Below are 72089 nucleotides of genomic sequence, written 5' to 3' on the forward strand. Positions count from 1 at the left end.
CTCAAGTTTAGAAATTAATGCTGTTATGTTGTGCTTTTTCACTTCTGAATCACAGTTCACTGAGATACAGTCTTATTTCAAGTTGCCAGTCTAAAGTCCAAATATTGATGGACTAGCAAAATTTTATTATGTGTGTAGAGCTAAGACTCAGAAAGAAAATACATTTCTTTTTCCACTCAAGGAAACAAAACTTTGCTCTAACTCTCTGGTTTGGCAGAGACTCTCTAAAGATCAGTTAGCTGAAATAACTTTTAAAATATTTACAGGAAGATCTTAAAATAAGTAGATTCTACACACATTATGTATTTCCTTAGATTAGGCAACATTCTTGTGAGTCATAAGAAGGATTATGTCTTTAGAGGCTATTCTTTCTTCGAGGAACTGCTATAAGCTTTATGACATAATATCACATCCCTTTTGGTCTGCAGTTACCATCCACTTCATCTAATTTGATTATGTGCATAGAAATTTGGCAAATAGTGCCAAGCATTTGTATTGTTTTATATTGTATTGCTAAATATTCCTCATGTGTTCTTTTGAAAAAAGGGAAGGGAAGGGAAGGGAAGGGAAGGGAAGGGAAAGCAAGGGAAGGGAAGGGAAGGGAAGGGAAGGGAAGGGAAGGGAAGGGAAGGGAAGGGAAGGGAAGGGAAGGGAAGGGAAGGGAAGGGAAGGGAAGGGAAGGGAAGGGAAGGGAAGGGAAGGGAAGGGAAGGGAAGGAAAGGGAAAAAAGGGAAAAAAGGGAAAAAAAGGGAAAAGGGAAAAAGGGGGAAAAAAAAGGGAAAAAGGGGGAAAAAAAAGGGAAAAAGGGAAAAAGGGAAAAAGGGAAAAAGGGAAAAAGGGAAAAAGGGAAAAAGGGAAAAAGGGAAAAGAAAAGAAAAGAAAAGAAAAGAAAAGAAAAGAAAAGAAAAGAGAAAAGAAAAGAAAAGAAAAGAAAAGAAAAGAAAAGAAAAGAAAAGAAAAGAAAAGAAAAGAAAAGAAAAGAAAAGAAAAGAAAAGAAAAGAAAAGAAAAGAAAAGAAAAGAAAAGAAAAGAAAAGAAAAGAAAGGGTTACTTTCAATTATATTTTACAGGTGTAATTTTTTAGTACATGAAGTAAAACCTTTGCTTTTCTCCTGTTTAAAATGTCCAATAGGTACAAGTTCCTAAGTTAGTTTGCCTTTGTAATCAACACAAAGTAATTACAAACTTCAAAACCTGAGTCACATGACTGGTAAATAAATGCCTACAGATATGATGAGTGGCTCTCCAGAAATGCATATTTTTCTCTGTTAACTTGAAAACCAACCAATCAAACAACATAATACTATAGGAACCAGCTACAAAGAGAAGTCGAGTGTTCAAAGGTTTCATTTGGATCATACTGTTAATGGTCATAGGATCGTGTATCCTGCAGTGGAGCCAAGTATTTCCTGAGTACAATTCTGCATATTTCCTTTCCACTCAGAACAATTTTCTTCAGACCATTAGCTGATTTTTTACAATTTAATCATTGAAAAGGAAATGAGATATCTTTCCTACCTCTGAGTAGGTTTTCAGCAGAAGTTGCCCCCCCTTAATCGGACTTTAAGGGTGCGATCCTATGATTACAGAGCATCATCAGGCAAATACAAAAACTGGATTTAGTACAGGTTTAATCCACAAACTCCTTAATATTCAAGAAGTCTTAAACATCCTTATCTTACATAGTGAAAAAAAAAAAAAGAAGTTTATTTATTTTGGTTATTTATATTTCCCTGACCTGCACATGAGCTTTAGACCTTAAGTGCTTAGTATATGTTAGGTACATTTTAAGCTAAAGGAAAACTGAAGAGTTCGAGATATTTCCCTTGCTATATCTGTTTTGCTTTGTCAATTAGTATTCTTATTGTTGCTTTTTCTAAGGCAGATTCTTGTTCACTTTCAAAACTTCACGATGTATATGAATTAAGTCCTTTCAGTAAGGCATGTGATAATTTCATATGAAAATATAAGTCCTGATTTTGTATTTTCTTTCCCTCAATATGAGGGTTGTCATAACAAGCTCATCCCTGTGAACCTGCTTAGTTAATGAGAGTTTCTATGCCTGTCTCTGATATGCTCTTTTCATAACCTATGTTAATCTCAGCAGCAGTGCTTAAGTAATGCTTTTATTTGAACATTTTTACTTTCCCACCCTATCCTCGTATAGTCTATATATCTCAAAATCTGCATTTGATCTCAATAAATAAAATGAACTGCTGAGTGTTCTTACTGTGATGGGATGTTTCAAATTCATTCCACATGGTGTTGTTTGCTTTTTTATTCCTTTTTTTTTTTTCCTGTTTGCTATTGTGAATCTTTTGAAGTTTGCAGGACAACTTCTTTCATTTATACAAGTGCAATCTCATTAACTCAAACAGGTGAAAGGGAGGACAGGATTTGGACCTGTTCCTATGTTGTTGAAAGCTGTATCTTCTTTTCTAAACAGGTATCATAGCTATTGGCTTTATTTTACATTTTCTATTAATATTGGCTCAAAGAATGGGCAAAGATAAGCAATTATCATAACGTGCCATGGATTCTGCACTTTCTTTAATAAAAATAACCCAGCATGTGCTTGCTACAAGTTTCAGCTCAAAAATAAAATAACTCTTTTGCACACTTAGAGGTGGACAAATGCAGAATTAAAGGCTAACCACAGGGGTCCTTCTAATGCCTGCAAAATTCAAGTAACAAATATACATATATAACTTATATACAACTATGTACTCAAGCACATTTTTTCTTCCTTGTTTTTTAGTATTCATCTAGTTTTAACAGTTCAAATGGCTGTCAGGAACAGAATGATTTCTACTTAGTAAACTACCTTAACGAAATATCATGTGTATTAGTCAAGTTAATCTAAAAGCAAATATATTCATGATATAGAAAAAAAAAAATACATCCCTTCATTAACAACACAATTTTTCCAAAATTTGAAGATGATTTGCTTATGAGAGTTGCTGAGCCTATTTACAATGTTTCCAATGTTCAACTCTTTTTGAACTTGGCTAACTTTCTCAGTGCTTCGGAGAAGCTGATGAGAGTACAGAGAGAGACAGAGAAAAAATCACAAGTGTGAAGAATGAAAAGGAAAAGGTATTTTTTGAGATATTAATGAGGTATCAAGAATTCTGAATAACTGAAGAGCTTTTAACACAAAAATAATATATTTTATCACCTATCAAACCCTATATATCCATGGCTCACCTAGTAATACAAACCACTATGTATCCCTTGAAGAAGTGCTGTACTGCAAATCACATTTGAGGGGGAAGATTTTGCTCAAAGTAAGGCCTTTGATGCCGTCTCCCACAACATCTTTTTTTTTCCAAATTGGAAAGATGTGGATTTGTGAGGTGGACAGTTCGATGTACAAGGAACTAGTTGCAAGATCCTACTGAGAGACTGCTGGTCAATGACTCAAGCTGCGGATGAAGATAAGTGATAAATGGTGCCTCTCAGGGATCAGTGCTGACACTGATGCTCTTCATCACTGACACTGACAGCAGGATTGAATAAACCCTCAGAAAGTTTGTGGATGACAGCAAGCTGTGTGGTGCAATCAACACGTTGGAGGGATGAGATGACACCCAAAGAGACTTTAGACAGCCTTGAGCAGTAGGCCCAGTAGAACCTCATGAGGTTCAACAAAGCCAACTCCAAGGTCTTGAATCTGAGTCTTGATAAGTCCCACTATGAGTACAAGCTGGGGGATGTAAGGATGAAGCACAGACCTGCTGAAAGGAACTAGGAGTTACTGGTGGATGATAAACTGGACATGAGCCAGCAATGTGTTCTTGCAGCCCAGAAAGCCAACTGTATCCTGGGCCGCATCAAAAGAAGTGTGGCCAGCAGGTCAACAGAGATGATCCTGCATTTAAAGTTCTCTTCCAACTCAAACAATTCTATAATTTTATTTTCGTGTTCATATCAAACAGGAGATTCACCTCTTTGAAGAAGCAAAGTTCCCACTGGTTTTAGGAGGATAGTTGTTCATGTTTAAATCTCCTGTTTGAGCCTTGACATATGAATGCAGCCTGTTTTTAATCAGGACATGGACTGGTTGGATCAAAGTTATTAGTTTCACCTGGAGGCAAAAGTTTTTAGTCAATAAAGTTCCTTTTGAAGTATCAGAATCTGCTTAAGTAGAGGCTAAGGAAAAGATAAAATGAATATTCAAAACTAAACAAGCATCACTCAGTTAATCAATAAAGTCTCTAGTCAGGAAAGCTCATAGTAAATGTAATGCTGCCTGTGTTGCGCCTGCATTGTGCCGTGCTCTTTCAGTAACATGCTGATTAATTATTTTTCTGAACAGATGTGGCTGGAGACAAGGACACAACATTGAAAAAGTGAGAAACAGCTCGTTAAGTAAGTACTAAATAGATAAGATAATTACTATGTCACTTTATCATCTGATCACCCACTGACATTCACTATGCTTGCTGAGCATTTACTGAGTCCAAACAGTGGATGTGAGAACAGTGAGATGGTAGGTGGTGCATTTCATCAATGGAGACAACAACATGAAAGACAATCTTTGTTCCAGATGGCCATGCATAGATGGTGCAGATATTTGTAAGTGCAGTATGCAGGCTCTTGTTCATCACTGGTGAAAATGCATAGCTAATGGTGATGATCTTGAGAAACAGTGCTTTGTCACTGAGACTGCTCTCTATCAAACAATGTTATTGTGCTTTTAACACGTATTGTAATTTCCGTGGAAATAAATAGAAGGCATTGCGTTCAGAGCAACCTATGTATCTAACACTGAAAGTCTACCACTGAACCATATCCCTAAGCACCACATCTAAATCTTACTGACATACTTACAGTGACACTTCACTACCCTCCTGGGAAGTCTGTTCTTGTGCCTGCCCATCTTTTCTTTGAAAGAATTCTTCCAATCTAAATCGACCCTTGAGGCTAAAACTCCTTGTTACTTTTCCATTCAGAAGCTTTGCTGCATAGGATTGTCGTGACTCAAGTGCAGCATCCAGCACCTACTCTTGTTGAATGTCATATCACTGAATACAACCATTGACCCAGTCCATCCAGAACATTCTGCAGAGCCTCCCTGCCATCATGAAATGTAATGTTTTTGCCCAGCATTGTTTAATCTGTGAAATTACTAAGGGTGTATTTGATCCCATCAGCAAGATCATTGATTAAGATACTAACACTAGACACACGACTGAGTTCTAGGGACTAGCTTGTGACCAGCCACCAATCAGATTAACTCTGTTCGCATTGACCATTTGGGCCCAGCAAGACAGTATTTTTTAACTAGCAGACAGTTTAAGTATAATTACGTTTTTATCTATTGATGTTTGTCAAGATCTTCATGAAAACAGATGAAAAAAATGAGCTACTGGATGAAATGCTCCCTCTGCTGTCCAAGGAGTGTATCAGTAGCGGTAAATTCATTCCTAATGCAGAAAACATTATCAGGGATAGACGATATCATGATCCATTAAGTGTGTTTCTAACTGTACTGGCTAGGTATGCAGTCTCAAGGGCAAGCTCTCAGATCTTACCTTTAGTTTGGATGAAACTTAATATCTGAATTTGAACATTTCCTCTGGAGCATTCAACTTTATTAAAAGAGATAAAATAAAGTTGGCCCAGTTCTTATACCATAAATTGTATTACTAATCTGTTTCAGATACAGTGTAGGCCATCAGCAGCTGGCCGAAAGCCCTCTGAATCAGGACAAGTTGTTCTTTTGACTTTGCAGCTTTGCACTGGAATTTTGGAAAAAAAAAATGTCACTTTTAATTTCTGTTTGTTTTCAGCCAACTCTCCAAGCAAACATGAGAATGTATATCCTGAAAATAAACTAACATTAGAGAATGGGATAATACCTGGATGTATGAAATGTCTTTTAATGGCAGAAAGTAGGAAATTTCTCTTTGCACTATAGTGCCTTGCACTATAGCAGTGCTAGGATACCATCCAAAGAGCTCCACAGGAACAGTGGTATTCTGCTGGCTGCTGAAGTGATGCCTATCTTTGACTGTAAAAGTGCAGTTTCATACACTGTGCTAAAACACTGTTAGTGTTGGCTCAGTCAAGCAAAAAATGTGACCATAAATGTTCATGTACCAGGCGCCACATGTATTAACTTTGATAATACTCGTAAGTGCTTTTATTCACCTTTTGAGATCTGCTGTACTAGCAAATATTTGTTCACAAGAATATTTCCAGTATGTGAAAATGTGGCAGACATTCAGGCAACCAGGTATGTATGTGAATATTTAAGCAATAATTTTTTGAAATGTCTTGCTGAGGTTAAGGATCAGAACGAGGGAGATTACTGCTTCTTAGAACACGCAGCAATAAAGCAGCAACAACAAGAACAAAATATCTCAAAGATACCCCAAAATAAAGAATAATTTGGAGATTCCCCGAATCATAATGTTTTGTTATAACATTGTTATGCCAGTCAGAACTCTAATCTCATCTTCAAGTGAAGTCATTATTATGCTAACAGAAAAGACCTTTTAAAATATGACTTATTCCAATTAGGAAATTCAATTAACAGAAATATAATTTTCTTCTTTGGTCATTGGTAGAAACATACCATAAAGGAGAGAAAGTATCCCAGAGGAAACTCAAGCTCACTAGAAGTGAGCTTCAGACATTCAGTTCTCAGTAGTGCCTCCAGAAGTTCTGCATTTTATGCCATTTATAGATTTTATTTTAGACAATTCTGGGCACAAATCCAGAAATAAACTTGACAGTAGAACTGCCTGCTGCTCCAGTCTCAACTGATAGCTCTAAGCTCTCAAGTCTCTTTAAACTGTTGTCTTTTTTGAGTGTATGTTGGTGCTGTTAGGATACGTTGGTCTCTTATTTCTACATTTCTACTTCATAATCTAGAATTGATAATATTTTTCTATTTGAACATTCAGGATTGAAATCTCCACAATTTTAGGAATGTAGGATTTTTACTTCTGAGGAAATATTCTGGCCATTGAAGTGTCATCACTGCAAACATGCAGCAAAGCTGGTCAGTTATGTCTTTAATACACCTAGTAATATAGTGCACCCAACAAGGACTCTTGAGAATGTAGCAGGAAAAGGATTTGCACTTATTTACTTCAGAGGAGATACTATTAATTAGGACAGATTTAGATCACAGGGGAAGCTTTTTCTGAAATTTAAGGCCCTATTTATTAATTAAAGAAAAAACAATCTTTTTTTTTCTGAACTACCTTCTTCTACAGCAGTGTTCAACACCCAGTTTCTGTGCCTAAATGCATGCTTCCCTGTAAGATCTCCATAAAAGGCATCATACTGCCAGATCCTTTTAAATGTAGACAAAGTCATGTATCAAGCAAAATCTCCAATATAGGCCTAATCCATCTGGCAGATCAATGTGGAAAAGGGGGACAATCTGCAGTCAAAAAAAATCAATCTATCAAGCTGGAACTAAGTACAAGGTATTATGAGGTCTGTAGCTTCAGAGATCACAAGAGTTTTGAGGATTTTTCTTTGGAGGCCAGAGCTTCAAAGACAGTGTACATGGTTGTAGGGTTGTCCCATTTGGAGGAGGGTCACATCTAGGAAGTTTCACTTGTTGCTCCATGACACTGTGTTACTGTCCCTGCTGAGCTGGATGCCAACCTCACAAAGCAGCACCACCTTAATATTTAACTCATATTTTAATGTGATTCTGAAACAGATCTTGTTCAACTGTCTGGTTCAATGTCTGGCTATGTGTTAGCTCACACTTCTAATCATTGTGACAATAACTGGAGAGCAGGCTCAAGTCTGACAAGGAGTATATCATTACTATTTATCACTGATGCATTAAAATAATAAATCAAACAGGAAAAACTTGCGTAAGTCAACATGAGATTTGTGTCTATTACAGCAAAACCACAGGCCAGAACCTCAGCAGAAAGGCAGTGAATTAAACCAATCAAAGAGTTTTCTCTTTCCATGACTATATGCAATTACACGTAGATTCAGTTTCTTCAAGAGAATTTGACAAGAGACAATTTAAAGTAAATGTTTCTGATAGACCAATAAATCTTGCTTTCCATGACTCATAACTCTGTCTCCTAGACAAAATAGAAGTCACTTTATTTGTGCTTGCATATATGGCTGGAATTATAACGTCTCATAATTTGTGAAGTTAATTTCATGAAAAGCATGCAAAAAATTATAATTCTGCACATATGCAAAAAGACAAAAAAAAATGTGGGAGAGTTTCTACTTCATAGAGGATTCCTACTGTGTCTCATTTTGGCAAATGTTAGGCTCCTAATTCAGGTTTTTCAGCTTAGCCCCTGTAGACATTTCTGTCTCTCTGTCTGCTGATTACATGGCCTTGGACACTGACATAGTTATTTTCCAGTGTAAGTAAGTATTAGGGGAGTCACGTTTAGTGTACAGGTAAATAAAATATAACTCTTATAATAACTAATGAAAATTGATACTACACCTGAAATCACACACAAACATTGCCTGGGAAGGCTGGCTAGAGGCAACGACTGAGTCTGAGTTACTTATAAGAATTTATAAGTTTGGATTTTTCCAGGCCAGGTCATTTGTCTATGCACTGATCCTGTTTATTCACATATATCTGAGGTGTCTTTTTATCACTTTACCTGCTTCCTGGTAAAAGATGAGTTGAAAATACAAAAATCAATGAGATCAAAATGCTGAGAAATTTGTGATTCCTCTAGAAAAGGCATGTCAGTGCTGATTTCAAGGTTCTAGAGTGTTAAGCTGGAAAATCCAATTTCCAAAGAAAGACTTGATTGCCACTCTGCCTCAAGATACCAACTCCTGAATCTGGTATGTTGGACACAAGTGTAGAGCTACACTAATTCTTTATGAATTACATATCCTCAAGCATCTGTTTGTTTTAAAGATAATATGTCAAGATTAAGAAAACTAGTAAAACACCGAGTTAACGAGACTGACCATCCCCCTGGACATGTAAGCGTGGCTTTTTCCAGACCTGTATCTTCCCTGGGTCTCAGCAGTCAGGCTCAGAATCATCCAGGGTTTGTCCTGGGACTCATCCATATGCATATGCTGAGCTCTGCTGCATGTGCCTCCATGGAGTTCTCTTAGTGTGCACAGACAGGAGATAGTGTGTCTGTAAAGGACAGATCCTTCTGCACCTTGAGGAGGAGAGAGGACAGCATCACTGCTACCAGAATTCAATATATTTTCCATTATATCATCTTCTTAATTTGTAAACAAGTAGTTATTAGAGCTGGAGAGAAAAGCCTCACTGAAATGGATTGATGAAAAAAAAAGGAATTTAGATGAGAATTTTTCATTCAAAGAAAAGTTTTAAAAGTTCCAACATATTTTTATCTTTTTCTTTTCTTCAGAAAGAAGAACAATGTATGCTTCTATTTTTAGATTTTTAGATTTTTTTTTTTTTTTTCACTTTGTTGATTTCCACCTGAAAATATTTTTCCAGTTTCTCTCTGAATTAATTCATTGCTGGCACAGAAGTTAGAAGTTCTGCTGAGTGCCTTCCCAGACAGATAAAGTTATGCGGATTCCTGAATTTGGGGGCCTGTGATGTATGTTGTATGGTTCAGAAAAACTGAAAATAGCATTACTTATAACCACCAAGTACTTCATGAAACCTTAGAAAAAGGTCCAGTCCATAGTCATGAATAGCCATAGTATAACATAGTGTGACACTCTGTAATGCTGACTTAATTGAATTAATAAGAATTGAACAGGAAACCTTACATTTATGTTAAACAGCAAAACTTTGATATAAATATGAGGTCTGTCTTAATTTTTATTCCATGCATTTAAGTGAAATAATTATTCTTTTTTTTTATTAGAACTTCTCTAGGGACATAGGTATCAAGTTTTTGTATGCATTGATCATCTCTCTCTCTTACTGATCAGCATTTTTTTGTGTGTGCGTGCGTTTTCTAAGTGACAGAGTCAGAAATCATGGCAGCGTATGACTATGGCCAGTTTGGTATCTCTGCTATCTACAGTCTGCTATTCAAGACACATTTTCTTGTCTGCTGTGTTATAACTTTACATAAGGAATTACAGCTGGATGCATCCATAACTGTTTTGCAGCACTTGTATTGAATCTGTGGTAGCTCATCTTACATAGCAGAAACTTTTTCTCACAAGCTTAAATCAGATCTCACTGAAGGCAGAAAGAATTCTCCAGTTAGCTCAGTGCAGACCCTGAAAATCCTTTTGGGTTGTGGGAAGGTTAACCAGAGGACTGTTCTGAGCCTTGTGCATTTTAGAAAATGTTGTTTAATGATATCAAAGCCTGTAGAGGCATCTTCTGTTTCCTGACATCTCTCAGTCTATGTGAAGCCTAGAAAGTCTTGTTAGCGATGAACTCTGTTAATACACATTCCTGTACGTGCAAGTCTATGTGGTGAAACAAAGGCAAGTTTAAAATTATCCTGTGCTTCAATAAATGTTTTCCTAAGAGCTTTCCATTTTGTTTTATTTCTCTTCTTCTGAAATCCACTTTGACGCCAGACAATAATTCCATCTAACGGAGGGCTAAAGACCAAGCCATACAAGCACACTGTGTACAAAGGTAATTGTCTTTGCTTCCCAGTGATAAAACATATGAAAGAAATTACAGCTTTTCCCTGTTATTAGTGGGGCTGATCCAAAGCCCACTAATATCAATGGGGAACTTCTATATTAGAAAGTGTTTAAAAACATGGGTAAGGAGATTCGTGATGCAAGGCCAGCATTTTTGAATGTCAGGAAAGAAATTTAGAACATAAGCAGAAGTCCGAAAATAATCAAATAACTCAGATAATAAGTTACAACTCATTAGCAGAACCAAAGTTACTGACAGCAAGCACAGTATTAATACAGAAGATTATTAATACAGTATTAATACACTATTAATATTAAATTAATATAAAATTTAATTAAAGATTAAATTAATATTTAATAATTAATACAGAAATCATATACTATTTGCATTTATTTATTTGTTTGTTTGTTTGTTTGTTGTTGTTGTTGTTGACCTGATTTCATGGCTGAAGAAAGATTGTTTATTCGCTATATTTTGTTTAGGAATTTCCCTCATCTTCCATATCTTTCTAAAAGGCTCATATTCAAGCTGAAGGGTAATTTGTTCTTATGGAGTAGCTTTTTTTGACAGTATCTCCCATTATAGCTCTGCTTTATTTGAAACACCACAACATTAACAGGAAAGAGGAACAGAATAGGGCTCATCATGGTAAATTACCTATAGTAAAATCCAGTTCCTCTCTAGCACATTAAACATGGGATTTTTGTACGCATTACAAAACTGACACAGATTAAGCAACAGAGACTGAAAGTTCAAATACTGAAACATTTCTGGCTGTGTATTAGATATCTTTAATCAGAAATTTATGTCTTTGGTAAATCTTGCTAGCAGAAATCTCTCTGTAGCTTCTTCACTTTTAGCAGAACAGTACTGTGAGAATTAGTATTACCTAACAAAAGTCCTTCTTGAGAAGCAAACCATAAATGCTGCAGGTTTAAAGTAGTGAGATGTTTAGGACATGAATCATGCAGAAGTGTTGATTTGTGTATGTCAACACAGAGTCATAGGCAAGGTGTTGATGTAAATGCTTGTCATCTAGAAAGCTGAATTTCAATACAAGTGTGGCAGTGAGAATGATGGACCCCTAATACTGACAGGGTATGGCAACTGGATAGAGCATGCTCATCTCAAACTCTCAGCATCAACCCCTTCACTATTTTTCCTAAATATATATTAACCTTATGTAGATTTGAAAGCAACACAGCTCCACAGCCTTCTAAGTTCCCCTTCAGAAAAACAAAAAATGAAGAAAACAGGGACAGAAGCAATAGCAGTGCTGGTAGTAAGCAGTGGAGTGTAGTGGCCAGATTGAATATTCTGGAAAGTATGTATCATTTCATCTTGACGATAGCCTTGACTTAACTTGGGCTTGTTCGGCCTGAAGAAGAGAAGGCTGCGAGGTGACCTTATTGCAGCCTTCCAGTACCTGAAGAAAGCCTATAAACAGGAGGGAGTATCAATTCTTGAAAGGGTCAATAACTGCAAGACAAGGGGAAATGGTTATAAGTTGAGGGAGGGAAGATTTAGGTTGGATGTCAGGGGGAAGTTCTTTACAGAGAGATTGGTGAAGTACTGGAACAGGCTGCCCAGAGAGGCTGTGGATGCGCCATCCCTGGAGGTGTTCAAGGCCAGATTGGATGGGGCCCTGGGCAGCCTGGTCTGGTATTAGATGTGGAGGTTGTTGGCCCTGCATGTGGCAGGGGAGCTGGAGCTTTGTGATCCTTGAGGTCCCTTCCAACCCTGGCCATTTTGTGATTCTGTGATTCTATAACCAGAAACTGTGTTTTGTGATTAGTATACTCAGACATTTTCTTTATATTCAGAATCCAACTGTTCTAAAGATCTGAAAAACAGAACAAAAAGAAAAGCAAGTTTTTAAACCAGTCTGACAACTGCAATTAAATCAATTATCCACTCAAATTCAGGTATTTGCAACATCAAGTAATTTAACAAACATCTTTCAACCATTAATGCTGAAGGCACATTTTTTTTAAAAGGACTTTGGTAGAAAAGTTCAGTATTCCTCCCCCACTAAGATTGTTCTGTAAAGAATGCACTTCTAACTATAGGGGATAAAAAGAACTGAATAGTCACTTCTTTATAATTTTTAACCTTGATAGTAACTTCTTAGGGAACTATGCCTAGCTGTGGACAAATAAAAAATTGCTTCTGGAAGGAAAATATTTAATGAAAAGAAGATTAATATAGTATCTCAACATAAAAATAAATTTAATGTAAGTAATGGCTACAATTCCTATTATATTCTTGTGTATTATCATCAGACTTTTAAATGAGAAAAGGTGCTTGCGTTGCATCTGTGACAAAGCACAGAAACTGCAAAAGAGCTAGAATATTCAGTTGCTTACAGTTTGCCGTTCCATTATACCATCAAGGTCATGAAGAACTGAAACCCACACTTATAAGTCCAACAGAGCAAAGTGCTCATGGGAAATTGATTAAAAATATTTTGAGGTAAAAAAGATTAAGTTTTCTCATGCTTTTCCTAGCTTTGTGCCTGGGGAGAATATACTCCAGAACATCTGTAAAGTTTACTGGAATTTTTGCTGATATACCTAATCTTGACCTCATTATCCACACTCTCTGTATAATTATGATGAATTATTTTCAATTTAGTAGGCCTTGCAATTTACTTGCTCTTACTAAGCAACCCTATTTATCTCTTCCCTACAGAGAATAATCCAGCGCTGCAGTCAAAGAGAGAATTCAAATCTTAATGGGGAGGGGAGAGGGGGGGAATGCATATATATTTAATCAATGAAATTTAATAATTGCAGATTGATGAATAATCTGTTAAAGTAAAAGCACTGTAAGGGCTCCATTCCTGCACACGCAGCTACCTATAGCAGGAATTGACTGCCTTGCTTTTGAAAGAGCAGAAGGGCTATTCGAAGATCAGCTGAATAGTGCCCATACATTAGATCTGCTGAAAGATGCGTTGAAGCCATTACATTCAGATCTGATGAGAGTGAATCACACAAATTGACAGCGTAGTCTAACTTCTAATCAATATCTGATCAATATTATTGGTCAGACGATAAAAGGCAAGCACTACTTTTCTTGATTGGAATAAATAGCTGTTTATTGTTTCATATGGAAAAGTAATTTTACACATACAACCCAAAGGTCATTTGCTATGAATGTAAGACTTGTATATTCTGCAGGAAAACACACAGTGGGCCAAAGGTGCAAAAAAGTTACACCTGATAGTATAGTAACAGAACTCCAGCTTTGTAACAATTGAGTAAATTATGACAGTTTTGAAGAAGACAGACACACATATAATTTTTAGAAGAAGCTAATGAATCACTAGCAAGTATTTACTAATCAATGTTAAACACCATTATTTCAGGTTCCTTGAAACATTCTTAATACAATATTTCTATAAATCAGTTTTTCTGTGAGAATCTATTGACGATAACAGTTGTTAAAAATATAAAGTACATGCAAATCACCCAGAACATTGACATTTACTTGCCGAAAAAAAGAGATTTCTGAAATAAGTAGTGTGATATGTGGAGGCTGAATCACCCCCATTATTGCCATCTTTTACTCTGTCGACTCTTCTGGTGATAGGAAACTAAATTGAGAAAATATGAATTTAATCCCATCTATAAAGCAAATAGTTTTTCATCCCTTGTGCAGCATTTGCTTACATGTACTTTCTATTTTTATAACACTGCAAATATCTATGCCATTTTTTGCCTGAAATATAGTTGTCTTTGAATGAGCAGATAAACAGAAGTAACAAGATTCAGAGAAAAAACCTTACCCAAAACCTTTTGAGGAAGCAAATGTTTTGTTTTTGTTTTGTTTTTGTTTTTGTTTTTTTTCTTTTCTAACAGTGAAGTTGCAGTTGTATCAATACTAAATTCTTCAAACTGGTACATCACCCTTTTTTCGGAAAAGATAATGCCTACATATCTCACAGAATACTGATGAAATTGTATTGAGGGAAAGGAATAGCTGTTAGAACTGTTAATTCAATCAGAAAATTGCTGTAATATGGAGAAGACTGCTTATATCTTTATAAAGATTTCTCTAAAAATTATAAACACTTTTCTCATTTTATAAGTAAGTCAATGGACAGTTGTGCATTTGCTGGCAGCCTTGGTGCATCAGCTTGAATGTTGTGTTGCCTTGAACAGGGCCATATGACCTCATTGCAAACCAGACTGCAATCACTGCAGTTTGTCTTTGATCCTGGGACATTCAGCACTGCATTTTGCAATAATTTTCTAGTGATTTAAGAAATATTTTATAGAACAATATATTACACAATAATAGAAATTGGGCAAATAAGCTTTTATATTTTTCCATCTCATGTTACAGCATAAAAACTTAATTATTTAATTTTATTTACCTCAGTAACCTAAAATAATCTTGAGTAACTCATCTTGTTTCATTACCCAGTTTTATAAAAAGAGAACATTATTTTTCCTCATCTGCTGAATCAGGAGTCTGATTCGTATTGTAAATATTTAGTGACAAAAAGCACTAGAATTCCTGGGATCTTCCACTGCAAATGCATGTGATCATTCCAAGAGACAGCTATGGGATGGCTTGTAGTTTACAGTTTACTCTAGTTCTTTGGAACACAGGCATGAGTATCATTTTTCCTTTGTAGGTAGCAGTCAGGCTGTGAAAGCTTGCCAGCCTAGTCTGGAAATTACTTTGTGGCTGGAAAAAACATGGGCTGGACACTTATTTTCTAGTGCAAAAGATCTTGAGTTTCCAGCTGCACAAGACTTTATTTATTGCAGGAAATACATAGGAAATAATAAAAGATTTTGAAGTAGTCTTACAGACTAGGAATGTTGCTGATACTCGTACTCTTTTTATCTATGTATATCAATATAATATCTTCTTTCAAAATATAGAAGAATTAGCAAGTGAGTAAGAATATTTATCCAATAAAGTCCATGATGGTAATTAACTGCTCAGACTCTCTTAACAAAGCAGTTTATTTTAAAGGACTTTTGTATAAAAATGAGAACAGCACAACAGCAAGGACTTGAACCTGAATTTCTCTGCCTTAAGCGAGTTTCCTGCTGAACTGTTGCTTTCTCTTTGGTGGATAGTGATTACATAGCTGGAAAAGTAAAGAATGAAAAAATATATCTGAATAGCCTCAAATCACTTTACATACTCTGTAAAAAATACCATCAGTTTCTTGATAACCAAGTTGTTCAGTGTTAGGAACATTAACAGATGTAGAACCTAGTGTTCATACGTTTTCTTTGTTTGTCTTGGAGTGTGGGATAAAATTCAGGTCTTCTGCTTTCCACTGAGTAATGTTCAAGGAGTATGTGAAATTCTGAAGCCATAATATGCTACATAAAACAGTTTGTTAAGCCAGAGATTTCCAGCCACTAAAAATGTACATGAATCTTCTTGAAGAAGCAGGGCATATGAGTCCTACTCTCTATTTTTTGGGCCACACAGAGACATACAGGGAATACAAACCCTATAATGTCTTAAGAAAGTAAACCCTTTACTTACATTTACTTTTAATTTAAATAACTTTGAACAAAGCTACTTGTTCCTCATCATGTTGAATAAACCATTTTTTTCAACCAATCATTTGTAACAATTTTCTAAAAATGTCTTAAAAATCAATTTCATTTGCCCCTTGTATATGAAGTAAACAACTTAAAGATATTATATGTACAAGCGCAGTCTTAGGTTTGCCCTAACTTAGAGTGGAACATTTCCAAATGCACTAGCATTTTTGTGGGACCAAAAAGCCATTTCTACTCAGCTAAGTAGGAATAATGAGAATGTAATGTACATGTAATATACATGTGATGATATGATTATGCAAAGGGTTTGCAGATGTAAATCAGCAAAGTTCTAATGAATTCAGTAAAGTTCCACTAACTTACATTAACTGATTATCTCATTTTTCTGCATTTTGAGTTAAAGGAAGAATGGATGTGTCCTGACTTCTTTTGCTTTTTTTTCGGAGATCCCAAACTAATTTCAAAAATCTATAGTCCAGTCCTGATCAGATTCTTTTTCATGTCAGACTACTTATCCCTCCAGTGTTATCCAGAATAACTGCAGAGCAATGTTTTAATAGTAAGAAACAAAGGAATTGATAAAACAGAAATATGTAATAACACAGACTTCTAAGGTGACAGCAGTAGAAGCATAGATGAAAATAAGTGCCAGTTTGAAACAAATCTAGTTGGCATTACATGTGCAGGTTACTTTCTTGCATTTCCAGTGAATCACTGATAATAAATTTAAAGACATCACTCTTCAACAAGAAGATATGGATTACATGGATCCCAGGATGTTAAAAATGCATACTGTCATTCTGTAACTTCCATGGCTTGAAAAAACTGTTAAATAAGGAGAGATGATGAAGAAATTGATTTTGAACTGAGGAATCTAACCTACTCATGACAATTTTTATTATGTAATTAGACTTTCCATTGCAATACTTTGTACTAAAGTCTGAAATGTTCTGGTTGTAAGGAGCCTAAACCTCAGAAAACTCAGCAAAATAAATTTCACATTTTCCATATTTCATCATGCATAATATTGTCAGCTTCCATATTTGGCTATTGCTTTACACAAATGGAATAACTAGAAATCATCTTCAATATTGCTTCATAAGGAGAGAATTTGTCATCAGTCTTAACCGATGAAACAGAACCAGCAAAAGATGGCAAAGTCTAAGAATCTAGACCATGAAACCTAACTACAAAAGTTAACATATTAACTTCATCAACTCAACATAGTAGTTGACATAGTAGAAAGAGTCTGCAAGATACCCATTTCCCCTTACACACTCCAAAAGGAGACTTAGACCTCATTTGTTCAACTATGGGTGTTCATAACTCGGTGAGATGAGTCTCACTTATTTAGACAGGAAGCTTTATTTACCAGTGTATAGTACTGAAGTGTTGGTTTATATATATATATATATATATATATATATATATAATTTTTTCATTCACAAATGTCCTTGCTGACTTTGAGTTAAAATATGAGAATTCCTGAATTTTGTTTAACTGTTGCTGTAGTCTTATCCTAGTAAGCAACCCCTTTGTGTGAATCATAGAATCATGGAATCATAGAATCACAAGGTTGGAAATGACCTATAAGATCATCTAGACCAACCATCTCCTCATCACCATTGCCACCACAAGCACTAAACCATATCACGCAGCACGTCATCCAGACGCCTCTTGAGCACTGCCAGGGATGGTGACTCCACCACCTCCCTGGGCAGCCATTCCAGTGCCTGACCACCCCCTGAGAGAAAAAGTTCTTCCTTATGTCCAACCTAAACCTCCTCTGATACAACTTGCGGCCATTACCCTGTGTCCTGCTCATTGCCTGGGAGAAGAGGCCAAATCCCACTTCACCACAACCTTCCTTCAGGAAGTTGTAAAGTGCAGTGAGGTCTCCCTTGAGCCTCCTCTTCTCCAGACTGAACAATCCCAGCTCCCTCAGCCGCTCCTCATAAGGTTTGTGCTCCAGACCCCTCACCAGTTTCCTTGCCCTTCTCTGGACATGTTCCAGGGCCTCAATGTCTTTCTTGTAGTAAGGGGCCCAAAACTGAACACAGCACTCGAGGTGCGGCCTCACCAGTGCTGAGAACAGGGGGATGATCACCTCCCTGCTCCTGCTGGCCACACCATTTCTAATGCAGGCCAGGATGCCGTTGGCCCTCTTGGCCACCTGGGCACACTGTCGGCTCATGTTCAGCCGAGCATCAACGAACACCCCCAGGTCCTTCTCTTCTTCACACTCATCCAGCCACTCATCCCCAAGCCTGTAGTGCTGCATGGGGTTGTTGTGCCCAAAGTGCAGCACCCGGCACTTGGCCTTGTTGAACCTCATCCCATTCACCTCAGCCCAGCGGTCCAACCTGTCTAAATCCCTCTGAAGGGCCTCCCTACCCTCAGGCAGATCGACACCACCTCTTTAAACACATTTCACAATGTACTTAAATGTTTGGATTAGAACAACTGATACGAAATGTAGCACTGAAATTCTTCAGTTAAAGTTGGATGGGAATAGTCATACCTTTTTTCATACCTCTTGGTTAGTAGTAATTTTTGCATTCATCAAATAGGCTCCATTGGTCTTCTTTGATCAGTGGAAAAGATTTTGAAGCTGCTTTTAAAATTTCTGTAGTTTGCTCTAGAAGAGATGTGCCATTACTCCAAATGAGAATCTGTGAAGAGCTAAGGGGCTGGTACTGGTCCAACATATTCTTAAATGCTTGGAATTTTTACATATTGATGGAGAGTATAATCAAATTGAATGCTTCTAAATATACCTTTGCCATTGCCCTCTGCATGGATCTGGATAAATCATTTCCATTCTCTCCTTTCTTCACCACAGTGAAGAAGTGGAAATACTGCTACTGATTTATTATTATTATTATTATTTACTTACATGGCCGTTTTTACAACTTAGTAATTCTTATGGAACACTTTAATATGAATTATTATATAAAATTCATAAATAGAACCCACTTATAAATTCAGTTGTGATTCAAAATAGATCAGCTCAATTTTTCTTCACTTTATCCAGTTGCTGCATTGTTTGGCTCTACTACATGGAAATATGTTAAACAATTACATAGAATTTATTAAGAACACAGAACCATAGAATCATAGAATCAATTAGTGTTGGAAAAGACTTCCAAGAACATTGAGTCCAACTGTCAACCCACTCCCACCATGCCCACTAAACCATGTCACTAACTGCCACATCACCACAAAGATGTTTAATGATGAGTACTTAATAGACTTTTTTATTACTGTTAACAGGCTAACCAGAGTGTTTGAATTTAGGAACATTCAAAGTCTCTGCCTACAGGGAAGGAGTAATTAATGTGAAAAGAGGTTTTAGAGAAAGGTTAAGCATGCAAGAAAAATATTTTCATACTACTTAACTTTCTGAAGTAGAGGAGACCAATATTTGTGTTACTTCATTTCAAAGTTAGTACAGATTTTCCTGAGCAGACTGGCATATGCCTAATAATTTCTGTAAAACTGCAAGGAAATCTCCCATTCCAGTTTGCTTAGATAATATTTCTTTGAACTGGCTTCCAACACTGGACTCCATTCATAGCACACTTAATTCAAACAGAGTTTTCACTGTCTACTATAGAGGGCTTACTTGCCCAGTTTTTATGAAGTACAGCATATGGAATTATACTTGTTACTTGTAACAACTGGTGTATAAATTACATATACTTTAGCAAAGATCTTTCTCCTACAAGGTTTGTTGTATAGCTATGCTTTGCAATCTGACAGAATACCTATTCTTATATCACATAAATAAAAAGTGGAAAAAATAAGGAGCCTTTTACTTAAAATAGAATGTGTATTTCAGGAAAAAACAAACAACAACACAATTCATTGAGACAATCTTGGTTAAGAATCAGAGCTGGATGAACTAATTCATCAAACAAACAAAAAAAAATGTTATGTCTCCTTCATAGCATGCTAAGTTAACTCTCTGTTTCCAAACATGGAAATTTTTTTTTTTTTTTTTTTTTTAATACAAGACAACATTCACAATATACAAGTTAACCTTGTGTACTTTCAATTAGATGTGAATGCATTCTGTTATTTATTAAGAACAATACTGCATACTTGTTTATATGCTAGGTATAAACAACACAATATCCAAACATTTGATTTAATCTATTAAAACAATTTTTTAAAGTAACCATTTATTTCCTGGTTGGTTTGTTGAAGAGATGTCTGTAATAATGAAAGATCATCAAGGTACAATACAAGCTAACTTGGAATTCCATCTTTCCAGTCAGGGATGCCAACAAAACTACTACTGTTTTGATGTAGAAATCTCTGAATAATTGTTAAGTAATCAGAATTTTAAAAAAATTGCAAAACACATAGGGAATATATAATGGTGAGACAATATTTGCATTCAGAAAGGTCTGGGATCCCATTTTTTAATGCTGTGAAATGAGATTTAAAAATTAACTCATTATTTTTATACTTTCTTAAATATCAGCTAGTTTCCTCTTCAATCATGCAGACCCAATTAATATGAGTGAACTGCAATAGGAAGAGCTATGTTTCTACCAACTGTTCTCCATTATGTGTTTTTTTGATACTGTGATCTATTTACTTTGTGAAAGGTGAAAATGAGAGTGAATCCAATTCTCTCCTCTTCCAATGCCATAATCCAGAAAACAGTTAAAATAATTCAATTTCTAAGTGCCATTGTGCCAGAAGAGCTTTTATTTATAAAACTCTGTTTTCCCAGAAGAATCTGAGCAAATTTTGAGAGAGATGTCACATAAGATAAAAACTTGGGACCAAGATAAGTAGTGGTAACAGGTTCTCTTTTATAGTCAAAAAGCTAAAGAAAGCACCCCTCAGTTCCCCTAAGAATTGATTCATTTCTGTACATACTTTGCAGTAGAACAAGTTCAATAGCAAAAAAGGTTTGTTTGGAAGATGTTATATACTTCAAATTGACGTTGACTACTTTTTCATATAGATCTACATAATCTATATGTAGATTTCTAAAACACTAAGTGAGCAAAAATTCATCCTTCACAGATAAAAAATTACCCATAGGATTTGGATACACAGTAGAATTTGAATATTAATTTCCTAAAATATTCCTTTATTCCATGTTGCTTTTTACGTGATAGAAAAGAAAAAATGTGTGATTTATCCAGCTTATCTTCTTAGAGATAAATATTTCAGATTTTGGCTTGATTTGAAAAATCACAATTATCTTTTCTTTATTGTTAATGCTTATTTTTAGAAAACTTTGATAGTCTTTACCCACATAAAGACATTACCTTTGTAATATTTCCCCAAGCAAAAATTACAATTTCAAGTCTCATACCCTGGATCTTGTTGTCTCTCTACTACTCTGCTCAATGAATCCACTAATTCCAAGCGGTTCCCAATTAGGAGGAATACAAGCATGCTCAAATAGTATGTGATATTTCAAAGTTTTTACCAGAGGTTGAAGCAGAGTTTGCATGAAGCACAGCTCTCTGCCAGATGCTTATGGCAAAGGATGAAAACTCCCAAGTCTTTCATACAAAGAATGAATGGAGTGCGATATATGACCAAATAGTACTGCTCTTGAAAACACCTGAAACATTCTGGAATTCAAATACTAAAATTTAGCACAAATTAGATTCTAGAATGAAATATTTCAGATCAACCTATTACAATATGCTAAAATTATAATTGTTGTTCTGATTTATAAAAAGAATTGTGGCAAAATGTGGTAATGTACAGCATTATTATTCTCCACTATATCTGAAAAGTCACAGCTACCAGGCTAAACATCTGGTGACCAGCAGAAGGGATACATCTATTTCATTTTAAGAGAAAGGAAGGTCCAGGGAACTACAGGCTTCTGGGCCCCACCTCTGTGCCTGGGAAGATCATGGAGTAGAATCACAAAATCACAGAATGGCCCGGGTTGGAATCATGAATCTCCAACTCCCCTGCCACAGGCAGGGCCAACAACCTCCACATCCAATACTAGACCAGGCTGCCCAGGGCCCCATCCTGGCCCCATCCAATCTGGCCTTGAACACCTTCAGGGACGGGGCATCCACAGCCTCCCTGGGCAGCCTGTTCCAGCACTTCACCACTCTCTCTGTAAAGAACTTCCCCCTGGCATCCAGTCTAAATCTTCTCTCCCTCAATTTAAAGCCATTTCCCCTTGTCCTGCTGTCATTGACCCTTTCAAAGAATTGATTCTCCTCCTGTTTACAGGAGCAGATCCTCCTCAAACAGATATTAAAGCACATGTGAGATGAGGAGGTGATCCAAGACATCAGTGTGGCTTCACCAAGGGCAGATCATGCCTGACTGATCTGGTGGCCTTCCATGATTGAGTAACAGCATTGGTGGACAAAGGAAGGACAATTGATGATCTACGTGAACTTTTGCATTCTCCCCCAGCACATCCTTATCTCTACATTGGAGAGATATGGTTTGAATGTTGGACTATTTGGTAGATACAGTATTGTTAGAATGGCTACACCCAGAGGGTTGTGGTCAACAGTCTATATCCAAACTGGTCATGAGCTGTGTCCCCCACGGTTCAATCTTGGGACTGGTGCTTCTCAATATCTTTATCAATAACATAGATAGTGCAATTGAGTGCATTCTCAGCAAGTTTGCTGATGACACTAAGCTGGGTAGTACAGTTGAAGGAAGGGATGTCATTTGGAGGACAGGTTTGAAAAGTGGACCCACATCAACTTAATGACAAGTTCATTAAGGCCAAATGCAAGGGGTTGCACTTGGGATGGGGCAATCACAGATATATGTGCAGACTGATTGAAAGCAGCCCTGCTGAGAGGGACTCAGGAGTCCTGGTGAATGAAAAGCTGGACATGAGCCAGCAGTGTGTGCTTGCAGCTTCGAATGCTAACAGTATCCTGAGCTGCATCAAAAGAGGAGTGGCCAGCAAAGCAAGGGAGGTGATAGTTCTACTCTACTCTGCCCTTGCAAAACTCCATCTGGAATACTGCATCCAGGCCTACGCAAGAAAAGATGTGAAGCTGTTGGAATAGTCTAGAGCAGATGATCAGAGAGCTGGAGCACCTCTCTTGTAAAGAAAGGTTGAGGGAGCTGGGCATGTTCAGTCTGGAGAAGTCTCCAAGGAGGCAGCGTTGCTGCCTTCCACTATTTGATGGCAGCTTATAACCAGACAAATGTTTTATGTGGCCTGTTAATGACAGGACAAGGGAAATGGCTTTAAACTAAAAGAAGGGAGGTTTAAATTAGTTGTTGGAAGGAAATTCTTCACTCAGAGAGTGGTGAGGCACAGGAACAGACTGTACAGAAAAGCTGTGGATGCTCCATCCTGAGAGGCATTCAGGGTCAGGTTGGATGGAGCAGCATTTTGTGATGGGTAGCAATCCCACCCACAGCAGGAGGGCTGAGACTAGATGATTTTCAAGGACCCTTCCAATCTAAGCCATTCTGTGACTCTTAGATTATCAGCAGTTCTTATAGTAATTATATTACTTTCTCAGTGAGCTCTGGAAAAAAAAAAAAAAAAAAAAATTAAAAAAATAAAATCAGCAGAGATCATAGAGATCATAGCAGGCACTTTGATATATGCTGCTGATTACTTATCAATCTTTTTTGGATTAACTGTGTATTGCTAAGGATACTATGGCCTTCTAATCTATGAGAAGAGCAGTTTCTCCTGTATTTGGAAGTCTTTGACTGATTGCAGTTTCCCTTTTCAACATAAATAAGTGTTCCTGAGATCCAGAAAAGTAACACCGAAAGCAAGAATTCACAACACTTATGCAGATGTATTTTTCTGATTTCTTCATTCTATTTCTTTAGCAATCATGAAGCCTAGATGGGGGAGGAGATATGCTTTAACTAAAGACTTACCCATACTTAGACTGAATTTTCTATTTTTTAAAATAATAAATAAATAGCCATTAATTTAATAGATTCTATATATGTGAAAGCATTCCATAGTTTGCTCAGATTTGAAAATGACGCCACTACTGAAATAATAATCATCATCCTAGTTAGTCTTTGGGAACCTCATTTTTTACTTTCTCTATACCGTTAAGTCAAAGTTAAGCTCAAATTAGTTAATATTATTGTGAACTGGGGATAACTTGAACTTTAGGACATTTAAAATAAGGGCATATGGCTTTTAGAAATATTAGATCCTTTGTTATTCATTCTCTTTAGTATTTTAGAAAAGATTTGAAGCTGACTCTTAGATTTAAGATTTCTAACAGATATCAGATTGCAGGCACAGTGGAAAGCAAAACAGTTATTGGGTGTTATCCATTAAGAAGAATTCAAATGGCAACTGTTAACAATCTGTAACGCCAGGGTAGCTGTGGGCTTTTCTCTATGTCATAAAAGGACCTCAAAGTTACCATAAAGCTTCATTCACTTTCAGTGTGATAGGTTACACATGTGATGGTTTATTTTACAAGCAAAATCTGCATGTGAGCTGTAAAGCGCCTGAATGCTTGAATTACAAAATGGAAAAATAAACAACTTCAATTACAGGATCAAATATTCCAGTATTGCTGCTGTTATATCACATGACTTGATTTTCCAAAAAGCATTTCAGAGAAATGTCCCAACAAATTAAGACATTCAATATGTTCTGAGAAGATCTATGATATTCCAGTCAGGACAATATTCTATTCAGTGGATATTCTTCATAAGTCACTCTAAAGAAATGCCTCACATTTATTTCAGTGGAAACTACAACAGATACAAAGAGCACAATAACACCATTTGATAGATCAAATTTCTCACAAAACACTGTTTTTCAAAACAGTGATGCATTTTCACCACTGATGACCGCGTGCTGCGCTCAAAATAATCTGCACCAGCAGAGGTGATGCACTGTTGATGTCACCACTGCTGAAATGCACCACCCACTGCCTTACTGTGCTCACATCCACTGCTTGGTCTCCATAAACATTCAGCAAATGTAATGAGTGTCAGTGGGTGTTATTTTTCCAAGTGGAGGAATTTAATCACACACCTTTGCTTGACACACAGTTTCATGTCAGATGCCCTTTTTGCCAGACTGCCCCTCTGCTGCCATCTGTCACACAGAAACAAAATGTAATGGGATATTGTCAGGAAAGTTCAACTTCTCTTGCCATACCACCAGCCTCTGATGTTGTGGGCCAACATAATAAAATAGGAGGCATTACTTTTGGATCAGCCCCTATAGTCTGTAAAACCAGATAGAAAGCATTTACTCTAAAATCATTCCTGAATCATGTATCAATTTAGAATGTAATTTAAAGCTATTTAAATTTCCTACTTAGTTTAATTAAGCATTACTTTTCCAAAAGAAATTGAGTTTTTCATACTTCTGCTCATCTGAAGTTGTACTGTATGCACTAAAGTTGTTTGGGAGACTTATCACAAATTAAAACAGTTGCATTCTAGAAATCTTTGTAGGTTTTGAGGGAACCTATCAAGTCAGGTGTGGGAATACAAGAAAAACTGTTCAGAGCAGTGTCTGTGGAGCAAGATAAACAACATGAGAACCAAGGACACCTCTAGAAGAACATCTCACAGCTCTGATTGGATAAGCGCCTGCATGAACGGTTAAAGAGTGTTTGTAGAATGCTCTGTGGACATGTAAAGGTGGATGGCAAAGTGGTAGAGGCGGATGGAACGGCTAGAAAAAGAAAGCTTGTGAAGGTATATAAGTGATGTGAGAACTTGTAATAAAGTATTTGGGCTGTTCACATCTGAGTCCGTGCATCAGATAATGCAGTCAGGGACCATACAGCTAACATATATCTCAAGATTTTACTGCACTGCATGCTGCAAATTTCAAGAAGATCTTGTTAGAGATGTTATTTTCAACATTAGATATGTTTAAATGATTGTACCAAAGAAAACTACTGTACAGCTGTATTGCAAAGAAGTCTGCTTCCAGTTGTTTGGTTTGTAAATCAAACACTAATACTGAATCTAGACACCTGATGAAACTTAAACTAAGCAACATCTTCATTACTGAAAGAATTGGTATCTGTCATTGATTCATTTGAGCATGAACATCTTCACCAGTTATAAACACCGTATTTGATTAGAAAATTGATTTTTTTAAGGATCTTTGTGAATATTAAGTTTTAGAATGTTACATTTTTCAGAAATGTAGGAGATTATTTTTTATCAATATGTTTTAAAAATTTTGTTGCATAAATTATATTTTCTCAAAATCCTACTGAGCTGTGTAAATTTATCCAAAACAATTTTTTGGGGTCTTATCTTCTAAAGGTTTTTATTTAAAATACATTTTAATCTTATTAAATAATGGAGCATCAGTAAAAAATGAAGACATCTTATATTCTGCACTAAATTTGTATATTTAATCAAAGCAACTCAATGAGGGGCAGGAACACATAAAAAATAAAGACAAAAAATGAGGAAGAATGCCTCACTTACAGAAGGTCTGAAAATGAAATAGTATTATTCCAAAGGGAGAATTATATATGTTTTCCTTAGTGCCCAATATCTTCAATAATCCATGTGGTCAGATGTGAATTTTTGCATCCCATCAGCAGAAAAGTACCTAATTGCCAAAAATTCCCCCCCAAGAAAATACTTCGCACTGATTTTGAGGAAATAGTGCCACCTACCGAGCCAACATCTTCCATTTCTATAGCACTTGAGAACTGTCATAAATACAGATTTAATCCAGCTTTGCGAACTAGAAAAATCTGCCACTCTTTGATATTTGAGTGATATTCTCTTGTTCCTAACTCGGATTTGTTTCTTTAACTTTTTTTTTTTTTTTTTTCTCCTATCTGCTCTTAAATTAAATGCAAAACTGCTTGGATGTAGGCCATATCTCTTACTGGCCTCTCTTAATGTGCACTCCAATACACAAAGCTCGGAGTTTAATGTGATATTACACATGCTATTGGAATATAAATAATGAAGGATATGGCTCCTGGCTCTCAGTTAAGGAAGGGAGTCCACCCTTTCCATCTGAAGTTTATTGGCAAATACCAAAGTTTTCACAAATAAGTAAGCTAGGGGATTTGTTACAGCTTAAGTTAAAATAAAATGCATCCTATGCCTAGCATTGATGTATAGGTCAATTCAATGTTTAAGCTGTTTTCTTACCAGGCTCCCAGGAGACAACAGATGATCCAAGTAAAACAGAAATACAGAAGTTTCGTCTCAGTTTAGAATATTTTATTGCACAACATTTACTGTATTCCTTGAAGTTACAAAATGACCTATGTCTTTGCTACAAGTCCAGTTAGGAAACCTATAAATCAATTAGAAAATACAAAGTAAATGGAGTGAAAAATAAATATTGTTCTTAGGATGGACATTTTTAGCAAAACAATTCACAGTTAGTTCAGGGCAAGATATGTGGTGGCAAAGACAACAGTCAATTCTTCAGTTATCCTTTCAATTTAGGAGAAAGACAAAGACCCAGTGTGAAAACAGCTGTGGGGTTTGGCATCCTTAAAAATTATTGAGGCACCAGAAATGAGTCAGGGTTACACTTTGATTTACACAGACAGCAGGGATGAAATAGTCTCTTCACTTTTCAGTGATTGAATTTGGTCTCTGAATTTATCATCATAAGTCTTAATAAAATATATATTTTTAAACTATTCAATGAAATATTTAGAAAAAAAAATCATAGAGATATTTAAAGTTCTTGTTATTTTTTTCTCACGGCTCTGTAAGTTTTTGCTAAGTGTGCAGTTAATTTCCCTTAGCCTTTCTATTTCATTTGCAGGAATGTAAATTGAAAATAATTCTAATGAAGTTCATTTCAGTGTGTGAAATCCTGTAATTATTGCTCTGAAGAGCACTTGATCTGTAGTTCTCAATTACAGTTCCGATATTTTGCTAATCCATCTATTTCTGGAGGTGTCAAAATAAGTGTCCAATTAAAACATTGCCCATGATTAATGACTGTGGTATTTCAGTTATAATTTGCTTCCACGTTTTCTGCACTTAATGATGGATGAGGAAAGCCACTGAGCAAAAACTCCTGTCTTAACCAGGACAGAACGTAAATCTGAGTTCAGAACAAAGTGGAATGTTCACATCATTTTCAGAATTCATTTTCTAAAGAGCAAGAGAAAAAGAATCAACAAATTTATGTGGAATGAAAAGTTAGAAAAGTAATATTGCTTAATTTGGGACTAATTAACCATAAATTTATATTTGATCAGTTTATTGCAGCGTCAACTGGAAACTGTAGTTTTTCTGTCATTTGCTTTCACAGCAGAGTCTGAATTTAAGAAGAATATTGGTCTCAGGAGAAGTTTGGCATTTGCCTGAGTGAAACTCTTAGTAAATTAAACAAGAGTAGTATCAGATTCCAAATTACAGTTTAGCACTTTGAAATTCTTGGTTGAAAACTCATATGGAGTACAGTATAACAGACTATGTTTTATTTTAGGTAAAGTGCTGCTTGGCAAATAATTTGTCAAGTGACAAATCCAGATATAATTTTAAAACAAATTAGGAGGTCTGGTTCAGCAGAATATTTTCCCTTTATTTGAAGAAGGTAATACAGAATTCAGCTCCCTGTTTTAGGACTAGCAGATAACTTACAGTCTACATTCATATTTCAATTGAAGCACACTCTTAAATAAAACAATACAAGCTCATATGAATTAGCCCCCCCCCCCCCCCCTTTTTTTTTTTTACATGCTTCACCCTAGAGCCTATGCTGCAAAATTACTTCAAATAGCAGATTTTGTGATAGAAATGGAGGTCGCAGAATATAAAAAGATAAATAACAGGAAAATATGCTTTTAAAAAGTAGTGGTAGAACTTTAAGGTGTAAAGACCAAGTGTAGAGACAGATAGATTTCAGATCTTCTGAGTCTGGATGTAAAAACAGTGATTACCTGTTCCATTCACAGAGATCCATGACTCAAAATTCTCTCAGGACCATGAGAAATGTTGTCGCTTACTAATTTCTAAAAAATACACTAAGGTGTATTTTTCTTTCTTCTCTAGTGCGTGTACACTGTTGAGTATTAGTTTCTACCTATGTATTTCTTCCTGTTGTTGGGTATCTTTCCCTCACTTCTAACATTTATCATATAGACAGAGCATCACCAGGATACTTCTCTTTCAAAGAGGTAATTAATCTTCTGTATTCAGTAGTAGCTCTTAGAAGATATAACAGAAAAAAACAAAAAACAAAACAAAACAAAAAAAAAAAATAACAACAACAAAAAAAACCCCAACCAATTATAAACATTTCTTTTACAGAGTGGAATGGAATGAACCAGAATGGAGTGGGAAGGACAAGCTAGATTGGGGATAGAAAAACTGATCCTGCTTTCCCTAATTAATATCTAAGATAGTGTCATGGTTTTGTGATTTTTGGTTTTCAGTATTCCACATCATAACATCATGTGGGGCATTGGGAATTTAACTGCTAATGCTCAAGTTCTGGGTACCTGCCCAGAAGAGAAGAAGAACTACATTCCCCAGAGGGCTTTGTGGTCACAGAGAGGAGATAGAACTCCTGGCAAGGTCACCTGATGTGCTCTTTTTCACCTGCTTTTCTTTGTCTGCTCTCCTCCCATCTCCCTGCTGCTCAGCTGGACTATGCATCTCACCTCAGCTTTATGGTGAGGCCTATCCACCTTTCGGACGTTCTCTCTCTCATTATATTTGATTTGTTAGTTTCAATTCTGATTATATTGTATTATAGCGTGTAATCTTGCATTCTGATACCATATTTAGTAAATTAGTTTGTTTCTCCTCATATCATTGCTGCTATTTTTAATTATTTCGGGGTCCCCTGTTCCCTTTTTCTGGAGGCACAGATTTTGCGAAATCCTTCCCCCCGGCCGGTCATGGAACTGGGCCGAACCAGCCTGTAAACCATTGACAGATAGCCAGTATCACTGTTCAAATGAGAACATCAAAATTAGAATTTTAAGAAGTGCAACCTAGACGGATTTTTCTGAGAAAAAAGAAAGATGAAAAGATAAATATGAGCCTTATGTATGCTGGTATGAGCACTGTATAGTTTGCACTGTTGTAAGATTCTCAACTGATACTGGAAACAAGAGCCCATTACATGCCAAGCTAGAACAGATTTTATTACAGATATTACAAAAACAAAAACAAAAAACAAGCAAACAAAAAAAAAAAAAAAAAAAAAAAAAAAAACCGTCAAGAAGTGTTTAAGGAGTGGGGACTGTAGTAGCAACAAGACAAAAAAGTTCATCATAAGCAGTCATTCCCCTTTGAAATAGATTGCCCTGGTGTCATTTTTCAAATGTCACTCGCCTGGTAAAGAAACAGAACCCTATGAACCTCTACAGCTCCTTTCTGGATGTGTATTTCTGTGAAGTTTTAATTCTTTTGGTATAATGTAACATGCTTATAGATTATGAAAGTTCTCATTCTTATAAAATCCTCATAAAGCCATAATGATAGACTTCGCAGTTTATAAAACCCAGAAAATTTATAAAGCTGCAGGGTTTCATCAGAGTGTAATTAGACTCTTTTAATTTAAGCTTCTTCCCAACTCTGGTCCTGAATAACAGTGTGGGTAGTCTGTTAAAAGGGAGTACATTGTTCTTCCTTGATTATGAAGGACATGAAAAATAACAATCTTGATCTGGAATAAAATTTCAAAGGTTAGGATAGGTCAATAATATTTGTTAAGCCACATCTTACAGGTTTTGCATGTTCACTGTGATTACAAGAGGTATGAGTTCTAATGAACACATCTGCATGTCTTCTTTCAGCTTCAATTTACACAGTTATTGTTTGGTATAAATAATAGTTTAGTCTTATTTATTTATTTATTTATTTACCTATTTGTTTGTTCGTTTGTTTAATTCCAAAAGAAAAAAATAAGACAAAAGGAGCATTAAAACAGACATAGAAAACTGTCTGAAAATGCTTAGGAAATGAAAAACATGATAAAAATAAGAAATTGAATATGTAAGGAGAACTGGAATGCAACCATCATTTAATGTTCTTTGGTACATCTCTTCACACTGCATTTGCTGCTCCATTTCTTGCAAAGAATAAGAGTGCAAATAAAAACTTATTCCTCATCATTCTAAAGGAGTCACAGTTTATAACCACAGTGTGGCAATTTAGTCAAACACCACTATTTTTCAAGGCATGAAATGGGTTACACTTTTCAATACAACAGCGAAGAGGAAATTAAATAGGACAGAAATTTCTTCTGTTTTGCAGTGCATTCTTAACTCCCACTCACAAGTAGTGCTGCTTGATGCCAGAGAAGCACTAGTTCTACAACATATGGCATGTTCCAGCTCCCACTGAAGTCTACTGAGTTAGATCATGTTCTTAAAATGGGCTCTGAAAAGGCTGCAATGAGCATAGATCAGCTCCTTATGAAAAAGTTTCATTGTAGTCTGGCACTTCTGAGCTAACACTTCTCCCCCTGCCTTCTCTCCGAGAGTCCAATAGCAAGCTGACCATCTGTCTATAAAGGAGAAAGCTTTGATATGTATGAATAGTTAAGCTTTTGCTCAGCTTGGAAGCATGCTGGACATTAGTGTGAAATGCTCTTAGAAAATGTACCATGGCAGTTTTATGAATGGAGTCCATTGTAAATTTATACTTTGAAATAGTATTTATGGACAACACTTAATGATTAAATTGGAGTCAACTGGAGCAGGTATCTTGGAGAGGTTTCCTGGCTCATGAGTAGTGGTCTCCAAAGTGAGCCAAATTTTATTTTTCACTTCAGAAAGTGATTTGTAGATTTGAAGATGTTTTTCTTCCACAGTGCTGATGGAGAAAAGTAAGCAATTGAACAAAAAAATTAATAATAATAATAATAATGAACTAATAAAAAACCACAAGTGAATATGCACTAAAGATAATACACATTAATGAGTGAAAATACGTACATATTAATAAATATGCAATAAAAAATGCAACAAAAGAAACAGAAAAGCATTCTTTGTTCACATCTGTAACATCAGTTCATTCTCTGTTCTCCTTTTCTGGGAAGTTTAAAGAACTATGTTTATTCTGACCTTTGCATGGTAGTTAAATGAAAAAGGCTTTACTTGGTCCCAACAGTGAAAAAGAGTCTGGGAATGAAGATCTTCTGTCTTCATTGTTCAGATGGAAATCTGCTGTTTCTCTGGCCTCATTGTGGCTAGGTTTCCCTTTGGATTTCTGGGGTTATTAATCTCAGACATAATAAATAAATAAATAAATAAATAAATAAATAAATGATAGAAGCAAACCTGATTGAGCATAGAGGTTAGTAGTGTCTTGAGGCTTTTTTTATTCCTTAGTTACTCATGTTTTTGCCTTCCTTAGTTGTCTGACCCAAGTTCTTTACTCTTTTTTTTTTTACAGTTTTTCCAGTTGAACTTCAATCCACGTTTTCTTCTCTGAACTCCTCTCCTTTTCTCTCCTTTATCTCTGAACCTTTTCATACTTTTCTTCAACTTCCTTTCCATTTCTTCCCTACAGATGGCAAAATAATTTCCTATCTCCACTTAACTACTACAGACCAAGCCATTCAAGTGATCATTTAATTTCCTGTGCTCCACATACTCTTTCTGTAAGGATATTTTACCTACTTATTTTGCTATATATCTATTATTTCAGAACTGAACATTTATACACTAGTTAGTGAAGGTGATTGGAAGAATGAGAAGAACTATTTTTATTAAATCTGCATTGGAGGATATTTTGTTTTACAGTCTTTGACCTAAGTTTTTGCCTACAGACTATAATGCATGGTGCAAGAAGTGAATGAAGCATCTCCAAGTAAAGTTCGTCTTTTCTCATTCTCTTATTGGGAAAATAATATTTTCCCAAACTGTTTCACTTTGCTGATTCTGTGATAACACATGTATTCTGATACCTAGAAAAAAGCAGCTTCTACACCAGGATGAAGGAAGCACAGAATCATCCTCTATGTGGCATCTGTAGGACACAGTGAAGGAAAGAAAACCGCATTTGTGCTCCAGTTTGCTCCAAATCCCATCTGTTGCTACATTAACTCCACAAACTGTTTTTGTACTCCTGATTATTTGAATATAGAGCAGACATCACTTTTAAATCAGCATAAGTAAACATTTCCAGTATTTTCTCTAGTTAAGTATTTTACAACACACCAGACTTACTTAACACTTCCTGCATCATAAAATTTTACATTCCTTAAGCTATAATATTGCTTTCATAATCTTAACTTTTCCCTCAGCTGCACATATTGCATTACCTTGATAGCCTGTCATATTTTGTTATATAGAGAGAGTTAGGCTGTCTTTCTGAAGACAATTTTATAGTGAATTGCTCCAATCACAAATTACAATATCACTGTTGGCAACGGCAATTTGAAGAAAGTAGAGGAATGTGTTTATTAAAAATGAAAATTATTTCCCATATGAACCTAAACTTTTACGAAATATTTTCTCAAATGTGTGGGGAAAAATAGAACACACGCACACCCATTTTTTACTTTGTCCTTAATATTCAGCAATTAATATTTTGATGAACAGTCAACTAAAGAAACAAGGAGAATTGTTTCATATGTGGAAGGATACATTGTGTATTCCCTTAATGGAAAGATGGAAGGAATTCATAACACTGGAGGCTAACACAATAAAAAAGTCTGAATATTGTATCTCCCTATGTCATTTATTTCTACCACCAACCATGTGTTAGAACCAAGACACGAAGGATCAGTGCCAGTCTCAGTACAATCTGGAATGAGATTCTGGAATGTTTTCAGGATCTAGCAATAGGGGAACTGGAGGTGCCAATTAGTAAATTAAATTAGTGTCTTAACTCTGCCATAGTTCCAAAGAAAACAGTAAAGTTAAATCAGAACTGAATTCAAAGCTTTCCCTCAAAACACAGACAAAATTTGATTGAAGCACTGGTAATAACCAGCTATTTTTCTGTCTGACTTCAGTCTAGGCTTTCATTGAGTGTTAATCCTCATAACCCTTGTATTTAAAAAAGAAAAAAGAAGAGAAAAGAAAAGAAAAAAGAAAATGACAATAATTTTATAGAATGTACAAATGATATATTTCTGACCATTGCTTTCTGTTCATATATGCATATGGTTTATTTCTTTTTTGGTTTTAGTAGACCCAAACATAGAAATAGTAAGTTTTTCAGATAAGAGTCTTAAAAATATCAGTCATCACAGTTTTTTGAAAATTATGGTGAGCTAATGTAAGGAGTATCCTGACCTTCAAATTACTGATCCACATAGATCTCTCACCTTATAGTTCAATAGCGTTATTACTGGGAAATGAGCTTTAGAATTGCCTTTCACTGGCAAAGATCAAGGACTAAATTTCAGTCTAAGGGCAAGCTTTAGCCACTCCTTTTTTCCTTTATATTTATTGTTAACAAAGATAGGCTTTCAAACCCATTAAACGTCGCATGCTTCCTGTATAAAATATATACTGTATAATTATCCTGTATAAAATATATTACTGTTTGTAATAAACTCGTGCATTTTTCTGCTTAGATTCATCTTGCAGTTTAGATAGATCCTCTTCATGAAGTCACCACAGTACCTCCAGTACTTGAGTGAACAAGAAATTGATTTCGTTATTCATTTTTAGAGTGCCACTGTAGCTTGAAAGAGATTGTGAAAACAGATTTTGAATGTAAAATCTCTTAAAGTAAGTTTTCCACTAGAAAGCATGTAGTCAGCTAATTTATTAGGCTGAATGGATTTATCTGACCACTGGGCAAGCTAGTAAACACTCAAGAAAAACAAACTACATAAGCAAATTGAAAAAGACTAACAAATAAAAAATTTGAAAAGATAAAATACCTTATTGTGTCATTTCTAAAGACATGAAATCCAGGAAATCAATACAAAAAATACAAATATATATACATAGATATATTTCTTTTGCCGTAACGAATGGATTAACTTTCTCCTCCTTCATTGCAGTAGGGTAGTATTTTTCATCCCTAATGAGATATTGGCAGCACTTGCAATTTCAATTACTCCTTTTAATCTACAGGAATTTAATCTGATGCCTCAGTTACCCACCGCCTTATTCTATTGGAAATGTTTGTGCATTCCTTGATTGCTATAAGTGATGAAGACCACACACAAAATAAAATCAGGCTAAGGGCACAGAAAGGGAAAAAAGAAAATATAACCCTATCCCTTATGCTTATCATGTTTCTTAGGCTGAGCAGTGCTCAATGTCGCTCTATTTCATAAATTAATCCTACTTGAAATTGCCAAAATCTATTGTTCTGAATGTGAAAACAATGGTGACAGCAGTCTGATGTGTGTTCTTTGATTAGATTGAGAGTATTCGTACTGAGATTTAGAATGAATAGATGTTCATGCTAACCAGAAGAGAAATTAGGAAAATGCCACAATTGTGGCTTCCATGTGAGTTTGCAAACAAGAGCCACATTTAATTTGTTGTGATTTTCACAAACCTGAGTCAACAATGGAGAAGCACCATTATTGAACCATGAGAGCAAGGATGGCACATGAGCACTTAGTGTCTGAGATGGCACCCAAAGCATTTTTTAAAAAAAATATTTATTCATATTTTCTAAGCTAATGTGCACACTGTGCATATCCTTTACTATGAGCTAGGATTAGTAAACAGATCTGCTAATTCCCAGAATGAGTTTTTTAAAAGGCTGTGTACAAGTCAGTAGAAAACAGCTCATCCCTTTTAGAGCTTGAGACAGGCTAATATTTTCAGGAAAGTTAAGAATGAAACATCAGGAAGCAGTGGCATATATGGAGAAGTGATGCATAAAGCCTTTTGTTCAGAATTACTCTGCCAGAGAAGATTTCCACATAGTGCTGCAATTTAGGCTACTGGCATTGGCAGAAAGTTAATTCTTGAATAAAATACAGTCTGGAAGTTAACCTACTGAGACTGACATATCAGTTTAAAATAAGAATCAGATTTTGCTCAGAAGTCTACCTGTATCTGGTTCCCCAATACTAAGTTGACAAGAAAATCACACATATTAAAAAAAAAAATAATAATCCCAAAACTCTGAGTAGGAGAGTTTGTTATTTCCGAACCTGTTAAGCCAACTAAAACCTAAAAAGGTCTAGGTATCTTCAGGTAAATGCCCCCAAACCCTTCCTCAGTTTGTGGCTTTCTGGGCCATTTGTATTCATTTACACTCTTCTTTACCTTCTTTATCTGCTGAGATCCATCTGCACAGAAAACATAACATACTGTCAACTGGTAAACACAGCTGGCTCTATGACAGGTCTGAAGACTGAGAGTTACTTTTTAAAAGTTTTTTTTCTGACAATATCATGTGAAGTTTTTCAGGGCACAGAAATAATTTGGTAAGGTTTATGGCTAGGTTTGGGAGAAGTGCTTTGAAGAGATCAACAACGGACACACTTGAGCTAATAATTCAATATGCAGTTTTTAAAATGTTGTAGCAGGTCAAGAATGTGTGTCAAATTATACCAAAGACATGCTTTCATCTTACCACTTAATATTTGATGTCACTTCATCTTTCCAGCTCCCAGAAGCCTTTCAGACATTTAATGTTCCTTTCCAATGGGTGGAGACAAACTGAGTTTTACAGGGGTCTACAAAATCTAAAAAGGTCGTAGACGTGGCTCAAGATAATATGGTATTTCATATTGTGATCTTAAAAGCAAAAAGAATTGTATGAACATCTCTTAGATATCTGGATGAGATCCTCATTAAGTACCAAAGTATTCTCCTGGCCTCTGTCCATCCTCATGGCACTCCTGAGGGCCCACTCAAACACGTACTGCTTTTGTCATGCCTGGCTCTGGCTGGTGCTGCTCTTCCTTTATCTGTTCTAATATTAACATATACTATACTTTCATAATAATAATAATGAACAAGACAGTGTTACTTAAACGTTCCTTATTCCAAGCTGTCTGTTGCTTCTGGACAATAAAAACTGAAAATCTATATCAATTTAGAATTTAGTAGTAAAAAATTGAAATTGCTGTCTGGAAAGCTGTAGATATACATTATAGGAAATGGAGAGGATTGGGTTTTACAGTTCTTTTAGGTCCCTAGTGAATATGAAAATCCTAGAGATCTTTTAGATCTCAAGAAAATATGGAGGAATGATAGCAAAAGTAAATTGTGTCTAAACTCATCTCAATATATTGTTTTAGAAACTCACTTTGATTTCATAAAACATCAAAATTTCTCTCAAGTAGGATTTTTACAACTTATATCATAATACAGAAGATAAAGATTTTCCAAAAAGAATTTATTTAAAATTAAATTGATAGGACTTATTTCCTTTCTATGTTAAGGAAAAAGTACCAGTGTACTCTATTAAGGGATTTAGAGATGGCTTTTAAATTTATTTTAAAATGTTATAGAAAATAGCATCTAGAGGAGGTAATGGTTGAGGATAAATATGAATGTATTTCTAAGCCAGTGTAAAAACATAAAATTTTACATCAGAATATTCTAATGTAGACTTACCAGTCTACAAACACACATGCTCCTATAAAAATCTGTTACTATTTAACCACTTAAACACATATTTTGAAATACATAGAAGTCTCCAAAGAATTTGACAGTTAACTAGAAGCTGTATTATATCAGCATAGAGCCTAACATCAGTTGGAAATCTCCAATATTTTCTTAGCTGCTAAAATCATTCTCTGAGTTCTCTGCATTTTTTAACAATTGAGAGAAAAATCTAGCATACTATCTGCAAAACTGCAAATGCAATCTGTGTGAAGACACCATGATCTTGAATAGATTCTTATTTCTGTCTCTTTCAGCAGCTCTTTGTTATTCTTAGTAATAGCTCTCTGATTGCCAGAATATTTCAGCAGCAATATTTGAAATTGTTTGGAACATGTTACATCTTGATGCAGCAATTTATCCAGATCCTTGTACTTCTCTAGCAATGTTCCATGATTGTTGGTTCAGTTTCCATCTGAAGACTTAACTTTATTTATAACTCTTATCCTTTTTATCTTTGCTGCTTGATTTGAAAAACAAGAATAGTAATTAATAATAATAAAGCTATCATAATAGCAATAAGCAAAGATATAGAAACTTGTTAATATAGCAGAAGCAGCAAGCTGCTATAAAAATGAATGTCTTCTCTTTAACAGAATTGTAGAATGGCCTGGTTTGAAAAGGACCTCAAAGATCTTCTAGTTTCAACCCCCCCTGCTGTGTGCAGGGTTGTCAACTACTAGACCAGGCTGCCCCCAGAGCCACATCCAGCCTGGCCTTGAGTGCCACCTCTTTCTGAAGTTACATAAGATTTTACAAATATGAAGAGAAATACTTGTCCATCCTGCTGCAAATACTGGAGAGTTCTCTAAAAACTTTGTAAGCAATAATAGGTAAAAACTTGCTCAGTCATCAGCTAGAACTGACTCCAACCTTATCCAAAGCCCTAGGAGAGCAGCTGTGAGCTTCCACTTGCACCACAAAACAGGAGCTTGTGTTGTTTTCAAAGAAGAGCCCTAATCACAAAACACTCTCAGTTCAATATCTTATCCACAGGCAACTCTGTTCATCAGAATGAATAGTTCACTGAATTCCGTTCAGTGCAATGAAGTAACATGAAGACAATGACTTTGAATTGTCTCACAAAAAGCTGAAGGTCAGAGAAAAGTAGCTAGGGATGCAGCAGATGTCAGAGCTGAGAGCTGGGCGCATCACTTCTACTGTACATTACTTAAACTAATGGGAATTCCCCAGATGAGGAGAGGAGGACAGTGAAGGGGACATAAGCACAGCAGCTTCTATCTGAGAAGGCAAATGAGTGTTTCATCTCTAAAAGGAGAGCAAAGGAAATTAGAGGATGTCTAATTTCCTTTCAGTTCTTACCACTTTGCTTCCCTAAAGAAGGGGTTTTTCTCTTCACTCAATAACTTTACAACTATCTTTAGCGTAACACTTAACTCTGGGATAGCTTGAACAAACAAACGTAATGAGATGGATGAGAATGACAGGGCAATTGAAAACCTTCAAGATTTGAAGTAATTTCCTCACAGCAGTTGAAGAAGGTAGTGCTTATTAAAAGAGTTTATACATAAAATGCTTTTTCTCTGGCTAATTATTGTTACAAAACAGTGCCAGGGAAAGAAGGAAGGTTAAATATCTCACTTTAACAGTCCTTGTTGAGTGCTCCTTTTTTATCACACAGCATTAGCCAGACATTACTGGACACATTTATACAAACTGTAACTAAGACATCTTTATGCCAAATACCCATAGACCTATGTTCAGATCTTGCTAAAGGATCTTCAGTAAATTCTGCTTCTTGCAGCTGTTTCTTTCCCTTGAATACACCCTCTGTTACCCAGCTGCTTAACGCTGCTGTTGAACACAAAGGACATTTGAATCAGGCTTTGGTGTCCAGCAAGTCATTTATATTCAGAAGCACATTTTACATATTCATCCTTATTTCATCATGCTGAATGCACTGTTACCATGACCCCATTACAAAATCTAGAGTGAAAAGTGTGGACATACTATGGAGATCATCAGCTTAAATGGATTTAATAGCCTATGTTTGGGAGAAAACAAGGTCGCTCTGGAAGGAAAAAAAAAAAAAAAAAAAAAAAGATACAAAGAGCAGTTAATATTTTCCAAGCCTGGGTGGCCTTCCACTAGAAGATTTTTCATGGACAGACGACTTTGCCTACAATTTCTCATGGTGTTAACAGCAGATGTGACTACTCAACTCTTCGCACTATACAGTGTGTAATGTGGTAGGAGCTTGTATTCCATACAAGGGTTTAGCTGTTGTATGCATATTAGTGTGTGCAGTATCTGCTTGGGATGTGGTAGAATGAACTCCTTTGAAGGTGGATAACTGATACATGGTTGGCTTGACCAATTTTCCAGTGAAGCACATTAATTACATCTTGTTGAGAAGTAGGATGCTTATCTAAGGCTGTATCTGTACTGCAGGCAGTATCTCAAAAGACTAACTCTCAGACCAACGGAGGCATTTCTCTGTACTCTGAAAGCACAGTTTGGGTACATCTGAAAAACCTGGTATCTGCTGCTATGTACTTCCTTGGTTTGGAGACAATTATGTAACTTAGTCAACCACAGAAATTGGAGATGAAGTCTTCCCCTCATCAAATAGCAAACACTCCATTGTTTTTGGCACTTTTTCAGCAACAGCAGCTCTCCAGTTTTTCAGCCCTCCCACTCTCTACATACCTCCGTGGGCCGGTTGTAGCAAGACATGCCATCCTGCTGCTGCCATTGCAGAAAGGCACAAGTGCTGACCCTGAGTTATTCATTCAGAGAGCACCCCAAACCTTTCAGCTGATATAAACAAAATAATTTCTATAAGGACTGAAGTCTTAAAGATTCATACCTTACATGGCTGAAAGTGCAAGAAATAAAAGGAAAGAAAAATTATATGCAGGCTGCCATTCCAGCTCAAAGCAGTAATGCAAAAACCAAACACAAGTCACTCATTCAGACAGTTTTGATTAAATTGTTATGCTAGGAGACTCTGAATACTCTTCAGTAGTTTTAATTCCTTTTCATTCTTTCTATTTTCCATTTGTTTTTCCTGGAATGCCAGTAGGAGCTGAGAAATAGCACTCATGATAGACCCTAGAGCAGGACAGCCTTTCAGCTTTTCAGTCTTGCAAGTCTGACTGGGGAAGATGCTTTGCATTGCTTTCACAGTTAATACCATATAGGGCTGGTTGTTACACAGTACACAACTCTTGGGCTAGTACAATATTTGGCATTTTTCTTTTGCATTAGAACTGAATGTATAAATTGCTGTTAACATCAGAAGCCAGAAATGAATTTACAAAACCAAACTAGATGGTTGCTTCTCTCTCATTTGTGATTACAGTACAGCTTGTGTAGAATGGTACACTGCAAACTTCTACAATGTTGCAAAGTCGAAGAAGCTCAGGCAAATGTGGCAAATTTAAAGCAACTTGTTAAACCGGACTGTAAGCTGGAACTGAGCTGATACTGAACCCAAACAATATCTGAATGAATCACTATGGAGGTATAACAAAATTTATGTGTACTTTGGAGACAAAAACTGGCCCAGTTTACTGCTCTAATTACTTCTGTCCCAATATTTTCTTTAGATTCTAGCATCACAAGACCAGTTTTATTTCTTCATTTCTTCTGTAAGTGCTTATTTATGTAATTATCTCTTACTCTCCTCAGAGCAAAGGCAGTCAGAACAGATCTCCCTCACAGTCAGGTGATGCACTTATAAAGAATTTGTGAAGTTCTGGCACTTCTATTAAGGAGTAACTAATAATAGTATAAAAGCTTGAGCACAGATTTTACAAGATGCACTCATCTTTTAGCATACTCTAGACCTTGGCCAGAAAAGAAGCAGATTTGTGTCAAGTGTTGGCAGTTGCTCTACAAGCACCCATCAGCATACCCAAAAATAATTCACTAAAAATAATTCACTTCTAGTTTAAGGTACTTCAAACTCAGTTCCTGTCGCAGAGATGGCTACCTTGGTTACAGATTTCCAGAGTTTGCACTTTACATTCACCATCAGAAGAGACAGCTCAGTGGGATCAATGTATATAAATTCCTTTCTGAGAGAAGAGCACGTGTTCAGGGAAAAGGAGAGAAAACAGTGCCAGATTCATTATCATCATCACAAACTCTTCACAATATTAGCTTTATGACAGTCTTAACTGTGAATATTTGTAGATACTACGAAAAATCCAATTTTCTTATTTCTTTCATTTCTCTTTTACAGTCTGTTCAACTGATAGCTGGGAAAGAGGAAAAAAGGGTTTACTGACCAATTGTAAACTATTTTCATTCAAAACTAATCTTGTTTGTAGCTGATGTTGGGATGCTTATGGTGATAATGGATTACTCTGCTTTCTGATCCTTTCAAAATCATCCATGTTGTTCCCAGCTGTCATTGGTCACCCAAACCCTGCAGCATAATTCACAAAATACATATTAGTGTTGCACCAAAAAATCTTTAATATCCCATTTTCTACATGAACAAATAGGACACTCAATTAGATTAGAGAGCACAGAATATGCTCTATGTATTTTGAACATGCCTTTTTTTTTTTTTTTCTTTCTTTATTTTCTGAAGAAAAACTACCTTGATTTTTTTTCTAAAACACTCAGAATTTTTGTTCAAGTATGTTTGAGGTTTTTTTCTTGACTGAGGATAAGGGGAAGATTGTAAGACAGGTTTATTAACTGTCTAGAATATTTTATATTCCAGTTTCTCTTGTCACCTATACAAGTAATCACATGAGTTTTCAGCTTAGTTCCAATACTTGCAGCCAGACCAATGTCTGCTTTTTTTATTTCAGAATGTCTAGGCTCTGGCTGAGAGAATTCAGAGCTCTGCTGAGCATTCATTGCTTCCATACAAAGCACATACAAAACATATGCTTCTCACATCTGCCAAGAAAAAGAACTATTTGTAGCTCTGACATACTATTTTTCTCTGCTCTCCTAATGCACGAAGGGATGTCCTACCAGCTTCTCTCATCTGCCCACTGCATTACCTTTCTTCATGTCACACCATTGGCCTGTAGTTCAGAAGACTTGCTGTTTCACTAACTAGACACACTATCAGAGGAATTCATTTTTATTGCATTATGTCTCCTATTTACACTGAAAACCTGGCGAATGGGACAGGAACACAGCTTTACCTGATTAACAGCTGGCACTGTATCTGGATAGCATCAATACACAGCAGTACAGGGCTACATTTCACAGGAAAGAGATTTTATTAAGGTAGAGGAGAGCCAGGAGAAGCACTGTGTGTTTCAACAAAGACAGATCCGATGCTCTGTGTCCAGCACAGACTAAGTCTGAACATTAATACAGGTAGGGAAATGGCAGTTGATCAACAAGCTAAATATGTTAGCAGTGAGTCCTTGCAGTGTGTAGTCTTACTGCACATGGGGCTATTTCACGATAAGCATAGCCAGTAGGCCAGGGGAAGTGCTTATTTTTCTTTGACTTGGTGCTTCTAAGACCAACTCTGGAATACTGCATCTGATTTCACGCTCACCCCTGCTTTCTTCTTTGATAAGATTTGTTTACTTGCCATCTGGCATGGTGACAAACATTTCCCAGTTCTCTGATACTTCACAACGAATGTGAACATATGCAAATGTGACTATTCTACACCGAGTATATGAACCTAACTCAGTGTCACAGTAAAAGAACTGTAGAACTTCAGCAGTAAAGGGATAGAATTCATATATAAATTCTCGTGATTTCAGAGCAATTCTAGAAGTATTTTAGAGTTTTTTTGGACCAAAGAAATGTTCATTATTTTTTATGTGATTAAAACATCAAAAACAAGGGGAGGATTCTGCTGTCCTAAAACAGATCATATAGACCTCTGTGATAGACACCGAAGCTGAACGGGCAAGGTCCACTTTACAGTCACTGAAAAGAAATACAATAAACTGATTCAAATGTGGGGAGTCGGAGGCTATCCTAAGTTGTTCCAAAGAGACACCTATTTCTCTTCACTACCGACAGAAGGAGCACAATGTGAATATATCTACTCTGCTGAAAATGCAAATCAATTAGTAAGAATTATATTTGAATGCAAATATCTTCAGTTAACTTGCACTGGATTTTTGAGTATTTTTTTTTTACTCATTGTTCAAAAATTTATGTAGGACTTCCAAAACATACTGGCAGTTTTAGATATGTCTGCTGAAGCCTCTCACTCCTGACATTGATTGTCTCTAACAGAAAGCACAAAAGATACAGCAAGACTTCCACACATACATAAATATAGCTCTGGCCTCCCATTTCTTTTCCTTCGTACATGTAACTTCTCATCCACTATCTTTCACCTTACTCCTTACTCAACATGAGGTGAGCGTTCATTTGCTTCCCTGCTTTTTTTTTTTCTACCTGATCTTTGATTCAAAACTTAAATGTCTTTTTAATATTTTTAATGGAAAAAAATAGAACTTTGATGATATTATCTGTGTTATTATGGAGTTGCATTCTCTAAATTTATTCTATTGTCTATCAGGTAAAACAATTGTTTTTAACCTCCTAGAGACCACTTACATATCTTTCTTAAATATTCCTATGCAAACTTTGACAAAATCACAGACTAGTTGAGGTTGGAGGATCACTCTGAAGGTCATCTGTTCCAACCCCTATTTAAGCAGGACTCATGGCCCAGGACCATGCCAAGATTACTTTTTAGTATCTTTGAGGATAGAGACTCCACATCATCTCAGGAGTCTTTCAAGTAATATTGTATCCTCCTCTTCAGCGTCCCCCCAGTGCTTTATCTCTGTTTTTCTTGATAGTTTGTCCTCATAGATGGTGGGAATCTAACCTTTCTTGGCAAATTTCTCCATTTAATTTTTCTCTATGTGCCTCAGAGGATTTTTCTTCTTTTTTTTCTTTCCAATATCTGTGAACAATTTGCCAGATCCCTTTGTTCCATTCTATTCTCACTGTAAGTTCTGTATGTAACTCTTCAAATACAAATTAAACTACACGCTCTGAATGGACAACTTGTAATTGTTTCCCCTCCATTTGTTTATTCCTATATTTGCAAATTTCCTAGACTCACTGCTACTTTTCCTCATGCATATTGTCAGAAAGTATTGTAAACTTGCCTGATGATAGCCATAATCACTTAAACTCCAGATTGCTACATCTAACCAACATCCATTTGGTCATGTATGTACCTTCCATATACCATGCTTAGGATTTGTCCCTTAGAAGCAATCTTCAGCTGAATTTCTTGTCCAGTCTTTCACCATCTTTTACTTCTGTTATAAAAACCTCTTTCTCTGACTTTTACAAATGTAGTCTTACATATAAAATCAAATATGAAAGCTGCTGCAGTTTTCATCCATTTTGCTTTCTTGTGATCTTCCTTGCTGTATGCACCTTCACATCAGCTTGCCTTCATTTTAAGGACACTCTATCAACTCTATTCAGTACTGAAATACTAGCATTGTCTCCAACCTTCAAACTTTCTGAATTTTAAGGCAAGAGACTTTTATTTGTTTCCTCATCATGTCTCTTATTTCATGTAACAGTCATACAGATGTTGTGCTTGAAATCGCTCCTTAAACTTTCCTTCCCTAACAGAGAAGGAAGCTAACCATTGCAGTGTTGGTGATACGCTGCTGTTAATTTTGTCTTATGACTTTCTTACAGTCTCAGCTTTGTCTGACTTTATGTATTGTTTCCTATACTGCATTCAAATACAAACTCTTGTGATACAGAACAATATATTTTTTTTAATATTTAACAATGCTGTGTCTTGCAAAAGGATTTGGTCCATGAGTCAGACTTCAGTAATCTATTATTAAGAGCAGTAAAAGTTGTGAAATACAATTGTGCTATTTGCATGTTTGCATACTTGCTGTCAAATGTATTACTAAATGCTTTAATCTCTTTCTGATATATTTCTGTTAATCAATGCACTAGAAAGTATATTGCTGTTACTGTAGTCTTCAAATATTTTTCTGATGTAGCTATAAAATATGTTTTCTGTGGCTCTGGTACTTAGATGATACTCAATGTTGACACCTAATAAGTCAATAGGAGTTGAAATAAGCATTGAGGAATTATCAGCGTCAGTCATTGGCTGGAACTGTGTGGAAGTCTATCAAACTTTGTTAGTTTTTACTCCCTGAAGATCTAGCAGGCAGTCTGAAAAAAAAAAAAAAAAAAAAAAAAAAGAAAGAAAGAAAAAAAAAGTGTTTCATGTGGACTCTTTACAAATGTATCAGCTCAAACAGAGTCTGGCAGTGGATTAATAACGTGAGTCATGGATATGACAGTCATTGGAACCTCCTTACAGAACCAGACTGGAATGTAAGAACAGTAAATCATAAAATTGTCTGAAAATACATCAGATCTTATTGAAAAGATGTTAGGAAAGCAGTTCAAGATTGTGACATCTCTTGAGCTTCTTCTATCAGGTTTATAAGATTTAAAGGGAAAGTTAAGAGTGAGAAGGAACTGGTAAGGAAATATTTTTTGTTATTTCTACTTTTAGATGACTATTTAAAGTATATATTCTTCATAAATATTATTCAAATCTGTATGGTTTCATACACTCATGTTAAAATTCATAAGTTTAAGAACTGTGGTACCCAGAGGGATCATAAAGTATGTTCCTTTTTTTTTTTTCTTCACATAAAAACGTAGTAAATCTCCAAGCTGGATTTTATCCAGTGGTTCTTTTTTCATTCTATTTTATTTTTTAAGAGCTCTGCATGCTTCAACTTTTATGGTAACTTAAAATCAATTGATACATTAAGAAACACTGAGTTCATTGCATGGTAATCATTGGTGCAATCTAGCATGCAGTGAGATGACGTATTTCAAGTGAAGAAAACTGTAAAACATGGAAATAATTATTTAGATAGCATGGTAGTCTACTTATCATTGTTTGACATTTATTAGGTATTTCTCAATTCTGTATTTTTGCTAAGTGCCTTCATTTTTCACATTTTCTTCTTCCAATGATGTTCTCTAAAGGAAAGCAAGTTTTCAAAACAACTCTCTCTGTATGACTAAATACTGTATAGAGAACAGAATGTTTGTACTCACTTCAGGCTATGCAGTTGAGAAATGTCTGTAGCAGTCCAAAGACTATAGTAGAGCAGACCAACTCTGACAAACTTCATGAATCACAGATTTATCTCCATTCTTTCAATTTTAAGGGGTGCTATCAATTTATGGCAATATTTGAGACTGCTCTTTTCTTTCTTAACATCAGCCAGTTGTTAACCTACTATTAATTCCCTTCTGACTCACAGAGAACATGAACTGTCATGAAAATTACAGTTATTTCTAAAAAAATGCAAAACTCTTTGGAAAATATATTTGTCAATAATGCAAACTGATGATCCTTGATTTTCAAATGAAGAATGTAAAATATTTCTCTTTCAACAAGGCCAGGGGAGGAAGAGAAGGAATAAAATCCTCCTGGATGAAGAGGAAAGAAAATATGATATGTTTTAAAGACAAACATGGAAGCAGTGAGCTATTAGATTTGGCCGTAAAAGATCTCCACAGGGAAAGAGGGCACAAGACACATATACACTTAGAACAAGAGGTGCTGTTATTTCTAAGATTCAGTGACTTGCAATCCCATAGTATTTCAACTAGAAGTAATTGGGTTCATATCAATCTTTTCCTTGAAGGTAAAAATTTTAAAAAAGCAGCAACAATTATTTACACATTTTGACCTTTCAAATGACTTCATCCATAATAGAGAAACAATGATTAGAAGAGATATAGTCAGTTCTTAAAATATCATTTTAATTTTAAGCAGTTACTTAGAATATATTTCCTTGATATTAACCTGTGATTTGAAAGCAGCACTTTTAATTTTTTTTCTGGGTTAAATATAAGTTTAGATGATAAAATTTACACTTGTTTAGGTAACTCAAAACAGAAAATTTACTTTCCATAACAAAGTAAAAGAGGAGGGAACTTGAAGGTGAAGAGCTGTACATAACTCACAAGGCAGCATGTTAGAAAGTTTGTAGAGCATCTATTTGCAGTAGGCTTGTTTGCAGCCAGTGCTCCAAAGCTTCTCCAAATGTGTGAATAAATTACATTCTGATGTACTGTTGTGTGAAGACCCCAGAAGGAGATTGAAATGAAATTTGACTTTCTCATATAGAGGAAAAGAACACTGCCATAACTGTCTCACCATAGAACTAGTAGATGAATGAGTCAGTTACAAAATGGGATTCTTTCACACCACATTGTGGTAAAGTAGTGCCTTCCCTGGGATTATCTGTGAATGCAGCCAGGAATTAAGACAGGCAGTTTTATCAAGCCTGGATTCTCATGACATTCATACAGTTCTCTTGCACATTGTTTCTGTAGTATCTAACCCAATTTTCATTCATTTCTTTATTCATGAGGTTCCTCCTCTAATCATCTAGTAATATTTTTTAAAATATTTTTATATCTCTCTATCAGCCATGAGTAAAACAGGCCAATAAGTGAAAAAATTATTTGGTAGCAATGGGGAGCTAGAATGCAGATAAAAAAACAATTACTATAAAATACATTTTTGAAAGCAAACACTTGGACACATAATCTAACTCTCCCTTGCACCAGGGTACGTTCACAAATGTTGGGTACACTCTTAGAGTACTGTTTGTCTGTGGCACACTCCAGTTTTGATCAGTCTGTATTGCATGAGAACTAGTTACTAGGGGTAAAAAAAATAAATCTACAGAGGATCTTGAACTTCATTAATGAATGTATCATAGTATCATAGATTCATAGAATGGCCTGGGTTGGAAGGGATCTTAAGGATGATCAAGTTCCAACTTCCCTGCTGCAGACAGGGTTGCCAACCTCAAGTACTGGATCAGGTTGCCCAGGGCCCAATCCAACCTGGCCTTGAACACCTTCAGGGACAGGGAATCCACAAACTCTCTGGGCAACTTGTTCCAAGACCACACTACCATCTCAGTGAAAAACACTCCCCTGACATCTAATGTGGGTCTTTCCTCCTTTAGTCTAAAACCAATATCCCTTGTTCTATCACTATCTACCCATGCAGAAATTTGATTTCCCTCCTGTTTGTAATCTCCCTTTAAATATTGGAAGGCCAGTATTTCTCTTCTTCAAACTGAACATTCCCAGTTCCTTCAGCCTGTCCTTGTAGAATAAGTGCTCCAGTCCTCTCATCATCTCTGTGGCACTCCTGTAGACCCTCTCCAAAAGCTCAACATCTTTCTTGTACTGGGGCCCTCAGATCCAGATGCAGTACTCCAGATAGGGCCTCATGAGTGGACAGTATAACATTGATCCTGCTGGCCGCTCCTCTTCTGAGGCTGCCCAGGATATCACTGGCCTACTGAGCTCCAAGCACATGCTGCTGACTTACGTTTTTTATCTACCAGGACCCCTATGTCCTACTCAACAGGGCTACTCTCACAGTTCTTTTCCCAGAGTATATACATGTCTAAAATTACCCTGAACCAAGTGCAAAAACCTTACACTTTGCTTTGTTGAACCTCATTAGGTTTACACGGGCCCAACCTTATGAATTTATCAAGGTCCTTCTGAATGGAACTCCTTCCTTCTGCTGTATCTGCTGACGGTGCACTTGATCCCATCATCTGCATAATTGATAAAGATATTAAAGAGTACTGGTCCGAAGATAGACCCCTGGGGGCACTGCTCGTCACTGGCCTACGCCTAGATGTAGAGCCATTGACCACAGTCCTCTGGCTGTGATCTTCCAACCAATTCCTTATCCACTAAATAGTCCACCCTTCAAATCCATATCTCTCCAATTTAAAGATAAGGATGTAGTGGGGTACCATCTCAAAGGCCTTGGAGAAGTCCAGGTAGATGAAATCAGTTGCTTTCTCTTTGTCCACCGATGATATCACTCCATCATAGGAGAAGTCCAGGTAGACGAAATCAGTTGCTTTCTCTTTGTCCACCGATGATATCACTCCATCGTAGAAGGCCATCAGATTGGTCAGGCATCTGCCTTTCGTGAAGCCGCTCTGGCTGTCTTGTATCACTCGCTAACCCCTCCCGCACCTTAACACGTCTTCCAGGAGGATCTGTTTCATGATCTTCCCACCTCTTCACAGAAGTGAGGCTCACTGGCCTGTAGTTCCCAAGGTCCTCCCTTTCTTACAAATGGGAGTGAAGTTTCCCTTTTTCTAGTCACCAGGAACTTTTAACATGAATTTCATACCAATACAAAGCAAAGAGGTTTTAATTCCTACTTTGCCATCATATCAAAGAAATTTTGAGGTGATAAATATGCATATCTTTAGACAAAAACACATACCTAGAGCAAAACTGTTGCTTCTGATAACTTATAATACACTTAATTCATGTCTGAACATTGACAGTGTAATTATTAAAGAAATGGTCATCAAATCTGATGAATGTAAGGAAACATGAAAATACAGCAATAGAATTTATATTTTGTGAACTCCAGGTATTCTAAGGACAATTCAAGGACCTTGATAGTCTTTTTTCAAATGCCAGCAGCCACTCGCTTCTGAGATAGTTACATTTATTTACATCAAGATACAGGAAATGATCTTAATGCACCCCAAAGTAGACCTTGATCAATTTATTCTTTGAAATAGAGAATGTAATCAACAGCTGAATGATGCTGAGGAACACCGTAGGAGTTAGCAGGATAAGGTTTCATGTTTATGTTTGGAGAATTGCAATTCCTGCATCACAATAATGTGTCTTGGCTTAGCATTGACATGTAGCATCATCAAAGCTGTTGCAGAGTTCTCAAGCCTGGCAAAAGCAAGAAAATAATATTTTTAAACATACACTGTAATGAGTTCTATTAGAAGTTTAATGGCCTCTTCATTTGTTTTAACAAAATAAATACAAAGTTTATTTATTTTATAGTGTTCTTACTCAATCACATTTTGGATAAAACTGCAAAATTGCAGTTACATGTGAGTGGTGTTGCCTCTATGGGATTAATTGCTCAGAACAGATGTAGAAGATCTCCCCAGCCTGGCTTGCAGTTGCTGTTCTGTATCAAAAACCTGTCAAGAGGAGCCAGCCAGGATTGCCCTTTGCAGGAGATGCTCAACTTTCAGCCCCTGGGCCCTGTGGATGTTAGAAGAATGACAGGAGACAGACATTGTCTGAGGAGAAACCCAACTGCTTTTCCATATTGCAGCAACTGCCTCCAGAACTGTCTTTCACCATCCAGCTTCCAATTTATTGTCTGGCCTCGTCGACTTCCATATGATTTGAGCATGCAGTTGAACTTAGAAGCATTATTATTTCTTTTTTTTCCCAGACTGAAGGTAAGGGCATGACACTATATGTGAATATTTGTGACACTTAGAAGACAGGTAAAATATCTCTCATCTCCCTTCTTCCCATCCCCCATCCTTTCTTGAACCCTTTGTTAGCAAACCAATACACAAAATAAAACTCTGTGCTATACAGTAAAGTATTTACTGACAGTTGAGAGGTGAAAGAGAGAAGAGGAAAAATAGCTCTTCTTTCTTCATGAAATATTTAATTTCAAGAAGAGCCAAACAGTTTTACAACTTTTGCTTCTGTTTAGAAACAGAAGACAATTTAAAAATATATATTTATTCTTCAATTTTGATAAGGAGTTAAAATGTAATATTATCACAAACTTGTTCATTAGCTATATTTAATGGTTAAATTCCTCAGTTTTTCTTTACTCAGATTTATAAATTCTCAATAGCTAAATTTGTTTACTTGAATTGTATGAGAAGAAGATATTTGTCTGTGCACAGGTAACTAACAAAATTAATACATAGCAAAATGAAAAACTGCTTTTTGTCTATTTGTTTGTTTGATCTTAGTCTTTAAGTGGCATCCTTTACAGTGATTGCTAATAAATATATGATTTTGAAAACACCCTAAATAGGAGTGAGATTTTATTTCTTACTATTCTTCACTTATCTACTAGTAATCACAAAAACTGTAACAAAGTTTTAAAGCCAGTCTTTTAAAAACGTGGGTTTCAAAAGGGAGCAACTTGATACTTATCTTCTTCAAAATAAAGACTCTAACTGATTCCATTAGTTGTAACTGAATGTCTCAGTGATACACATCATTAAATAATTATGATTTATTTTGTAGTTTGCTATCTCTATTCCTGCTTTTCAATGCCTCTGTTCTTATAAACTAGTATGAATAGGCTTTGATATAGTTAATTAATATTTTTCCTTAGTGTGCAATTTATTTCGATTCTTTTCCAAATAAACAGTAACTTCTTGGCTTATGAACAATATGTATTAGGAGAAATCTTAGGTTTATCACTTCAGCAGAATTCTGAGGCTTTGTCATTTATACATATCTAAAGAAGGTATATAGCTGCTAAAATTAATGCTTAAAAATGCTGCCAACAGTGTTTTGAGACCTCTGTATTTCAAGTTTAAATCAGTTTATTATATGAAATATTAAAAGAAAATCTTATTGGAAAGAATTATTCCTATTCTGACTTCTTTGTCTCTGTTTCAACATGTCTGTTTTATTCCTCACTAAAAATTGGTTAGTAGGAGAGAGAGCTGCTTTTCTCTTATGTGTTGTAATCCACCTCTTGTTGGACAAAAGACCTCAACACTGTTAGCCCTGTACAGACGGCTCATTTTTTGGGTGTTTTTATCCGCTCTTTATACTTCTTGGAAGCCTCAGAACCTGGAAAAAAAGTAATTGAAAAATAAGAGGTTTTCTTTTTGGAAACATTAACAGTATCTCACTCTTTCTCAAAACAAAGACTTTTTTTCAGCATTATTAGACTGACTACCTGGGCCTATTGCTATAGCTCAGCCTTTCTTCTTTTCTTAAAAGTGCAGACATGGTTTTATTTCTGTGTATCCTGAGTGTAGCTCTAGATGATGGCTGTTTGCTTTATAATTCAGTATTTGAATAGTAGGAAGTCTGATTCCAGGCAAGAGAACAAAGCTTAGTCTTGTGCTTCTATAGAGAGTTTTGTCCAAAAAATCTAAAACGTAAGTGAAGTTTCTACTAGAAGATATGGCAGCTAGAGGCTTCTAACTCCATTAAGCTGATATGTTGTGGTTTTTTCAGTGCTCTGCTATGTGACTGTTCTTGCTTTGCCCCTTTGTTCTCTATGTAAGAGATCCTCTATCTAATGCACTAAGTTGTTTTGGTCTGCAGGAGTTTAAAGAGGTTTTTAGCCATGTGTACTCTTTTTAACCTATTTCTCGCTTTTTTCTCTTTTTTTTTTTTTCTTCCCATGTCTGTACAGGATATCCTTCCGGTTTTGTTCAGACTTGGTTTTCTCCCAACTGACTTTTTAAGGAAAACTCATACCAAAATGGCTGGTTTTAACTAGTACCACATTTTCAGCATTTTTTTTACAACTCCAACTACTTACTATTTTGCAGCATAGCTGGCAATCAGCTGGCTAGCAGCCGATTTTATATGCGGAACATCGAAAACATGCACTTCTTCAGGATCACAACAGCCCTCGTGTTGTATATATACATTTGCACAGGAGTCGCATCCTGTATTTCATGCATGCATTAAAGAGTGCTTGAGTCACCTCCTGTAAAATATATATCACTATGCTTGTGTTAACTCCAAGCTTCGGGTTAGAGTACATTGCACTATAGACAGGCTTTCAGAAATGCAAAAATAAATGGGTTAGGCCAGATACTCAACAGCTTAATAAATGAGACAGCAGTGTTGCAAAAAGGAATAGAGAGACAAATCTTAATTTTCTTAAATTGACTCTGCAGGTCTGTGAAAGGCAAGTGCTACTGCTTGTCTACCACTTTATTTACAAGGCCATGGGGCCCGGAGAAAGCTGCCTGAAATTAAAAGAATTTATTAACACTGCACATACTTTCTTTGTACATGATTAATAACTATGGGTTTGAATATATCTCCTTTCCAGGCTGTCACACATTATTCACTGACTTCCAACCACGAAGCTTCAACCCATGAGGGAAATAGTATAAAACTTTTAAAATGTGCTACAGCTTTGATTAATTCATTTTATTGAGGTGATGGATGTAGAAGAATTAAATCAGGCTTTAATTATATCTTTTTATATTTTATTCTCAGAAGAAAACTAACATACTAATAACCTCACCAATTTCTGGGAATAAGAGTGGGATTTATTTCCTGAAATTCTTAGTACATAGAGCCATAACATGACTTGGGTTGGAAGGGAACTTAAAGATAGAGCTCCAACCCTCTGCCCTAGGCAGGGTTGCCATCCACTGGATCAGGGTGCTCTAGGCTCCATCCAACCTTGCCTTGACAGTCTCCAGGGACAGGGCATCCACAACCTATCTGAGTAGCCTGTGCCATTCCCTCATTAGCCTCTGAGTAAAAAATTTTCTTATAACATGTAACCAAAATCTCCCGTCTTTTAGTTTAGGGTGATTCCCCCTTGTCGTATCACTATAAGAACATGTAAAGAGTTGTTTTCCTTCCTGTTTATAAGCTCCCCTCAAGAACTAGAATGGTGCAATGAGGTGTCCCCTGAGCCTTGTCCTCTTCAAGGTAAACAAGCCCAATTCCCTCAACCTTTCTTCATAGGAGAAGTATCCAGCCTTCTGATCATCTTCATAGTTCTGAGAGAGGGCTCAGTGAGGATGAGAATGTTGTGGTTTTTTAGTCTACAAAAGAGAAGATTCTGAGGAGACCTTATAGTGGCCTTTCAATACCTGCAAGAAGCCAGAAAAGAAATCTTGATCAGGGAGCATAGTTGCAGAACAAGGGGGAAAAGTTTTAAACTAAAAGAGAGTAGGTTTACCTTAGATGTTATATGAAATTTTTCTTATGAGGGGGTGAGGTTCTGAAATGGGCTTCCCAGTGAAAGTTGCCCCATTCCTGGTGGTGTTCAAAGCCCCATGTGTGGTGTCACTTTACATAGCATGGAGTTGAAGCTTTATGGTCTTTGAGGTCCCTTCAAACCCAAGATATTCTATTCCATATTCTAAGTATTCTTATTTGCTTACAGGATCTAATGTCTAATGAAAACATCAGCATTCCACTTGTGTGTAGTGCATGGAGGAGAATCATAACACTTGCCCAAAATTTAAATTATTAAGTGTTATTTTAAGAAAGACCTTTAATTAAGTTATCTTGCCTTGGAGGTGACAGCACAGCAATGGTTGCAATTGCTTAGGAGTGTGAAGGCAAATGCTTTCAGTGAATTTTCTGCAAAGGATCTAAATATATGAAATGTTTTTTATTTGAATAAAATATTAAAAAGAAATTCAAAAGAAATCTTAATTATTATATACCTATATTCTAATATATCATCTCTGGGCTAGCTGGCACACAAGATATGTAATTTTCATATTGTATACTTTCCTTTTAAACAAATATGATTTACAAATATGATAACACAAGTCCATGAGATATTTACTTGCTGAGGAAACCTGTACTAGCTGTGCTCATTCAGTGCTCATCATCTCATCTTCTACATGCTGAAAAATCAAAAGTCTACAAGAAGACTTGCTGTATGTGAAAACACAGAGACCAAGTAACTTCTGGCTCTGGTGAAACACAAAGTGTATTCATCACTTCACGTGAAATCAGAGACGACGAGTAGTAGCTTCTAATGCATTAAATAAGGAAGTACTAAGTAGAATAAAATCATGCTATCTTTCAATATGTCATTAAAAAGACTATTATTAGTCTATTATGTCCCACTGAAATACAAATGCATTATAAAAGTAATATGAATAAAATAAAAAAGATTTAGTGAAATTCTATTTATGCAATTCACTGCTCTGCCAATTTTCTGAACTAATAGAATCAGAATCATAGAATCATAGAATCACCAAGGTTGGAAAAGACCTAAAAGATCATCCAGTCCAACTGTTCACCTATTCCCAATAGCTCCCACTAAACCATGTCCCTCAATGTTTTTCAATGTTTTAAACTATGTCCCAAATGTTTTTCATTTACAGAATTTTTCAGGCTTTTAAATGTTTTGCTTCAAAGTAAATCTGGCCTCTTTCTTTTGCCTACTTTCATTTCTCCTTTCCTCTTTTCCCCTGCAGAGGATCAAAATGGATAAAATCCACAGTCAGGACCCTGCAGAGGGAGTGTTGATACTTCATTAATCTATCACTTTAGCTGATGAAAATGAACTAGAGAAAGTGACAAAGTGCAAACACCCTGTGGGTAAGAGATATTGTTCAGCAAGTGCTCTTGAACAGACAGTACAAACATTAAAGCTGTCCCAGACTAAGTTAACAGTATACATCAAAGTTGTCAGCTGGAGATGATTGTGCATGAGAATAATTACTTCTTCATTGGTCTAGAAGAATAACAATAGAAGTGTTCAGTAGATAAACCAGAGTGGGATGTACAAGAGACAAGTTCAAATCCCTCCATATGTCAGAGGCCACACTCATCTCAGCTGGTTTAAAATTCATTTTAACTTTCTCTTCCTATGAAATATTTTTTGGGAACAAAACAAAATGTTTTCTAAATTCCAATTTCATAAATTTCCACAAGCTTGTATTTTCTTGTAAAAAGATAAACAGAAGCATACACTTTCTAATTTATTTTTCAACATTCATGAAATAATATGAAATAAACTGCAAGTATGTTCAGTCACAGAATTTTTTTCTGTCCTTTGAATAATGGTGAATTTCCACTCTTGGAAGGTAAATGTTTAACTGCCTGTTCTAAACTGCAATGGCTTTCATGCTTAACAATTGCATGGCACATCACCTGTGAAAGTAGACATAGGAAGTACAGGGGAGGAGGAATGGTGTAGCCCTGTTCTTGTCAGACAGGCTGTTGCTTCAGCTCATCTGAACATGCTTTGTCTTAAAAAACAAATGAAATACTATATTGTGCTTTACCCATCATGAGATAAACACAGTGACAAGAGGTGCCACAGTATTTCCATCTACTTGAAAAATATATTGAAGATTGAATGGTATATTCACTTCACTATGTTCATATCCGGTATTTGGTCTCCATAAGTGTTCAGAAAGTGTCGATGAATGTCAAGGGATGCTAATTTTTCAGCATGGAGGAATTCAACAACACACCTTTGCTTCATATGCAATTCCACATCAGATGTAATTCTGACAGACTGCCCCTCTGTTGCCATCTGTTGCACAACAATAAAATGTAACAGAATATTGGTGGGAACATTCAGCCCTCTACTGACATACCCCAACATTTGCCTCTGATGTCGTCATCCAACATAATAAAATAGAAGGTATTACTTTCAGAGCAGCCATCACAAAATAGCATGCATTCACTGTGACCAGATCCTTCAGTTAACAAGACTGTTTGCACAGTAGTTTTTCTGAAGCTCCTTTGTAGGTCTGGAAGGCAGTTACTAGCAAGAGGAAGTTTTGATGTTTCTATTTACAAGTATAAGAAATATGATGTTTGGCACATCTCCTAAATTCAGGATCTTGCCTGACTGTGAAATATTGTGAACTACAAATGAGGCTGTTTCAAATGAGTGGCCTGTACTACTATTCTCAAAGTCCTTGTAAAAAATACTCCTGGAAGTTTATACTTGTTTCAATTATGAGCAAATGAGATACACAGTCATTTTATAAATATATAGGAGCTAACTGCAAAATTGTGTGGCTCTGTGTGGGTGCTGGAAGGCTGATGCAGACTCAGATCCCTGGGACTGAAAAGCCCGAAGATGAGATAAATCAGCATAAAGAGTGGGGAAACATCCATAGCAGTATGGTATACAGACATGCATCTTAAAACAAATGGCTTAGTAGAGGGAAGATACTACAGGTATACAGACTTGCCCGCAGTCCATGATAATACTATCTGGGGAGAAGAAAACATTCTGAGGCAGTACTGACTGCATAGTTATATCTGAAGATATTTATATCTCAATTAAACCTTTCAAATACATATGCTAACACAACCCTACTTTCCTTTTGAATGAGAGCAGACTCAGCTCAGAGTCTGTTATCCAAGTCTGTAAAAGCATACAGTATGAAGTATTTTTTTAATGGAAAACACTCCATAAAATAAATCTGTACTGTTTTATTGTTTTATTTAGTTGCTCTTTTTAGAAATATTTTCCAAAATATTTCCATTATATTTCCATTAGTTTCCAATATATTTGGAAACTAAATAAATGATAGATTTAATTTTAAATCAATCTGAATATTTTTTTAGAGGACTGAGTACTATAGTGTAATGAAAAATGTTTGTTTAAACTCTGTATTTGTAATTAATTGTGTCTTTGTATCTCCTTAATAAGGACATTAAAAAACATGATTAACATTGTGAGTGATTTTAAAGTGTTCATGGCTTAAATATTCTGTTTAATTTCTGCTGATTTTTCTCTGTGGTTTGCAGTGGAACTCAAACAATATATATAAAAATTCCATTACAGATTATTTTCTTTTATCTCAAGATTTGGTGAACTTAATATTTAGGGAAAACATGAGTTAATGTGCACAATTCCACTTTGTTATTAACATTAGATAATTTTGTGCTGTTATCTTTTTGATGGTCTAAAAAGAGAATTTGTAATCACACAAATCAACTATTCCCATATATCTGCAATCCCAAATAAATTCTTGGATACCAGTTTGATGAGCACTGAAAGCAGTTCAAGTTGCATGCAGAGCAGAATTGATTGTACCCTTACAAATTCTATCAACTACAAGACCTATAGATTTTGTGCATAAAAAACTGAAGACATGAAACAGATAGTTAACCACATACACCAAGGTCAGTCTTCTACTTTTCAGAGATTTGTTATTTTAGAAGCAGCAGAAGAAAGATAGGATAGCTTCCTCCCCACCTCCCTGCATTTTAAATAAATTAGAGCTGTGAAGCTTAAAAAAAATCAACAAGAGACTCGAAAAGATGGCTTTATGTGGTGATTTTCTATCACATTCTATTATTATTAAAAATTTTAGCCGAATCAGCAGAGATACGTAAATGAATGAGACATATACAGGAATCCTTGGCATTATGGTTTTTGGAATTGCTGACAAAGGAACAAAGCTATAAGATTTTTTTAGTAGCAGCACTCCCAGAAACTCAGAAACTCTTAAAGTCTGCAGATGAGGCACAGAAGGCAACAGCCTCTGGAAGTAAAGTTTAAGAATCAATGAGGTAGTTTCTGAATGATTTAATAATAAAAAATCATATTTACTGAAAGTCTCCAGCAACATCAATAAGATTGATCTAAAATGAGAATCAAGATTTTATTTGGCAGGCGTCACATCCAATTCCCTGGATTATTTCGCCAGTGGGAAGAGAGTGATTACAGCATATATCACTGACACAGGTCAGGTGCATCAAAACAATTTCTTAAATGTATTCTGAGCAAGATGCTGCACATATTATCATATGTTCGAAACAAGCAATATATTTGCGTATGACTAATCAGTATTCCAGAGGTAAATTAGACTAAGAAAAGGTAAATTAGGTTGAACAATGTTTTACAAATTTTGGGGAATGTAAATTAGCATATGAAAGGATATACAACATGTCTCGTCAATGCATACATTGCAGGATGGGATATAAGGGCTTGCAAGATGGCAGAGGGTCTCAGGCCAGCTGAGGGGAGTTCCAAAAGCTGTCCTCCAGCATCCTGATTTTAGAGCCATTTTACATGTGGTTTGCCATGAGAAGAAAAGAGGGGGAGGGCGAAGGGAAGAGGGGGCAAACTGTTACAGATATACAGACTGAAATATAAAGGGTATGAAAAGCATGTGGCTTGTGACTTTGCAGAAAAACAGAGAAACTTCTATTGATGCCTCCATGCTTTTACCAAAGGTGGCATATTCTCTTTTCTCTAACAAATTCTGGCCATAGTTCTGGCCCTTGGCCTGCATATAGTTAGGCACAGATAAGCGGAGGGGAATGACAGAGGCACAGCTATGGACTTATCTGGCCTGAACGGCTGAGGGCAGTTCTCATTATCAACCAGAGGACGGCTACAGGACTTACATTCCATCCCATTCTCTGGTCTTCCAAGACCTCTCCCCTTCTTCAGCAGGACGTGCAGGGGCCATACTCCTCAGTAGAGGAGACACTGGCAAGGATGGAGCTCTGGAGGCAGGAACAGAGATGCTCTCTCAGTGTCTCACTTCAAAAATTGGTGTGGTACAGCTTATTTGTGTGCACACTGAAAGAAACACTCAACATCTGAATGAGAACTTCCATTTGTGATTGATAAGTTTATCTCTAGAGGTGAAAATAGAAAGTACCCAGTATAACATAAATTTTTCAAAAAAATATTCCTTTAAATATTATCTCCCTTTTTACTTGTTTCTAGAGTGCTATAGCTTTATATCATGTTTAAAATAATATGCCAGAAGTCAGCACCTCATCGTTAACATAATTTTTTTACATGTTTATCCACCATCACTGAAGAAAGATTTGGGTTTATATTTAAATCCAAAGAGAGAATCTCTAACACTGAAAGTTATCCATCTCTATATTGTTTTCTATTGAAAGGTCCTCTTTAGGAAAAGATTATAGTTGCGTCACTCACAGCTTAGATGATGTTTGATCCCATACTCTGCTTTATGTAGGACTGCTGCCTTTATTCAGCAGGCACATGTGGCATGCCTTCATGTATGGTTTCAAGTCTATCTTCATACGCATCATGCAGTTTGATCAAGATCTATATCAAGTTGATATAGATAAAGATATAGATATGAAGCAATGGTTCATCAATCTTCGTTAAAGTCTCACTTCCAAGAATATATAAAACTATACTGTAACAATTACCCACCACAAGAGATATTAAATAAATTAATAAATAAATTAGTAGTTGTTTTATGTGCTCAGTGAACAAAAAAACTAATTCGATGTGTGGTTAAAGCACCTCAACTGACCACTGAAGATACAAAAAATTGGTATCTAAAATACATTTGTTCAGCCACGATCCTGAAAAGGTATAAATGGTACCTGCTACTTGACAAATGTTTCACTTCTCCCTTCAGAAGGTTTTAAGGATGCTTTTAAAACTTCATACTCTCTTACCTATCAAATCTCAACTGTTCATCTCCTCTCTGATAAATCAGTCAGATTAAATTTAATAAGAATATATCCTAAGGCTCTTATTCCAAGAGACTCTCACTCCTTTCCATTTTTCATTCTCAATTCACTGAAATATTTCAAATCACCATTCAAAATGTTTAAAAGTGTTCTGCAATTCTTATAGTTTTCACATCCAAAAAACATCTTAACTATAATGCTGAGAATCACATTATATTCCTTCTTTTCACCAGATGCACTGATTCCTTAAGGAACAGTATAAAAGTGTATGCAATTCAACAAAAGCAGCAGATATTGCCAGAAACTTAACTGCTTATCCTTTTGAACCACAATATGAAAACTGATTAGTTTTTCAGTATTCCTGAAATCCCTTGTTCGGTTTGTGCATCCATCCAAATATATGAAAAATCAGTTACTGATAATATAACATACTTATTATACCTTTGGTCCTGCTGTTTTGTTGTTGTTGTTGTTTGTTTGTTTGCTTGTTTGTTTTTCTTTTCTGACCAGTGATTTTTAATTATTATTATTTCAACTTCACTAATTTAATCACAGTGAAGTTCAAGGTAAGTACAGAGCACATATTTTTTAAATGATGCTTCTAGACTTACGTGAGCCAAATGGAATAGAAGCTCTAATCCAGCTCATTAGTGACCCCAATTCTGCTATCAAATTCATGAAAACTTTGTAAATATACATTTAAGTTGTGTTATGACATTCATGTCTAGAAAAAGGGACTTGATCAGTTCATATGAAAACTACCAGAGTAGCTCCATTAATCAGATTTTGTTTCTTTGTCAGATCTGAATGTAAACAGTTGAGCAAGTATGAGTTTATGAAATGTGTTTATTGTGCTACCCTTTTAACCTCATGAACTGTTTAGTATATTCAATGTAGAACTGCATTAATCACTCTTTTCTAGGCAACACTCAGTGTAAAAACTTTGCATTCCTTAAAATCTCATAATAATAATACAAATAAAGAAAGAATGTAGTCAATATATCAAAAAGTTCTGGACAAAAGTGATTTTATTCTTTTTTTTTAGTATACTCTGTGAAGGTAAGTCAGTGCTGTCTAGAGTATGGTCTCATAGACTGCACCAGCATTATCCTTAATTTTTTCTTTATTGGCAAAAAGACATTGGCCAGTGCACTGTTGAGCCATTGCTTCCTAGTTTAGACAAGCTCAACAGTACTGAGAAAGAGTGGTGGAGTTTAGAAGGTAATTCCAAATACAGGCAAAGCAGTAGTAATCTAATTGGCACAGGCGTATAATAGCAATAGATGGATGACCTGGACACCTGGGTGCCATTAAAACACTTTGTTGTGGGGGAAAAGACAAAAGTTCTGAAGCACTCAAGTAAGTTTCCCATGAAGTTGTCCAAGAAAGGTTGATAACTCTTCTCTACCAATGTGTTACCTGTTTTCTGACAATGTGTCGGTCATCAATGCTGTATGAAGCTCATCACCACAGTTATGTACTTTCCTAAGGGGCAGGAGATGAAAGTTTCAAACCTTCCCAAGCTAGAAAGACCTTTAAACTTACTCTTCTTCTTGTATTCTAGCCTTTAAACAGCTAAATAGCTCTTTCCAAGTCTGTGCTGGAATATGACCAGTTAGAGTGCTGGTGAGTTACTCTGCATCCTTACTACAGAGTTGGCTCATGAGTGACGTGGTTGCACTTGTTCAAGCAATCTAGATGTGTTTTTAAATTAACTTAATTATGTATAATTGCAAAATATTTTAGGATAAACTGAGATTAAGAGTTCCTCAAAATCTGTTTCTCTTTACAATTAACATGTGAATTGCAATGAACCAGTTCATGAGCCTCATCTTTCATTCCATTCACCTGGCAAATACTCTTCACAGTATACGAAAAGTTATTCATTAGGCTGGTCTCAAGGAGGAAACCTCAAAGTTATTTTACATGTACAACAAGTAGCAAAAGGTAAACTCAATTTATTTTATCTTCTTATTCATATACTGTAGCTGTCCAAATGAGATGATAATCTCAATATGAAGAGCACTCTGGCCTGTTTAGCAAAGCTAGAAAAGAGATGGATGAAAAAAAAAAAAAGGTAATAAGAAAGTCAAAAGTGTGAAAGAAGGCAGAATTTTAATGAATGAGTGGATATACAGTGTATATATTGTATAAAAGCAGTGGATATTTGGTACCTTCTGATAAAGGATTATACATATTTATTATGGGAAACCCAGATATAGGAAAGCTGGTTTGCTAAATTAACCAGCCTTGAAAATGTCTCAGCATCAGAATAGACACAAAGGAGTGAATCAAAGTCCCAGAGTAACTTACCTCTCAAGAAAAAAAATGCATAAAGTGAGAAAAAACATGGGGTAATTTTTCATTTCGTAGACAACTTTGCCAACTTTAGGCACTGTAGGAAATCCTGAACTAGACATTTCATTTAGGCATGACACACGTTTACACCTATCCAGAATAGGATGAATCTATCTCAGGTGAATTTGTGTAAAATGCTTTTTAAATTCATTTATGCTTGCAATCATAATCCCTCAACAGTGGATCCTGCAGTTTAATTATGTGCATAATGAAAATTTACTGCTTTAAAACTTTCTACTTGGTCATTTTTGTGTCCTGAGAAGTAACAATAACTTCTGTGTATTCCCAGTTCTGCTATGAGTCTACACACCCACAAATTCTTTCACAGTTAATTGCTTTCCCAGTGTGTGTGTACATATGTGTCTATGTACAGACTCTAATGCTTATATAAGATGTACAGACTCTAATGCTTATATAAGCAGTTCATAGGGTCTGCAAATCTCTGCTTTTGAAAGCTGTGTTAATTTCATGAATTTGCAGTAACTGAATGCCTGACTCTATTGCTTTCGACTAAACGGAAGCAATGTCTAAGATTTTGCTTGCACTAATCAATATTGTTATGAAATATATGGAAAAGTTTTACTGTGGACATATACTTTTTATAGTATAGTAAGTATAGTAGTAAGTATAGCACAGTTTCTCTAACTTGATTTGGACCAGTGATTATATAATGGCTGGCTGATGAGAGCCACACTTGGACACAATTGGATTAATATGCATTTACCTCTGAGTCCACCAAAGCAGTGGAGATAACAACAGCATATCCAAAGTATATAGTTTTCTCTTCTTTACTATTTTAGACTTCTATAAATGACATTCCACGCTGAGTTACTATGTTTTGCTAGGTTTATTACAGATACTAGATTTAAACTAAACACAAAAAATCCACTAGATGGCATTTGTTAGCTATAAATGAATTAAATCAGATCCTAAAAAAAGAACTAAAGGGAAAAGATTTTCCTACTAACATCTGTCGTATGTGTTATTTCAAGTGAATAGTTCTGTTATTTATAAAGGAAAAAAGGTAATATTAAAACTGGATGGTAATCCAAAACATCACAGACATAAAGGATTTTAGGGAATAAGTAAGCACGGTTAATCCTACAGCAGAATTCCTGGAAAGGTAAAAAAAAATATGTATTTAAACCTGACTGATGGGTGAACAAAAATTTCCTCAGAGCTTTTCAAAGGTAAGTTCTGTTTCACTTTCCTGGCAGAGAAAGTGTATTCCAACATGTCCAAGAGTCTCAAAACCATCCTTCTTCCCGGTAGGTTTCATTTCACCAGGACCCCACCTACACTGAAGTTGGTCTCAGAACAACTTCTTCCATCTAGCAGCATCTCTGCACCTGTGGTCCAGTGATCACATCCTGGTTGCTGAAGCTATGTGGGCTCCATCAACCATCTCCCAAGGATCTGTAGTGCAAGAAGCACTGCAGGTACATAAGCAGCTTTCTTACACATGCAGATATAAGTATATCTGGGTTTACTCACTTCCAGCAGTGAGCCAAATGTTCCTCTTAGTGCATTTTCTGCATATTCCTGTGCATATAACTGATAATATATTTTTTGTCTGTTTTGGGGCAAAAGTAAATAAATACATGAGTAATAAAAACATAAATTAACTCATTTCTAAAACCACTGTTGTTCTTCATGCCTCCTCAATCAAAGAGATCTTTTCAAGAATAATAATAATAAAAAGTCCCTCCTCAGCTTTCCTGTAGGCCCCTTTCAGGTACTGGAAGGCCACTATTAGGTCTCCTCAGAACTTTCTCTTCTCAAGACTGAAAAACCCCAGCTCTCTCAGCCTGTCCCCTGCAGGGGAGATCCTCCAGCTCTGATAATCTTTGCTCTGCTCTGGACTCATTCCAACAGCTTCCTGTGTTGAACTGGACACAGTACTCCAGATGGGGTCTCACAAGAGTAGAGTTCAGGAGCAGAATCACCTCCCTTGACTTGCTGATCACACTTCTCTTGATGCAACCCAGGATACAATTGGCATTCTGGGCTGCAAGTGCACATTGCTGGCTTATGTTGAATCTTTCATCAACTGTCACTTCCAAATCCTTCTCAGGGCTTCTCTTAAGCCATTCTCCACCCAACCTGTGTCTGTGCTTGGGACTGCCCTGACCTAGGTGCAGGACTTTGCTCTTGGCCTTGTTGAACTTCATGAAGTTAGCATGGATCCACCTCTCAAGCCTGTCAAGCTCCCTCTGGATAGCAGTCCTTCCCTCTAGCGTGTCAACTGCACAACTCAGCTTGGTGTCATCTGAAAACTTGCTGAGGGTATACTAGATCATACTGTCCATATCACCTCCAATGTTGAATAATACCAGGTTCTGAGTTACACTACTTATTATTGGTCTCCATTTGGACCTTGAGACATTGACCACAACTCTTGGAGGTAAAACAACCCAGCCAATTCCATATCCAGTGTGTCGTCCATCCATCAAATCCACTTTTCTCCAATTTGGTGATGAGGATGTAATACGGGACATTGTCAAACACCGTGCATAAGTCGTGAGCAGCTCTGTTGAGAGTCACGTGCAAGAACTCTCCCCTTCCCTTTGGAGATGCTTTGATGCTAGAGTGCTCTTGCTTGGCCCTAGATGTTCACTCTGCTCATCTGAATCTGGCTCACTGACTTGACTTTCTGGATGGGCCTCACCATGCTCTGACAATCCCAGGCTATCTAACCTGGTTCCCCTCATCAGTTCTGATCCTGAGCCCCTCTTATCCATTACCCACTCCTATGAGTGGACAGTCCAGCCTCTTGTTAAATTTCTCTGTGCAAAGAGGGCACAGAACTATAAACTAATAAGTCACACAACACGTGATTTTTCTCTGCAAAAACAGGATAAGTAATCCCATTGAAAACATTCATCACAAACCTCAACTGTAGTTTGAAACACTTGCTTGAAAATAAGCCTTCAAAGGCTTATAAAAGTTGTTTTTTGCCCCATTTCCTGGCCTTGCAGCCCAGTGCCTCCAGACTGAACAGCTCTGCCCTGCTGAAGGAGTCATGTGGTTGTAGTGTGGTGTGAGGGCGAGGGCTGGCCCAGATTGTGATCTTGGGAGCTGCAGGGCATTTCCAAATCTTCTTGTTATGTTTTGTTTTCAGCATAAGACTTTTCAGCTGTCAGGTGTTCTTTCTTTCCAACAAAAATACAAGATTAAATTGTCTGAAGAAAACAAGCACATTCCAAAAACTTTCCTTCTAAAGAAAACTCAATATCCTGTCAGAAAAATAGCTTTGGTGGAAAACAACCAGCAAAAACCTTGTGCAGTTTTATCCCAAGGTCAACCATTTCTTTTTAAACCTAGCCCATGTTTGCAAAGCAACAACCTGCAATTGTTCAATGTAAGGCAATGAAAAATAAAATGGGAATCTCGTTCAAATGTTCACTGAAGGGACTGTGTCAAATGTTAACACAGAATAATTTATCAAGCATCTGTTTGTTTAATTAAGATGACTGAGACACAATTAGGCAGGCAATTCAGTTAGCACTGCTGTTGATCTGCTTTGGGCATTTTGCCAATCGTTTTAAGAAACCAAAGAAGTATGTGCATATCAACAGCTTATAGCATTAGCACTAATACATTATTTAAAATGGAAATTACATTCAAAGCCTAATGCAAAGCATTTGAGTGTGTTTAAATTATGGCATCCTGATACTATGTATAAGACAGAGCTTATACGTGATTTTTATTGATATAACTTATTTTCACACTGAAGAAGAGAGCTGAAGAGCTGACTGCTATCGATGCTGACTTTAAGAACATTGAATATTCTTTGGTGATCATCATGTTACATAGTCCAGTGCCTGTATTTCATGTATTACCATTAAAGAAGAATTGCAGGCTTCTTACTGAAATGCAAAGGAAACAACAATGAAAACTTAACTGAGATTTTATCATGATTCTATATACACATACATAAAATAAAATTGAAGAAAGCTTTCTTTGTCCCTTATTTCCAAACATCATTAACATAATGGAGAAGAGGCAATTGAATTACACAATGGGTGGGAATACACATAAATGTTAGCAAATGAGTGCTCAGTGTTCAGAGAGCATTGCCTAGCCATTTTTTACATAGAGAGGGGTGATAGCTCAGGCGCTAAAGAGATGATATTTTAATGTCAATAGAATTAAATGATGAGGCAGGTATGTCTGCAATTTGTGCATTTAGCAGTGGTACTGGTCTTTTTAATCCAAGCTTTTGAATTTCAAGCCATCTGAAAATGAACCCCTCATAGAAGGAACCTGTCCACTGTGTAAAGCAAACCTCAAATGTTCCCAGAGCTGTTTATTCATTCTTGGAGATTATTGGAAAAAAACACCATCCATAGTTCACTACTGTCATCTGGTGGCCACCTTGAAAACAAATCTCATTTTTTAAAAGTTTTTTTCACTCATAGTTAAAAGCTGGCTGGTGAGACCTGTGTTATTATAGCCAGTCTCACCAGAGGACGAAAATCCTCTCTGTGTTTTTCAGTTCACTTCCTTTTCACTCTGTTATTCTCTTCTGTTTTTCACTCTATCACCCACCCATATCTGAGCAGATTCCAATCCATATCCATAGAGGAAAACAGTGATCCACTGCTTACCAAAATTTGTGAGCTCTCATCAATAAGGGAAATCTGCTCTGAGGTATGTGGGGCATTCCCACAAATGTGCAATTCTCCTGCTTGTCTTACTCTCTGAGCTGTACTTAAGGCTGATGTAAGAAAAATAAAACCATTGGGTTGTGACTACGAAGAGAGCAACTGAGATTTGAGCTCCATGAGAAGCAGGAGAGAATTTAAATATGGTCTAGATTTAATTCCTGACATCTGTGCTATTTATTCTTATTTCCCATAACTGCTCCTAGAGCTCAGCTACTCTTTGTTGACTCTTGGGAATTAGTAAGTTCAGAGATGAATATGATTAAGATATAAAAGGGATGGCTGAAAGCTAGCTAGCACATGCCTCTGACATCTGCACTTACTGGAGGAGGAGGAGACACTGAAGGGCAGAAGTCAAGTTTCTCCTTCACTTCATTCTTAAGAGAGCCAAGAACAAATAATGGTTCATTCTTATTCATGGGAATGAAAAATAGGAAGGTAGAGAAAGACAGAAACACCAGCTATGTTTGTGAACTGTATGTGAAAAACATTCAGTAGATAATTATTTGTTTGTGCGACGGTGGCAATATTCACAATGTTACATTTATATATACATTTAATACAAATAGAAGATAGTTTCTTAATTACAGCAACTGTATGATGAAGCTGATAAAAAGAAATAACTATATAAACAGTTCATACATTAATGTTGCATTTTACCTCGGCATAGAACGTTTTCATCATGTATCACTGAAGGCTGTAGAAAGACAAATCATAGTCACCAAATTGCATGACATCTATTTCTAATATTTTTTTCCTACACAGAAAACAGTAACTCCCATAGTGGACACTCCCCTCATGGTTTCCTCACACAAATTGTGTTTGTTGGACAATAATAAGTCAGGCTTTATTAAACATCTAAGTTTTGTATTCCATCCTTCAGGGAACAGCAGTACCATAAACATGTGTCTATAAATCAGGTTTACTTTAGTTATTTATATTAATCTACTTTAAAAAAAAAAGAGCTGCACAGTAAATATCCAAAATGAATCAAGAAATTTATTTAGCAAATCCTGAGAACTTTCTGCTATAGTACTTCTAAATAAAGAGCTACGCAATAGTTTCATCACACACATTATTATTATGTAAACTATGAGGCCCTAGAAGTACTGCAGTTCAGTTTTGACCCAAATAAGACAAGAAGTTAAAATCTTTAAAATTAAATATTTTGAAATACGTAAGTTCCAGTTATAATTGAAATAATGATGTCAAAAGGAATCACTTTATTCTCATTTGAATGCTTAAGTTGATTCATGCAATGCATTCTTATAACAGCTGTGAATTTTATTTTGCCAGTTTTCTATCTACACACTCTCTTGGTACAAAATGTTTGGAGTGCTACATTCTTATATTCCAGTCCTCCTTCTCTGTAAAGGTTGTAAATACTAGACTGTCTAAATTTTAATTGCAACTGCTGTGAATGTTTACATTTCAAAATTGGTATGTATAGAAAATTGATACTAAACATACAACACTATTAGAAAAAAAAAAACAAACACAAAATACACTTCTAATGTAATGTGTTGCAAACATCTGAAAACAAATGAAAAGTAGTTTTTTGCCTTTCTTTTACCCTTTTTATGTGTACTTATTTTCCTGCATAACTAGCATCAGACAGAGCCTTGACTAACTTCCCCCAGAGACTACATCTCTCTGAAGAGTTTCTGTAGGCCATACAATCTCAGTGTTTTAGGATGCAAACTTGAATACTTTCACTATAACCTTGTACTGCTCCTATAAAGTGGGACTGTGATGTTGTTTGTATTTTATACATGAGAAAATAGATTTGTTGTTACCAAGCCAGTACTACAAATTCCAATCACTGATGCATAAAGAAGTCTTCTTTCTTTGCTTTCAAATGTCAGTCAGTCCACAGAACACTTAAACTTTTTTAGGATGGATCAAGAAAAACTGAGCTTGAATATAGAGTTTTCAGTGAACAATGCAAAAAGTTATGATTAAGTTCACATCTCATTAGTGCATGGAAAGTATAGTGATGCCTGGTATATAATATATTTCCTTTTTAAAAGATTAATTGACAATGATACAAGACTAAAGAAATGAGTAGTTCTAGTGCAGTCAACATGCCTATTTGTTTATGTGCAGGTAAGAATTTTTTTTAATCTTACAGAATTAGCATCTCAATTTTTATATCTTCTGATTTCTATTTTCTCCTTCTTACTTATAGGAATTGAAATACATAGAAATTGAAATTCATAAGTAAATACATAAATAAATATAATATATAAATAAAATTTAAACAAAAATGTTACTTATTTGGGAAAACAAAAAGAAAAGCAAACATACAAACAAAATACAAACAAAGAAGCAAAAGAACCATCCACTACAAAAAATAAAACCATTATAAGCTATACAGACACAAAGCTAGGACTACCATTACATTTAATAGTGTATGAAAACAATAAATGGCCCAGTAAAGTGAGTTTCAAACTAATAGATAATTATTTACCAGATTAAGCAAAAATAATAAAAAAAATAAAATAAAATAATGCTAATATGAGTTTTCATTGCTGGCACATCAGTAGTAAAAATCAAGGAACATATATGTATAAGCATGATCCTGAGCAATCATCTTACCTTAGATCACAGAACAATCCTCATGACATGATAGTAGAAATTCCCTTGATGCTTTTGCTAGACTAGGTTTGTTACGCCAAGTGTCCTGGAGAAATGCCACTACATCTGGGGTTATAATGAGAATAGTTTTTCTGCTGGTACTCAAGTGAATCCAAGTAATAATTTCTATCTGATTATGTTCATGATCACTGTGTGTTCAATTAATCCAAACATCAGTTCAACTAAACCTATGAAATCAGCTTAGAGGTACAATTCTGTTGCAGATTATGTGTTCTTCTTAAGTGTTTTAGGATTTAAATGCAAGAAAACATAGGACAGATGTAATAACAAATACACACAGTAAAAAAGAAAAAAAAAAGATTTACAAAAATGCAATGTTTGCCCATTTAAATTACAATTGTCCATTTTATTTAAATTAAATAAAAAAAAAATATCCTACTTGTTCAGTGTTTTTTATATTTTGTATTAGTCCCTAAAGGCATTCAGATTTATGTTTACCTGAATATTTCATACTTTAAATAAAATTTACTTCTAGTTGTACAGGAAAAGTTTTAAGTAAAACCCCACATTTTTACCTACAAAGGCTCCGATTTGGATTAGTACACATCAAAAATTTGCTATCAGTGCCTACTCAACCGTCTAACTTTCACAGACTTCTTGTTATCATTACAATAGTCTTTTCTCCAAAGTCCCTGATGATGTCACCTCAACTGTGCAGACACTGTGCCAGCTTCCTATGCAGCAGTGACTCTTTTACAAAGATCATGAACACAGACACAAAATTCTACTAAATTATCAGGGAAAATAGTTTATCTGTCCATACTTTCTTCATGCTTCAAAAACAGAAAAAAAAAAAAAAAAGTCAACAATAAGAAGTCCAAACAACACCCGCTTTGCCTGTAGAAATGCACTCAAACAGAGAGCTTTTCTAAAGAGCATTTTTCTAAAACCAGTGTCCTTTAAAATACCCAGTACATCGGATGTGAAATTAGAGAAGCATTAATATCAGGACTATATTGCTTCATGCTTTTTTTTGTTGTTGTTCTTTTTTTCTTAAATAGAACTTTACATTTCATTAGAAATACATTGCAGTTTCAGTTCCAGTCACAACATTGCTTTATTTGATCCAAAACTATTTCATGTTCTGGCTTGCTCTACTGAAATTCAGCCCTTTAGCTTCCAAGGACTGACCTTCGTAAACAGCCTTATCTCTGTAACAAGCCAACCCACAAGCTTGGATACATTTACTGGAAATTTTTGCAACTTTGGTTTCAGCATGAACTTGCTTTCTAGGCTGATTTTGGTGACAGCATAAAAGAGCTAAATTCAGAATTGCAACCAAGGAAATGAGGGTCTTAACAGCAAACAGCAAAGTTGTCTTCATTTAAAAAGATATCATGCTGTGCAAGAAAACTGTTAGTGAGCCTCGAAATGTTAAGAATTATGATATGAAGTATAATTTAAAGGGAGGAAAGAAAAACTCCCCTGAAGGAGAGAACTATTTAAAAATGCAAGGTAAAAATGTTAATAATTTTGTGTTCTTCCTGTTCAGACCAAACTCCGTGGAAAATATCAGTGTGTAGTATACAAATGATGAGGAAAATACAGGAAGAAAAAAAAAAAAGAGAGAGAAAGAAAAAGAAAAACAAACAAACAAAAAGATTTAGACTGTAAATACATGATGCTCTATTCTCATGGCTTTCCAGAAGATGGTAGTGTAGCATACTGTTACAGACTCTTGCAAAGCTTATCCAGTTTTGCAGTATGGTATTCAGTGTGTTAACAGAAAAACTAAATCTAAAAAGAAAGTAATTTAGAATAAAATACCTTAAAAAGTTGCACTGAGAAGATTTAAAATGCAGAGTTGTCTTCGTCCATTTCTTTAATTTTAAAGTTGGACATGATATTAACAGATGTCAAG

Source organism: Tympanuchus pallidicinctus, unplaced genomic scaffold (genome assembly GCF_026119805.1).
Source record: "Tympanuchus pallidicinctus isolate F22 unplaced genomic scaffold, pur_lepc_1.0 scaffold19, whole genome shotgun sequence".
NCBI lineage: Eukaryota > Metazoa > Chordata > Aves > Galliformes > Phasianidae > Tympanuchus > Tympanuchus pallidicinctus.